General features: G+C 42.8%; 4 protein-coding genes across 5 annotated transcripts; 3 read left to right on the top strand and 1 right to left on the bottom strand.

The window, feature by feature from the left end:
* Nucleotides 1–15,852: 15,852 nt before the first annotated feature.
* foxq2 (forkhead box Q2) lies at nucleotides 15,853–17,442 on the bottom strand. Its single transcript, XM_061077501.1, has 2 exons — nucleotides 16,945–17,442; nucleotides 15,853–16,227 (listed from the first exon to the last, which is right to left on the bottom strand). Exons 1-2 carry the CDS (start codon nucleotides 17,440–17,442, stop codon nucleotides 15,853–15,855), a joined length of 873 nt encoding a protein of 290 aa, XP_060933484.1.
* Nucleotides 17,443–21,571: 4,129 nt separating this feature from the next.
* pias4a (protein inhibitor of activated STAT, 4a) lies at nucleotides 21,572–33,102 on the top strand. The gene is made up of 11 exons (XM_061077640.1): nucleotides 21,572–21,599; nucleotides 23,114–23,495; nucleotides 23,613–23,697; nucleotides 23,809–23,850; nucleotides 24,015–24,105; nucleotides 25,064–25,192; nucleotides 27,887–27,992; nucleotides 28,169–28,242; nucleotides 28,360–28,520; nucleotides 29,493–29,650; nucleotides 29,817–33,102. The coding sequence occupies exons 1-11, from the start codon at nucleotides 21,573–21,575 to the stop codon at nucleotides 30,089–30,091; spliced, it is 1,530 nt and encodes a 509-aa protein (XP_060933623.1). The 5' UTR covers nucleotide 21,572; the 3' UTR covers nucleotides 30,092–33,102.
* A 3,711-nt stretch (nucleotides 33,103–36,813) lies between these two features.
* map2k2a (mitogen-activated protein kinase kinase 2a) lies at nucleotides 36,814–47,025 on the top strand. Of its 2 annotated transcripts, none has more exons than XM_061077925.1 (12): nucleotides 36,814–37,094; nucleotides 37,448–37,628; nucleotides 37,832–38,042; nucleotides 39,175–39,321; nucleotides 39,437–39,514; nucleotides 39,978–40,029; nucleotides 42,734–42,858; nucleotides 43,485–43,698; nucleotides 43,821–43,885; nucleotides 43,998–44,059; nucleotides 44,463–44,508; nucleotides 45,254–47,025. In XM_061077925.1, the coding sequence occupies exons 2-12, from the start codon at nucleotides 37,540–37,542 to the stop codon at nucleotides 45,362–45,364; spliced, it is 1,200 nt and encodes a 399-aa protein (XP_060933908.1). In that variant the 5' UTR covers nucleotides 36,814–37,094; nucleotides 37,448–37,539; the 3' UTR covers nucleotides 45,365–47,025. The 2 variants fall into 2 exon arrangements, with proteins under 2 accessions (XP_060933908.1, XP_060933906.1); XM_061077923.1 differs by having other exon boundaries at nucleotides 36,814–37,331.
* Nucleotides 47,026–57,253: 10,228 nt separating this feature from the next.
* On the top strand, nucleotides 57,254–66,704 carry zbtb7a (zinc finger and BTB domain containing 7a). Its single transcript, XM_061078903.1, has 4 exons — nucleotides 57,254–57,391; nucleotides 60,402–60,965; nucleotides 61,825–62,711; nucleotides 65,110–66,704. The coding sequence occupies exons 1-4, from the start codon at nucleotides 57,254–57,256 to the stop codon at nucleotides 65,543–65,545; spliced, it is 2,025 nt and encodes a 674-aa protein (XP_060934886.1). The 3' UTR covers nucleotides 65,546–66,704.
* The last annotated feature ends 4,864 nt before the right edge of the window (nucleotides 66,705–71,568 follow it).

Genomic DNA, 71,568 nt, shown 5'->3' with positions numbered 1-71,568 from the left:
TACAACTGGATTTTGCTTCACCACCACCAACCACCCATACATGCCCGCCCCCCCCAACACTACCCCTCTCATACCCCCCTCCCCGAGTGCAACTCCCACCCTCCACACCCGATAGAGCACCCGTTGCTAGGCGACAGAGGGAGAGATGGATTGAGGAGACATAGTCGATCAATTCTACAGAGAGAGAGGGGGGGGGGGGGAGGAAGGGAGGCAGGGAGGAGGGAGGGAGAGGAAGGAGGGAGGGAGAAGGTTAAAGAAAGAGGGAGAGAAGAAGAGAGAGAGGAGAGGAAGGGAGGACAGAATGCAGAGTGATTGCGGTCGTATTCAGGCTCCAGTTGGGGCTGGAGACGCTCCTTTGAAACATCTATCTTTGTTAACTGTATCGTGGCTCCGAAAATAAATCCATCTGCGCAGCTGTCCACCCTTCCATCTCTGTCCAAGTGCTCTGCTTTAATACTTTTATCACTACAAATTACAGTCCGCACAAGCAGCCTGTGTTTAATATTCCCTCACTCAAAAGAGAGTTAATTGTATATTGCAAGCACTCTTTCTCTCCGTCTCTCTGCCGCTCTCCATTTGTCACTGCTGCACACACACACAAACATGCAGATGCCTGGCAATACTGCATGCCCCTCTCTCTCTCACTCACTCTCTCTCTCTCTCTCACTCTCTGTGTGTGTGTAAGTGTGTGTGTGTGTGTGCAGAGCTGGGTGTTGAGCGTATCGACTGAGTATCGATCCCACCACTCACCTCCCTGCAGTCAGCTCTTGTCCTACATAGCATGCCCTGTCTGATTTCTCCCTTAATGGCTTTTATCCAGCTCCAATCTTTATTTAAACTGAAAAGTAGGAATTAGCATCCACTTCTATCCTGGTCTCTCTTACCTTTTCTTTTCACTGTCATCTTGGAACGAGTGCATCGGCAAGTATCGGTCCATTGACCCCTCTCACTTCCTCCCCTGGCTATGATTGCTTTCCCACTCAGAATTGTGCACTACAGTGTGTCACTTGTGTTCCTCCTTGTTCCTTACAGTTTGCTTTTTTTTTAATATGCAGCATATACATATAAGATGCTGCACGTTGGGCTGCAACTCATAATTATCACCATTACTAAGTAATCTGATGAATATTTTGGTCAATAATTGATTAAGAGTTTTAAATGTCAGGAAATAGTGGCCATTGTTAGCTCAAGGTGACGTCTTCAAATGTCAAAATCCCAAATAATATTCAATATATACAACCATACAAGGAAAAGGAAAGCTTGAGGTCTTCATTTCTGAGAGGCTGGGAGCCGCCATCTTTGGTTATTTATATCTCTTATTGATGAAAGGATAGGTTAGCCTTATTTCAAATGTTAAAACAATAGCTACATGCCCACATGACTGTTGTTATTACTCGAAAGATCCCTCCTACATAAACTGGATGTGATGAAATCCCTGCCTTGATATATTTCAGTGGAAGCAATGACATACAAAATGTACAGTCGTCTTTGGAAAAAATGGGATGGATGGGTGGGTGGGTGGATAAATGGATGGAGGATAGATGGATGGATGGATGGATGATGGATGGATGGATGGATGGATGGATGGATGGATGGATGGAGGATGGATGGATGGATGGATGGATGGATGGATGGATGGATGGATGGATGGATGGGTGGATGGTTGGATGGGTGGATGGTAGATGGGTGGATGGATGGAGGGAGGTTGGGATGGATGGAGGTTGGGATGGATGGAGGGATGGAGGGAGGGAGGGAGGGAGGAAGGGAGGGATGGATGGATGTACTTTATTGACCTCAAACTGGGAAATTCCTTTGATAAAGCGGCAGGCACATAATACACTAGATAATATACAAAACTAAAGATAAACAAAATATAATAATACAATATAATAGAAACATAGAAGCTCTACATAATATATATTTTGAGTGCACTGTACATAGTAAATATATATATATATATTTATATATAGAGAGAGTAAAACTTGATACACTTGTGAATCTACTCTCTTATTGACTTATAGCTTCAGCTCTAACTGTGTCTCCACTGTATTTGATTTAAAAGTCATTAACAATCATAAACGGGACCAGGAGACAACTCCAGTTATTTGGGATGTTTGTATCCCCCCACCTTGCATCGTCATGGCAACAGCCCTCAAATGAGCACAATTCATTCTGCACATACTCTTCATATCGATGGTCTTTTCCTTATTGTGATCAGCCAGCCGCAGCCCGGGGAGGAACCCTCCGCATGCCGTCATCCCTTTCGATTCGATTTGATTTGTTTCTCATAGAGCGAAGTGAGGGGAGAGACTCTTATCTTGGCCGAGCAGAAACAAGCCGTACCAAATAAGACACATCAGACTATCTGTGCTGGCACACACAATGGGGATTAATTGATCCTCTAATACCACAGATAAATCAATTCCTTCCTCCCCCCCCCCCCCCTCCCCTGAGCTCTCTGGCCAATTGGACGGCCCCATCATTTGATCAACAGAGCATCTCCAGCCAATAGGAGGAGCGCTGGAGGTTGACTGACAGTGGCACAGAGGTGAGCTCCAAAAGAGGTTAGAGAAAGGGAGTCCATCAGAAAGCCATTGGTAGCAGGAGGGGAAGTGAGGGCTGTGGTGTAGTGTGCATCAATCCTCAGAGAGCGCAAACACACACAGAGGAGAGCTGCATGAGGAGATATTAATAACATCACTGGTGCTGCACAATAAGAAGGAGTCAGGGTTTACCTCTGCAGACTGATAGCGGAGGTGTTACTTTTCAGATGTGACTCGTAACTGCAAAATTAAATGTTAGACATTGCGATTAAAAGAGGGAGATTTCACATCATATCAATGTATTCTGGGGTTTACAGATGAAACACCCTCAATGTTTACAGCCCCTTCTCCTGCCCGCCCGCGCCGAGCATCATCCCCCCCGGCCAAGACATCAGCCATTTTCTCACAGTTACCCCCATCTTATCTCCACCTTCGTTTGATCCATCTCCATTAGACGCTCTCTTTGCACGGCCCGGCATCATTCTCACTCCTTCACTTATTCTGCGTGTCCCACCCAATCACTCTGTTATCAGCACCTCTGCATTTCTGTCTTTCCCACAAACGCTGTTTTCCTCATGCAGCTCATATAATAACAGGCTAAAAATATGCCTTCTTTTTTTTTTCTCTTTCCAGTATTGATTTTGCCTGTAGCATTGTCTATGTGGAGAGAGAGAGAGAGAGAGAGAGAGAGAGAGAGAGAGAGAGAGAGAGAGAGAGAGAGAGAGAGAGAGAGAGAGAGAGAGAGAAAGACGAAGGGTGGGGGAGAGAAGTAGAAGTAGAAACAACTGGAAAACAAATTACTTTCTACATATGTGGTAATGCTATCACCTTTCCTATATTGCTTAAGCGGAGAGCCAATGCTTTACCTCTGTGCAATACCTTTCAATTAAATACGTAACTGCATTTGTTGAGGTTCTTTCTCAGCCACTCCACATCACACAGCGCTTAAATCACTCACACACACTGTACACGCATCTAATAAGAACCCGCTGAAATTAGAGAAACCTTACCATTGCAAATATGCTCCAGATCAGCTTTTCAGGGAAAATGGTTGGCTCTTTTTGGCACTAGTGTGTAATGGGAATGGAGAGAGTTGATCAATAGGCTATCGATCGCAGCTGGCCAGAGTCTGGGGAATTGAGAGTGAGAATAGAGGGGGAGTTAGGGTGGGGGTTGGCTCCAGGTTGAATTTTTAAAATGCTCTCTTTCAGAGATGACAAATAGTCTATTTGAAAAGAGGGAAACAAAGACAGAGAGAAGGAGCGTCATAAAGAGAGTCTCTGCTTCTTGTGTTTCTCTGAGCAGAGAGCTGAGACCTCCCTGTTTCCCACAAGTTACAGTATTTTGGACAGGAGCTGCTCAACTACAAAGACAAAGCGAGCAGGGACTTCTCAGTCTACAGTAGATTGTGTGCGTGTGTGTGTGTGTGTGTGTGTGTATGTGTGTGTGGTGTGTGTATTCTGGCTGCAAGGGGGGAGGGGTGTAGTTATTACACAAAAAAAATCCTTCAGATTCAAAAAAGAGTGCTGTAAAGGCAGCAGACGACTGAATAACCTGCCCCAGAACCATACTGTACATCTGGCATTATATCTAACTTTACAAAATCTAAGCTCGAGCTCCATCTATACAGATCTTATATCCTGAATGTTCTGAGTGGTTGCCAATCTGCTTGTAATAGAAATTATAAATTCTAATCGTTCTGTAATATATTTATTTCTTACTCCTGCTTAGACCAGCGTTGGCTTTTCATAACACAGAAATGAGCATCACATCTTTTTAAAGAAAACCTTGTGCAGTCCCAGAGTTAACATTCAGAGTCACTCACATACACCTCACGTGCAAAACTATAATCTGCAACTGAAATAGGATTTAACGCCCCTGCTGTAGGGTAACAACAGGACACTATGAGGGCAGTTATCCTGTTTGAAGGCAGAGGAAGGGAGTAAAAAGCATTTGTACACTACGTAAATATTGAACCTGTCCTACAAAATGTGTTTGTGCATTTAGATTGATTGTGCAATGGTGGGAACCTGCATCACCTCAGAGTTTCTCCAATATTAAACCTCTATGTACTTTTTCTGTCCAATACGTCCGTTTATGGATAAAACATCAGAATTAGATAACTTTTTATAGTAGTGTAAACACAGTGTGTCTACACATGCATTCCCATTTAGAATTTTGAATCCACATGTTATAAGCAAGAGCTTGGGATGTGCACAGGGAAGTTTACTTTTGTTGTGATGGTTGGATCCTCAGTGGACAAAGTTTAAATTATTTGAAAGCACAAATTCGAGCGGCTTTATTTGCATATATCACTGTGATGACAGTTGCTATCTTATATCACAAGTGCAATCTCAATAGCAGTGAAAAAAATGTTTTAATAGTATTAACCATTCTTCTGTCTCTTCAAGACTGTTTTACAGTCACTTGTGCCGTCTTTACCACCGTCAAAACAGGAACAAGATTATATCTGGTGTCTTCTTTCGGCTTTTTGTACGTTTGTTAAAGGGTTATGTTGCAAACAAACATATAAGTCCACATAATATCTTCCAAATATTCTCCACACACAAGAACAGCGCTGTTTCATCGCTACGCATCGAGGCCTGTAAACACGGGAAAACAAGCTGGAATCATTACCTCTGAAGGCTTCCCAACTCAACTGCAGGCAATGGAAAGCTGTTAGAGCACTAGTCTGTAAACACCCTTGAGAGGAACCTATACCTCAGTAAAAATTCATCTGTAAATAATGTATCGAATGCAAAGTTAAGGTCCACAGGGAGATATAGATAGACTCATTACTCTTTTAGTTTGCCGGTCTTTTTACGTAGTCCACACAGCTCTCAAAAAATCGACTCCAGATGCTCCCTCTCTCTGTTTTGATTTAAAGATGCTTTTACCTGCGGATATTGTTATGGATATAGGCATTGTTTTTTTTTATTTTCTGCACATCGCCTTGAGGTTTGGAGGCTGTTAACTCATGCACCCACCCACATGCTCTGTGCCCTACTAAGGTTGGGATGTGTATGTGTGCATGTGTTAGTGTGTTATCTGTGCTGGTAGTTGAGGTGAGTGTGCAGCCTGTGAGTGTGTGTGTGTGTGTCTGTCCGGGATGCATTGATCTCGACGCAGGATGTCAAACATTTTAACGCCGATTTCGTCCTTGTTATTGCCTCGAACAGCCGGTCTGTTAATGCATTAAAAATCGTTTGTCCCTATCTTTTCCAAACTTATCTCGCCCTACTGCCCCGAGCAACACAAGAATACCCCTCCGCAGTAACATACAAACCACTCGCGCCCCTCCTCCCTCCATTCCTCTGTTTTTAACCACGTCCTTCCATCCTCCGTCTCAATCAATCTTTACGACACCCGGTTGCATCTCTCTAATGTTTCCGGACTTGACCGTATCCCCGTTCAAAAATTCTTAATTAAGCCTGTTCTGTATGTTTACCGTTGGGCAAATTACAATCTGACAGGGCTAATAAAACAACACTGGCGACGGAGAAGGCCGAGAGGAGCAAGTGCTATGACCCTTACCTCTTTCGCCTGTCTCTATCTCCACCTCAGCTTATCTACCTCCATCCCCACCTCTTCATATCTCCCTATTTTCTACTTCACAGGTTTTGAGGAGGAGAGGGAGGGGACGAGGGAGAAGCGGCGGTCTGGCGCCAGTTGGTCGGGGTCTCATATCCATCGCCGTCGACGTGACTATTTGTTTTAAATACTCACATGTCATTACGCTGACATATCTTGGTATCACCACTCAACCTACTTGCTTCTCATCTCTGATTATTAAGATTCATGGACCTGCCTGCCTGCATGTCAACTCGTACAGATATGAGTCATATATCTAAGTTCACATCAGCATTTTTCTTCATTTAGGTATTGACTCATGCAGCGTTTTCACATTCTGCAATCCATATCCCTGCACAGTGTGCGCATTATATCTCTATTTCTGAGCAGTTTTGTCTGGTCACTTGAGAAGTGCTATTTGCTTGATGCTAAAGCATGATGGAGAGGGAGGCGCTGCATGTCATCAGAATCTCTTCAGCTGACGGGCTTAATGTTCAACACTAAGTAGCACAAAAGAGAAGGTCTGATCCCTGCAGTGCCAAATGAAATGACCTTTGTAAAACACACATGTGCAGTGTGAAGTGTCATATGAGGGTTAGATGGATATTGGTTTCATAAAGTTTTTACATGATCTTCGAGGTGAGGATTCTTGGTGCCCACCCAGGCTGCACATGGGTTTAATGTTATGGGAAGTATTGGTTTTTAAATTGTGATTAATGATGTCCATCCTTCCATCTGTCCAGTATCTGTACCGCTTATCCTTTGAGGTTCAACCCCACCTGGGCTGAGATGTGGTACAACCGCCTATCACAGGGCGACCATTGACACACACATTCACATCTACGGTCAATTTAGAGTCTCCAATGAACCTAGCCCTAGTCTGCGTGTTTTTGGAATGTGAGAGGAAACCGTAGAAAACAGACGTTGTCTACATTTAGTTGCTTTCTTTGTCTTTAAACCATGTCGAGTGTCTTTAAGCATTGCTAAAAGCTTTACATATATATGTAATGCCGTATTATTTTATTAATTATTAAGGTTGCGTTTGAATGAACCTTTCAGCCAATAATTATAGATTTAAACCCCAGCTTTCTCTTATCGACATAGCAAAGTGTTGACCAAAGTACTGTGCCCAGGATTCCTCCACAAAATGAATCGACACACATACTGTTATGAGGTGCAGGCTGTTAAGACGTACACCACCATGATGGAGGATGTGGGTGTGGAGCGGCCGGGCAGGCGTGCCATGCAACAGTTTGTAGAATCTGTCATTTTGTAAAATCTGTTCGCAAAAAAAGAAATACAAACAAATATTCTTTAAAGATTAATACTGCAAGCAACATAAATGAAAATCCACTTACCTCCATTATATCAGAGTGACAGCAGTTTAGTATAAAAGAACCATGAGCATCGAAACACAATCTCACATGGCTAGAAAAGGGATAAAAGAAAATATATGTTTTTGAATTCCGGTGAGCAAACATAATCCTCTCCTAGATCAATCAGACTGTCAACAATAGTCTTTACTGAATCAAAATCAGACCTAATTAAAGAAAATAAAGTGTTGCACGTCCAGACAGAAGTGTGCACCTATAAAATCTGTCCGATAAGAAAATACTCAATCTTGCAGTTGTGCAGTTTGTAGGAGGTTAATATGTTTTTACAGGACATTAACTATGAGGGTGTGAAATGAAAAGAATTACTGTGGAGCACGCCTTTGATAAAATTATTATATAGTGTGTGACTTATTGTGACTCCGGACTTTATAAGACTGTAACTGTCTCATAAAGCAGCAATCCGACAAATGAGTGCAGCTATATGAACGTGTTGAAGCTAATGGTCCCATAGACGCAAAGCCTGACTGAAGCAGTGTTTAAGTGCATGTGAGTGACAATGTACTGTATGTTAGTGTGTGTTCCGCCTTCTGTATGTTGCGCTGCACCACCTGACAGGTGCAAAGCCCTGTGGGATGGCTGCGCTGCATCTTACACTTGGTTGAACGTATACAACAGATCAGAGGTGTAACAAATCCATTCCTGACTGCCTGAACCTCTCAGAGAGTTTCTGTGGCTGTGAACAACACGTCTTCAGGTTTCCACACCTCACAGCTGATGTGTCTGGCGCACAGTGTACGCGTGGATGAAATGTAGCTGCGCGCAGACGTGTGTGTGACTTGAGGGAAAGGAGTCGTAGAGAGTGCAGTGGATCGGCGTGCGCGTGTCTGCAGGTGCACGTGTGTTTCGGTGTGTCTCAATGGCGTCTTTAGAGTGGTTAATCAGAGGAGAGGTTGAGGAGAGTGTCAGAGTGTCAGGCCGGCGCCAGTGAAGAGTCCTCGAGTCCTCTCTCTTTCTGTGTTGACACCTCTTAACCTCAGTCTATCATCTCTCACACTCACACACTCCACTTCTATTGACACTCGCTACCCTGCAGCTCTCCAAAGACCTGAGGAGAATCCACTACAGTGATTGTCCGTGTGAGGGGAGCCTGCGGAGAAGAAAGGATTATATAATGCGTCGACGCACACGACAAGAGGCGATCAGATTTACTGGATTGTCTGGTTTCTTTTCATGACATTCCTGTGTGGATAAGGGAGAAGAAAATACAGTGGCAATGACAGATCATCAAACCAAATCCGTCTGTCAGGCCTTTGAAGGAACATCCTCACATGCATCAATTTGTAAATTAATCTCTTTGTCTCCTCACACCAGGAAGTGTGCTGGATCTGTGTCCGCCGCTGTCACTGGCTAGTGTAAGTGGGGTCAGGAGCCTAGGGTCAACGAAGAAGAGGTCAGAGGTCATAGAGCAGTGGGTCTTGTTAAAATGCCTTTTAGCCTCCTTCAGGGATATTATGTAATGGCTCTGGGAATAGGTTAGGTTCCATGTTGACTGTTTTGTGCTGGAGACCTGGTGATATATGTGTTCTGCTTTATCTCGGATGTATATTCATTACCCTTTTTTAAAAATCAGGATGCAAAGGAAGTGCTGGGAGGTCAAGAGGGGTCACATGTAAGAGGTCACATTTATGTGTTTTTCTCTGATGTATCTTTACTTTGGAGGAAGCATCCTCCAGGAAACGATCCTCTTAAATAACACCTCTGAGGGTTCTCAGGTTGTGAACAAACATGAAAGTGATTTTTTTTTTTATGTTACAAATTCAAATCTTCAAAAGCTGTTCTAGAAAAACATATTTTTCCCTCTCCACTGCACAGGCTCACCTGCATGCAGAGGTTAGGGGGAAAACTGGGTTGTGTTGATCAATATATCGGAGACATTTGAATATCAATACAACGAGCGCCCTGTCTTCAATCTTAATTTTTAATATGGTGATAATAAGTATATTAATTTTCATAAGTTTCATTCAATAACCTTGGAATATGAGCGATGGTGGCCCATTTTTACACGGCGAATATGCATCTCTCTCCTCTGTGCCGCCATTGATCACTCTTGTGCTGTTTCGCTCCCGCTCGCTTTGTCCTCCAGCCTCTCTCCCTGTTTCCTTCCTCTCACACCATTGTACTGTAAAATTCATCCTTATTCCCCGCTTCAGCAATCTAACTGTGCGTACTACCTTTTATCAGTCCGAACTGTTAAATTAATAAATTGATATTGACGAGCTATCAGCCGGGGGGATAAATTATTTGGGAGCAGAAGGCTCGGGTCACATGACTTTTAGTGCCCACAATTCTGTAATTATTCCCCACGAGAAGAACCGTGGTGCGGTGCAGAGCCCTCCCCCCATCCAAATGAACAAACACACACACATATGCACACACACACATACATGCATGCATACATACATACATACATACATACATACATACATACATACATACATACATACATACATACATACATACATACATACATACATACATACATACATACATACATACATACATACATACATACATACATACATACATACATACATACATACATACATACATACATACATACATACATACATACATACATACATACATACATACATACATACATACATACATACATACATACATACATACATACATACATACATACATACATACATACATACATACATACATACATACATACATACATACATACATACATACATACATACATACATACATACATACATACATACATACATACATACATACATACATACATACATACATACATACATACATACATACATACATACATACATACATACATACATACATACATACATACATACATACATACATACATACATACATACATACATACATACATACATACATACATACATACATACATACATACATACATACATACATACATACATACATACATACATACATACATACATACATACATACATACATACATACATACATACATACATACATACATACATACATACATACATACATACATACATACATACATACATACATACATACATACATACATACATACATACATACATACATACATACATACATACATACATACATACATACATACATACATACATACATACATACATACATACATACATACATACATACATACATACATACATACATACATACATACATACACACACACACATACACACATAATCACATGAAGAACTATAAATATCCTCCCATACAGTGGATTGCAGGGGCCGTGGGAATACTAATGATCATTACTGCAATCATAACCATCATGATACATCTTACATTTTTAACATCACAATTTACACAAATCGTGATGTGTAGAGACATAGCAAGTGTAACAACAGCGAATGCAAATGACACATTACACAATGTTGGAGACTTGCATTGCCGTAAGCGCAGAATGGGCGAAACCTGCAAACAGTGCGATGCAGTGCGGTGGGACCACCCTTCGGCTGCTGGTGGTCTCCACTCTGTAACGAATGCAAAATGTGAGGTGCAAACTGGACAGTGAGGTGAGCGCTGCAGATGCAAGTAGGCAACGAGCATGTGCCAATCATGGAAGTGCTCTTGTTGCCCTCCAGCCATCACTGACCTTTTGACCCTGGCCATGGCCTAAATGTCAGAGGTCACCATTCAGGGTCAGTGGGGATCACTGCAAGACCCTGGCTGCATCACCATGGCAACTATCCGCTCGCTGTATAGGAGGTGAGATGGAGATGGGGAGTGTTTTGCATTCTATATGCTGAATTCATGCATTTACAAACACACACACACACACACACACACACACACACACACACACACACCTACATACACATCGTTGTACTTCTATCTTAGTGAGGACACTCATTTGTTTAATGCATTCCCTCGTTCCTTACCCATCACCACTAACTGCCAGTCCTTCACCTTAACTTAATCTTAAAACCACATATTTAAGCTCAATCAGCCCATTGATAGTCTGTCAAAAGTGAGGACGGGCTAAAATGTCCTCACTTTCGCAAAATGCCCTCACTGCATAAGGTCAAGGGTCAAATACGTCCTCACAAAGATATCTCTACATGTGCACACAGATAGCAGAGATGGAGATGCGGGTGTTTTGCAATTCAAAATTATGAAATCACATGCACACACACTCAACTTTGTACCATTATCTTAGTGAGCACACTCATTGGCATAATGCATTCCCTTACCCCCAAAGCTAACCCTATCTCTAACCTATTTCTAACCCTAAAGCCAAGTCTAAAGCCTCAAACAGCCCTTTGAAAAGGGTCAGAAAATGAAGAACGGCCAGAATATCCTAATTTTCCCTAAATGTTCTCACGCCGTAAGGTCTGGGCTCAAAGTGGTCCTCTCAAACTATCTGTATACACTCATGCATACTGGGTTGTGAATCTGTGTGTTTTTTTCACTGGGAGTCAAGCTGCCCCCACTTGGTTTCCATGAAGCACACAGCTGGGCAACAACCAGAGGCCTCCTGGCACGAGCACCGAGCAAACACACCGCTTGGCCAGCATCCACATTAATTCTACGTCCTGCTAGAGGTTGTATTTTATCACCTCAGATGATGATACAGCCATTATTCTCTATAGCAGGGGTCAAAATGTCATAAAGACAAGGAAGTGTAGTGAGGAGGATTGTCCTCAAGGATTTTTCTTTTAATGCTCATGAATAACAGCAATGGGGAAAAATAAAAACTGCATTGAAAAAGTTACAACATATAATACTAAATTGATCACAGCACTGAGGACCATGGGTTGATAAAATATGAATCATGATTAAAAACATCATCCACTTACATTGGGTGCATCCTCACGGAGCTGGAGACATTCGCTTGCACCTTGCGACATCTAGTGGCCGGATCGGGTGCTTCGTCCCCGGCGCTGCAGCCCTGGCTCCTCGGCTCCTCGGCTCCTCGGCGCGGTGAGAGAGGGGGCAAAAAACCCCACTAGTCTGCTTTTGTCTCCGGGGAGCTGCGGTCGATGCCTCGTCCGACCATATGTCTGATCGCAGCTGCCAATCAACAGGTCAACGCGACCCTGGGGAGGCAGACACTGGTGGGGAGAGATCAAACACTGGACCTCGGGGATGACAGATGCAGATGAAAAAAAAAAAAGAGAGGCAATAAAACATTGCTTCAAAGATGGCAACGGTGCACTGGGAGGCAAATTATTGTTAACAGTAATCTGCAGAATAGCACCTCGCATTCTGATCGATTGACTATTATGGGGCCTTTGAAGCCGAGGTAACGCCAGACTATTGTTCGTGGTGGGACACAACCAGAAAATAGCAGCTGGTTTTGGTCCAGCTAGCGCTTCCTAAGCCTCAAATACTACTTACTTGTGTGCAATCATGCTTTCTAATAGTCTGGCAATTTGGACTCCTCCAGGCTTTGGGCCTATTAGGAGTCATTCGTATACAGCTGCAGCCGTTCCACCACCAAACCTCAGAGAAAGAAGCAAATAATTAACAGCGACGTGTCAAATAAATAGCATTACTTTAGAGCTTCCACTTCAAATATGATTATTTTCACGAGTTATCAAGTTTTTTTGCAAGATGTACATGGGCAATTCCAAACTGTAGATTTCCCTTTTTCACCCTCAGGGTCTATGAGATTATTTAAATTAAATGTTGTGTGTCTTACTCTTTGTGCAACTTATTAATTCAAAGATCTCACTGAATTAAAATGACATATGACAGCGAAATTAATTAGGAGAAGCTTGACTTCAAACCACAATTTAAAACCAGGATTTGTGTGGAACATTTGAAATAGTTATATCACTATTTATGAGTTAGAAGAGAAAACGTTGAAAAGTAGCAACTATGCCCCTAAAAACAGTGATAGACAACAATAATTTATTATGAAAACATATTTAAAGTTGTGTTTTTGTTTAAAGTTATCTTGGGATCGGCCCAAAACCTCTATGATGTGGTTTGTATTAGTTTTGTTTGAAGACTTACAAGGAAATATATATATAATCAGACTACAAAAAGAAATTCTAATTTCTTTGTCTGTCTTTTTTATTCATAATTCAAAAGTATTTTAAACTATGAAGTCAGTGTAGTAAGTTGCACGCATTTAAGGGAAATTAGGACATATGTATTCTAGAGTTACATTTTAAATTTATAGTCAATAACCAAGACCTTTATTTTAAGTCATAACTATAATTTAGGTGTAACTGTGGCTGTAGCCAGCACCATAAGTGAAATAATTCAATATAATGATTGTATCCTAATACGTTATTCAGTTAATTTGAATCAAATCATTTGTCTGGTTAAATAATTTCTAATGCTGTTATTATAGAATATTGCACCCAATAGAAGCTTCAAGCCGAAAACCAACATAACCAGAATTGAATATCTCTCGTATGTAGTTTCATGTTTATGTTCGAGCTTCACTCTACGCTGTGTGAACGGTTGGATGTCGAGCCTACAGTCAAATCAATGAGATACATGTAAGGCTGAAGGGAATCAGCTTTGGAATGCTGCTGTAAATGTGTTGTATTAAAACACGGCCATAATGTTTCATCGCCGTCTCAGGGCTGATCTTCTTACCACACTCTCTGCTAATCACCAACAAATCTGTGTTCCTTAATCTACGGCCCCCCCCCTGCATCCCCTCCACCCATCTCATTAGATTAACAAAATGACATGCACATACAGTATGAACACACACACACACACACACACCCTGATTGAGCGCATGACCTCAATCTCATTGACTTAGAAAGGTAGTTAATTACAATTTTGTGCGATTTTGTTGAACATGTTATTTGCAGTATTTTTTGCATGTGCCTTACATTATCAAAAATCCTTAATTAGTTGTACACACAAGCGCACACACACACACACACACAAGTCTGGAAGATTGTTAGGAGTTGTATGTGTGTGTAAACTAATGTAAATGTGCGCGTGTTATCCGGTGTGTGTGTGTGTGTGTGTGTGTGTGGCAGCACGTGTGCATGTGTGTACAGCAAACATATGCAACCAAATTAAAGCCTTAAAGCTGGTGAATAAAAGAGGATTTAATGCGGCGAACAATTCATGGGAATTAAGCAAATTAGGCCTCCAATTAGCTGCCGACATCGAATAGGAAGATTTGGTGAACAAAAATTAATTAGATGGATTTGTCATTGTTCTAATGAACATCACCAGAAAATAACTGTTGTGAATAACCCTCTCTTGAAGCTTTATCCCTCTGACATATTGTTTGTCCGATCCGAATCTAATTTCATGTCAACTACGGCTTTAATCAAATATTCAATCATTTGCAAATAAGAAGCCCACATGAGCCGAGACAAACAAACTTCAGAAAAGTCAATGTATGACCTAATCCTCTTTGGCTGGAGCACTGGGAATGTAAATGCCAACCTTTGCAAGTCTGAAAGGAATTTCACTATTGATGTGAGACAGGTAAGAAATTGACTTGATTCTTTTTATGGAATTATTTTGAGGTCATCCTTGTAACTGAAGTGCTCCTGCTTTGGAGACGCTTCACAAAATATGTGTAACTTTATCCATGTATAAAATGTATGTTCAGCATAAATCTAATGATATCTTCCCTTCCATTAGCTGCACATTTCTGCCCTGACTGCTTTACATATACAGATGGGACTCAGCCCCTAAAAAAGCCCACCCACCTCTCTCCAATAAATCAGCCTCCCCTCCCCTCTCTCAATCTCTCTGCCTCCTTTCCTTTCCTCTGCCTCCTTCATCCCCGACCTCCCGCATGGTCTGCGGCGGCGGCTCCAGATTACACTGTGTGATAAGCCTCCTATTTCTTGAAACTATTTGGGATTGCTGAGATTATCTGGCCTCATATCCTCGGGAGTCGGCTTTGGGAATCCCGATTTTAGTCTAATAAGGCAGAAGATTTCGCAGCCCGACAGCTTTGACTAATTAGCGTCTAATGGTGGGTGGGTGTCTAAGCGTTTGGGCTCACTTTTAGTGCTATCTGCTCGCACAGACAAGCACGCACACACACACACACACACGCATTCATGCACACATGCACACAAACTCAGATGACAAAAAAGGTCACTTAATTTCATTAAGATTTAATGAGATTATAGCAAAACTTCATATACATTCGGGAATACAAAGGAAACAGATGCAATGGTTTTAAAAGATTAATACATTTTATTTAATCATTGAATGACCTCACATACAAAGCTAAATATAATGTAATAATATACAATTTCATATCAATGTTGACGTCACCTAATGACATAGTAATTTGCAGAAAAAGTCTCTAAAATATCTCTTACATTTTGGTGATTCAAGTCCAAACTGTAAATACAGAATTACTGACAGATATAAAGTGTTTACTCTCAGGGCAGAGAGGCATGCAGGCCCGGGTGGAGCCCCAGTTGTGGCTGCATACGGGACCAGGGCCAGTAGAATCTGGGCGCTGAGCAAGTCAGAGGGAATGCTGATGCCTGGGGACAGCACCAACAGGTCGTTCTGTGGGGGCGAGCCAGGGCGGGGTGGTAGGGGGAGCTCAGGGAGGGCAAGGGCAGCTGTCCCGCCACCCTGCGCACCCTCCGCCGTGCCCTCCGGCAGTGATAGTCCCCGTTGGAGAAGTCCTCATAGTTTGACGGGTGAATTGCCCAGAAGTGGCCTTTACCGTTGTCACTGCGGCCAGCTTTGATGAAGCAGTCGTTCAGGGAGAGGTTGTGTCTCACACTGTTCCTCCAGTTTTTATCCTGTTGGGGAGCAAAGAACATGAAGGCTGTTAGGCCCAAAAGCAAAACCTGAAGGTAAGTAAGCGTTAAACGGTGGGTGACCCCACCTGACAATTAACATAGGTGGCTGGTTAAGTATGGCTGATCCTCTTCAGGATGTCACCTTGTCCTGTTGTTGGCAGGATGTGTGATAGCGTGTCAACACTGTATATGATCCCAGCAAGACACGACACCTTGAGTTACCTTTTTAGCACGTCAAACCAATGACTGAATGTAATCCACTAGGCTACGTCCAATCTGTTGTCGCACCTGGTAACGGCAGAGGCGGTTTGCAACCTAGCTACAGGATTACTTTATCTGTGAATTCGCCAACAAGAAGATCATCTAGTGTCCCTGCGAGCACCTAATTGCCCAACCACTCAGACAGATTACCTGTGCCAACTGGGTCGCTCCACTTGAAAATGGCTGCCACGTTATTTTCTGTAACTAAGATGAACACGATGACGGGTTAAGACGCTTTTTAGTATCTGGGGCACGTTAACAAAAGCAATACAGCGTTGCGTTATTTCAAAACACTCCCCCAGACAGCGATTGCATGTTTCGTGGAGCTTACTTTACGTTATCGCCCAATCTGACTTTCTAAATCCCTCTGTTACGACAACAGCTACTTTCTGTCGATATAGGATGATCTTCGGCTGCCGTGCTAATACAAAGATGCAAAAATAAACCTGAACATACCTTACTCTTGAAGTAAGGGTAGTGGTCCATGATCCACTGGTAGATGTCACACAGCAGCAGCTTCTTCTGCTCGGACGCCAGGATCGCCTTAGAGATGAGAGAGATGTACGACTGGTTGGGTTTGTCCGCAGACTTCTCTCGACCGCTGCTGACAGACGTGGCGGTGGTGGTGGTCACTTCCTCCTCCCCCTCCTCTTGTTGCTCTTCTTCCTCCTCCTCTTCTTTGACTTTCCTTAACTCAGGGTCTACCTCTGACCTCTTCGGCTGTTTCTCAGAGCGAATCCCCACCTCTTCGGGTTTAGGATTCTGATGATCTAGCATGTTGCTCGCTGTCTGCTCTGCCGCACGACTTCCTGTCGCTTCTTCTTTGGAACCTTTGACTCCTTTATTGAACAGAAGGTAGTCAATAGTGAAGCTCAGTCCCAGCCTCTCTCTGCCGATGGTGCGGCTGCTTCTGTCCTCCATTGTCCTTTCTGAATCGAGATATCTCACACTCATTTAAGAGGTTTAATTACTTCCAACTGACTGACTGTTGAATAATTATCAACTGATGGGTAGAAAGCGTTTCTCCCAAAAAGTCTTCTCAGAATTGTTTGTCTGAGTTCCGCAGCATTTTCTTTCAAAATAAACCCCCCCTTATGGACTGAACGTCTCAATGCGCCTCGCTTCTTCAGCCGAAGTCTTACTGTTGACACGATCACAGACAAAGATGAGCCTCTCAACTGTTGTTAACCCTGATGCGCTCATGAGCCACACAATCTTAACCTGTGGAAATGACGTCAGTCACGAAGACTAAATGCGGCCACTTTGTTTGCCAACAAAGTTTAATTAAACGCTTTTGCCTCTAAGTTAAAAGGAACCCGACCGAAACCCCCTCCTCTAAATCCTGCAGCCTTTTTGCTCGTGAATGGAAGAGCTGTGCTTCCACAGTTGTGAAGGTGACTCTATTTATATGACTGTGAATTTATCCCTCACAGAAAGGGGCAAAGGAGACACAGGGGAGGTCCAGGTAGGGGGTCTAAATTCAGGCGGATTAATTTTATTAACCTAAGCAAATCTTTGTAATTACGGGAGATTAAACACTCAAGATTTAGTGAGACATGGTGTGCAGAGGATGGATGCTGTAGAATCAAAGGCCTTTTAGATGCCAGTGTTATCCTGTTAAAGTTGTTTTGTCAGTGGGGATGCTGTCCAAAGAATTACTTGAGTTACTACAGAGCAGTAATTAATGCCTCTAGTTCAATGTTTTAGAGAGAGAAAAAAAACACAAATCCACATTTTGTGGAGTCAAACAGTAAAATGTATGGAGAAAAAATCAAATGACTTCCCTGCTTTTGATATAAACCGTTTTCTAGTGCCCGACCACCAACGGTGCGAAGGTCCTATTGCTTTTCATTTGATTATTTAGGCAAATGAATTGCAATTTTGACGGCTCGATCATACTCCATACTCACCAAACTACGCAGGTGCGTTAGTCCTGATGAAAATTTTAGTATTCTGATGTAAATCGAAATGTAAATCGGAAAAAATGGCTCAACAGCGCCCCCTAACATGTAAAAATAACGGCTGGTTTAACGGATCTTCACGAAATTTGCTACACACGTGTATCATGACCGGACGGGAAAAAACTCCCTTGGTCCTTTGCTAAAGGAGACAAAGTTGTCATAACTCCACTGTGCATTGTCAAATCAGAACCTAAATGTTGTCACATGATCTGCATATAATATGAGTTCAGCAGGTTTTTATAAAGTGAGTGATTAGAAAACATCATAGGAGCAGAGTCACTCGTTGACTTGAGTAATAATGCGCCTCAGTGCTGTGGCACTGCTAAGGGGGGGGGCCAGGTGAGGCCACCTTTATACAGTAAAGGCTATAATATATAATCAGAGTTTGTCCTGTTAAGCAGCACATAATTCTAAACTGAATGAATGTCAAATCAGTGTGGAGAGCACTGACCACTGTCATTGAGTTACTGTTGTAGTCTGATTTTTTAATTGAAAACATTTTAAAGTAATTTATGGGACAATTGTAATGTCTGACTGATTTTATTAATTGCTGAAAAAGCAGCCATGTTCAGTAATACAGAAAAATGTGGATGTGATACATTGAAATGCATCGAGATGCATAGTATATTTATTTCCTGGTTTATTTCATGCATCGCTGGGTGTTTCTTTGCTATATCCTTTTATAGCTTATTCTTCCTGCGTCATTTTAGGAAATGATATCGAAGATCAGTATTCCATGTCATCAAAGAACCCCTTACTGATTGAAATAAATCATTCTTCTTCATGTTATTATACACATATCAAAATCAGACACTCAATTACACTGTCAAATGTTGAAATAAAATGTGGATTGTATCTGTATATTTATTTGATATGACTGACATTTGTTGAATTTTGTATTGTTAACTGTCTTTTCACAATTAAAAGCCAAGCCTTCTTTGGTCTATTTGATTAATTCTGAGGCGTCCTAAAGCACCTAATCCATTTTAAAATGTTGTGTTATTTAACCACAGTAACTATTAATCTTTCCAGAAATAAGATATAAGTAAGATCAAAATCATGGCAAAACATCATATACAATATTTCAACATTTCATCGCTCACATAATCTGTATTTGCATCCTCTTGTGATTAATTGGAGCGGTATCACAAACTATATTGTATTGTAATATATGCAAATGTAACATTTTTCTTAACTGTAATTTGTTGTAACTTGTGAATTGTAACACATTTGTAAACTATTTTTGTTACTTTCTTTAAAGTTGACTCAGCTGTAAGACTAAGAATTTCATTGCTGGTGATGATTTCAGTTTCTCTTACTTTCATGTTTTATATTCTTAAAGTCTCTGGGATCCTAAACAAACAGATGTCTGATTTAAAAGTGTCTTCGGCACATATTCATATTGGTGAACCCATGAGCTTTGAGGTTATATAGAATCAGAATAATCTGTGCAATAGATATAGTGTATTTCCATCATGGACATCCTCTGTTTGACCTGCTGCCCCCTGAAGGTCAATAAAAACACAGACAAACAGCGGAAAAAAACAGCTTTTACCCCACAGCCATCAGAGAACTGAACTCTGCTTTTTTACATAGATTATATTGCACTACACGTACAAATACAGATGTATCTGCTAAAATTATCTGCTGCACTGTTTTTTATATTTAAAATTAAAAAATATATTGCACCTTTTTTACCTGTTTATGCTGTTTCCTCATGTTGTTGTTTTTTCTTTTTTTTTTCTATTTATACTATGCACGTTAAGGACTGCTGCTTAATTCGTTTTACACTGTGCAATAACAATAACATGATTATATGCTATTTACTGACTTAAACGATCTCTATAGCACACATCACATTAGTCTAGATCACAGTAACAGTAGGCTACAGTAACTTGTTTGATCTGCTTTGTTCCGTCAGGTTTACACTGGGCATGGATTACATGACAGTCAGGTCAAATCATGGACCATGTTGCCCTCTTCTGTTTAAATAATGCAACATGAAATATAGGCCTTTGTGCAACGTAAAGCACTATGATGCCTCTACATGAGCAAGCTCATGTATTGTAATCAGCTTCATAATTTACCTTTATATGCATAGTCTTTGTTGATAAAAAAATATACCAAAAATTTTAATGAAAGTATTGTAAAAAATAAAATAGTAGCCTGTATTGTGGAGAACAAACATTATTGAGATACATTTACACAGCTATATCAAAATAAATAAATCCTTTATTTTGTACATCTCCTATATTGCTCATACCTTATATACTTTTATTCACAAATAAACAACTTATAAATGTAGATAACCTATTCCATCAACCAGATTGGTGGAAAGCCAGGTGTCTGTAGCCTCATGCATTGTTCTATTGATGTTTCACAACCAGAGTAAAGCCAAAGAAAACACACCGTGTTATTACATGATACTGCAATTCCTTCAATTGATTTTTGTTTCCATGAGGTTATTCTCTGCCACACATGAGGAGCTTGATAAAACCTGGGTTGGATCACCGGAGGGACTGTAAGTGTGCTCCTTATATACTTAATTACATTATATTAAAAGCATGACATAACATTGTACTTGTGTGTAAAACACGGTGTGGTTTGTTTATACTTATAAAATAATGTATATTTCGTTGATAACTATTTTTAATTCAGTAGTGAACATACCTTAGACAAAGCATTAACTCCATAACTGACTCACAACCCGAAATGGATTATTTAGCTCGGAGTGGACTTGTGGGGACCATGCGACCGGTTCCACTTGACACCTCATGCTTTAAATACTCAGTGAATAATAACAGTTTCTAACACTCGTGTTCAGGATATCTCAACACTATTAAACCGGAACACCACGGATATCACAAAACGGTCACACAATTTGTCACTAACACACACTGAGGCCTAATTCTGACACCAAACCCGACTCTTAGTGTTTGAAAAAAAAGTTGTACTGTCACTTTAAAAAACCGCGAGCCCGCCCATTGCGTATGCAGCGCAAAGGAGTCTTGTCAGGGGCGCGCTGTGATTGGTTGAAGACACCTGTCCGTCAAAGCAGGCTCTGCGTCTCATTGGTGAAAGACTAGCCGTCGTCCCTGACTCTCGCGGTACTGCTGCTCGAAGATGGCGGCCGAACTGGTGGAAGCGATGGTGAGTAGAGCTCGGATAGGTTTGGTTTGAGGGGAGACGGCTGCGGGTTCGCGGGCTGGAGTCCGGTCCCGTCGAGGGGGACACCTGGGGCTTTGCGTGAACCTGGTTGAGAGTTTATATTCTGTCAAATGGGGCCCATTTCGTTCACAACGAAACGAACTAGCCTGCGCCGCTAACGTGGCTAGCCCGCTAGGTAGCGATAACCAGGCAAATGCGTTGGCTCGGCTAGCATCACGCTGCCGCTAAAGGAAGACATCGAAATGAATGATGGGTCCATCCAGACAACCGGGGGGCTGCTGCCAGCGTCCCCTCGGCCCTGTCAACACCTTACGGTAGTTATCTGACGGAAGCGTGTCTCTGTATTTCAGTTTACGGAACTGAGCACCTGTCAAATTGTTCCGTTGCTATGATTGAATGCCGACAGCCCGGTCCTGAAAGCAGCTAGCCAGGCGATAGCTGCGGCGACCCTGCTGTTGTTCGAGTGAGGCTGAAGAAAGTCAAATCTTTATTATTTTACGACATCAATCTCCAGCGCAGCTCGTCCATCAGAAGCCCAGCGTCCAGCCACGTTGTGGTGATAATGTATTTGTAGACGCATCTGCCAGTGAAAGCGTGTCACACTGCAGCCGCTTCCTCCATCAACAACACGACGTTTGTTGTCAAGTTCCTTCACTCTACGTAGCGGCTGCTTTTAAATATACACCATCATGCGTAGGCTTTGTCCGGAGGTAACCGATTGCTCTCTTTGGGTCAATACTGTTCAAGTATAGTGTGGCGTATCGAGGTCTGGACGCATTTTGGCCTCAGTGACATTACACTTTGTATATTTATAATTTTAGTAAACGGGCATCATCAGCCCGTTATTGTCATTCTTCCATTTGAAAGTTTGGCTGGGATTGACCCACGAGGGTCCAAGCCATCAATGTAAATGGATTTTTAACAGGATGCTTGGTTTGATTGATTACCGGTGAGCCCACTAGTAATGGGACATGCTCACATTACATGTGTGTTGCTGAGTTGTGCACTGACACAAGTGCACTGAGAGAGTTCACACCTCCACAAACAGTCCCCTTTGAAACACGTTTGATTTCACTTAATCCAGATTGCTATTTGGATCTCCAGCAAGTTGCACTCGACATATCATTCCCCTAAACATGCTTGATTTTTTCCTATCAATTTCACCTGCCTACTAAAAGACAGATGAAAACATATCCTCCTTGGCGTATGGTAAACAAAGGTCGAAACTACAGTTTTTATGATGTATTAATTTGTGAGCGCACATTGTTGTTTACCTTTTTGAACATTTCGTTTTAAATGTCTTTTCTTCCCAGGCATGAGCTGTCGCTTTGCTTTTTTTGTCCGTGCTTTTCTTCTGATTACAAGTCTGTGCCTTACATGATGTTGAAGGAATATAGCGTGACTGTAATACAGTCAAATGCATACATGTCATATCTGTACTGCCATATGAGAGTCAGGGTTCTAAAAATTGTAAAATGGTTTATTCCTCCCTGTAGAACATGGTGAAAAGTTTCCGGGTGTCAGACCTGCAGACACTGCTGGCCTCGATGGGTCGCAGCAAAAGCGGTCTGAAGCAGGACCTGGTGGGGCGCGCACTGCGGCTGGTGCAGACCGAGTACAGCCCAGAGCTTCTGAAGAACGTCAGGCAGCTCTACGAGTCGCGCTTCCCCAAATCCTCTGGTTGGCTTGCTGCACGGCGTCCGGAGGGCGTCCCGGTTGCCTACTCGTCCCTCAGCTCATCCCCCACTGCCACCTCTCAGGGCGCAGACTACCTCAACGGCATTTCCAAACCAACTCCGACACCTGCAGCAGAGGTCAAGCTAGTGCCACTACCCTTTTACCAAACCTTGGAGACACTGTTGCCACCAACAGAGCTAAGTAAGTATAGGCAATTAGATTTTCTTTTGTTCTTGTAATATAATAACTGATTTGAGAGAAATATTATATCCCCTACTGGGTTATTCAACTATGCACTGTGTTAATTCAATTTTACAGTTGCCCAGAACAATGAGAAACTGCAGGACAGTCAATGCATATTTGAGTTAACACCAACCCAAGCTGATCAGATCAGAAATGCAAGGTAAGGGAGTTCAGCATTTCTTCTCAGATTTTGCTTTGCCCAGTTATTAGCATCTTAATTTAAGATTATGTAACTCATGCGCATTTTAATTAAGTTCCTTTACTTTCTTAGTGAGCTTCGTCCAGGAATCAGATCAATCCAAGTGGTTCTTAGGTAAGTTTTCAGCAATTCCCATTGAAACTTAATATTTAACACAATCCTATTGTCTGGACTGTGCTCGATTTGCCAGTGTTATTCAGAATGTTTCTGAGGGATAAGGAAATATAGTTTTACCATGTTTAGTAATGTTTTCTCTCTGTTGTCATTCTCTGTTGCAGAATCTGTTACACAGACTCCATTGGTGTCCAGGAGGACCAGTATCCCCCCAATATTGCTGTCAAAGTAAACCAGTCCTACTGTCATGTGCCAGTGAGTGAATTATCTTATTTGACTTAAGCCACAACTTAAGGACATAAATACGACTAAAGCAGAACTGATCCTTTGCTCTTGTCAGTCCTCAGTCTCTGTATGGATAACACACTGTAGTGTTTTGTGTAATGGGCTGATGGGAAAGATGCATGTTTACTACATTGTTGTTTTCGAGCTGTGTTGTCGACACAAAATGGAATTTTGCGTCTTTGATGACAGCCCAACTCAAGTCTTGGCCAAAAATCACTGTCATTATGCAGTGACTGTGTAGTGATAATGAAGAAAAAAAACTTGAGTGTTAAAATATTGATGTTGATACATTTAGCTTTGATGTCATAGATTACAGCGACTTATCATGGCTGCCCTGTCTTTTAAAATCAAATATAGCAGTAATGGACAAGGAAGTTGCTAAAGATTGTGCATGTAATATTCAGAGCAAACCTAAAGCCATTAATACATTATTAAAATATTACTTGTAGCCGTCAAGAAAGCTACGAGTAGAAGTAGGATGGTTTTCTCTCGGGAAAACAGTTCCTCTACCTGAACATTCTGTTGGAGGAGAATGGGAATAATTGTTACTTTGTGTTTTTGCTGTCATCTTTCCTCGTCTGTCTTTCAGGAGCTTTTTTAGTTTTATGTTCAAATGTATTTATGTTCCCCGTGTTTAAATGGACTTGTCGGTGTGTTGAGATTGGGTATGTCTGTTATTTGAATTGAAAACTAAAAAGAATGGAAAGCATTGGCCAAAACTCAGTTATTTATGTGACCTCTTTATAAAAGTGAAGACTAGAATCTATGTTTGACTTTTGTGTCTCTTTGATAAAATAGTGACTGCAACCAACACAATAAGAACCGGACTACTTCCCAATTGTATTGAAGCCCTTTAGACGGAATTCTGATGCCTATGTATACAAATTATTGAAAAACTGATATCATTTGTGTGTCTGTGTATTTACAGGGCTATTACCCTTCTAATAAGCCTGGGGTTGAACCTCGTCGCCCTTGTCGACCTGTTAACATCACTCCCTGGTTGCATCTCTCCAGTGTCACCAACAGAGTCACCATCACCTGGGGAAACTTTGGCAAGGTAAGAGTCTGATGCTGATTCTCATCATTACACTCAGCTCAGGGTCATGATGGAAACAGTAGAAGTTGAGAAACAGTGTTTCATGAGTTCTGCTCAGCCTTGCGTGGTGTAACTCCTAAAGAAGGCTTTCAGAAGCCAAGGGCTGAATTACTTCAGTGACCCTCTTAACTGTTGCTCCCCCAATCCTTATCCTGTTAAGCAGCTGGAAGACCAACAAATACACTCTCACCTCTGTTCACACCCTCTTTTTAGAGCTCTTGTAAACCAATTAGGGATAAGAACTGTGAAAGTTGTACCTAAACACAATTAACAGTAACAAAACAATGCAGTTTTAAACTAACAAGAGAACTTCACCTAAGTGTGGTGCTCCTGAATTTTTTTTAGAGGCAAACTAGGGTTGGTTGTTGAGGGAGGGTGAAGTTGGTGCGTAAGAAGAGCGTGGGGGAATATTTCTCGGTTTTATTAAACATTTGGAGAAGTAAAGCGAAGAAGGCAAAATAACATGTTGGATTTGATTTAACATGTGTCTCGCACAGTTTTAACACCCAGAGTTCAATCTGTATATTTACCAAGACCAATTCAGTCTCCCACACAAGAACAACACAGGTCAATCCAACCCCGAGATGAGAAGCAAGATGCCTCACACGTTGTATACAAAAGTATTTACTGAGAAAATTGATGATTCACCCATCTCAATTCCTTCTCATCTCTCTTGAGAGTTGCACTTCATGAGTACCAGCTGTTTGTTTTGCCTCATCTTGTAGAGATTGCCAATCAAACTAGTGGCAATTTCGTCCAATACAGAGTGATTAAAACGTGATTTGTCTTGCCAAAGAAGATCACTTAGAATTTTACAACATAAATTGATAAAATTGCCGTCAATCTTAACTTGACTATCCAAAATTACAATGTGGTTTATTTTAGCATATTTATTTGGTGGTCAGAATTTAGGCAAAGGATGAATGGTGTCAAACACAGACCAAGAGGTCATAAGACAAGGGGGGGGGGGGGGGGATTCCCATCAGGACCATTTACATTTCGTTTTCTTACTGAACATCTTTCACGGACAAAAAATTAAATGTGAGAATATATATATACAGGATTCTTCCTAATGTGATGGCTGTTTTAGATGTCTGACGTCAGATGGTAATGATGATGATACTTGCGGCTGATTTCCAAATTTTAGTCAGTCTTGAGCAGTACTGAGTTATTGCCAGAGTGAGAATTGAAAAACCTGCTCACAGCATTGTGTTGTCTCAAACAAAGACATGCACTTCAGTGGGAACAAGTCTATCATTAACTCTCCCTCTGAAAGAGGATTCAGCTTCTTCTGTACTAGCTTGCTCACCACAAAACTTGCCTACATACCACTTCTGGACTTGTTGGGTACACAAGCTCTGCCAAGACCGTCAACGTTATCCAACAGCATTTATCCATTCAACTCATCCAGTTTAGCTCCATGTTTCAGTTTTCTTTGTGCTTGTTGATTCACTAGCATTTATGAAGCACGTATTTAAACACGTGAACACTATGCAGAAGAAGTGATGCCCCGTTTACCCACAAACGTAAGTATGAATTGAGCTGTTTTTATAAAGATCAGCTCTAAGTGATAGATTAGAAAATATCAGAGGAGCAGAAACTCTTGTTGATCAGCCTTAATGCTGCCAAGAAGGGGTCAGGCAGGGCCACTGTGATACAGTAAAGGCTAAAGATGAAGCACACAGGTCTAACCTGAAAGAATGTCAAATCAATGTGGAGAGCACTGACCGCTGCTATAGCCTTATACTGTAGACAGTTAGAGTCTGATTTTTGAATTGATATTATTTTTTAATAGTAACAGACTAATATGCTTTTTAAAAGCACAAATCATGAGGCTAGTGAAGATGCACACCTTTAGTCGAACAGTGATTATAAAAAACGAAATCATGTATAGAAATAAAAATTCTTTGATTAACTGATAATTGTTTTATTGTCTAATCGTAGCCCTCTGCATTGGAATGGAATCTTGGGTTACCTAGAGATTTCCATCCCTAGAGATGACGCATATCGGTGTGTTGCGTTCAAGTTTGCCCTAAACCAGAAGGGACCACTCAAGGACATCAAACAATTTTTTTCTTGTTTTCATTTTATCCCAGAAAAACCTTATTCCTCTTTTTTATTCCTCAGTTTTTTATATATATATTTTAACTCACTCACACCCTGCTATTACCGGGTTGCACCCCCTTTTGCCTTCAGAACTTTCTTAATTCTTCGTAGCAGTAGATTCAACAAGGTGTTTGAAACATTCCTTAGAGATTTTGGTCCGTGACATGATAGCATCTCGAGTTGCTGCAGATTTGTCGGCTGCTAATCAATGATGGGAATCTCCACATCCCAAAGTTCCACCACATCCCAAAGGTGCTCTATGGGATTGACAGTGAACTCATTGTCATGTTCAAAATATCTTCTATTGTCCAATTTTGGTGAGCCTGTGCGAATTGTAGCCTCAGTTTCCTGTTCTTAACTGACAGTAGTGGCACCTGGTGTGGTCTTCAGCTGCTGTAAACCCTAGCGATACACATATTTGATATTTGCCATTTTTACAACCTAAAACAATATTGAAGGGGGCAGAGTACTTGGAAGCGGCTCTATATGGTCTTATTTTTTGTCTTTTTAAAGTCTGTGCTGACAACCTCTGAATTGGTGTGTTTCCAGCGGTACTCGGTGGCTGTGTATTTAGTGAGGGTCTTCACTGCAACAGACCTCTTCAGCCAACTCAAACTCTGCTCTGTGGAGAGTGCAGATCGCTGTCGTGAACGCAGTAAGTTTTACTTGTATGACCTCCTAAATTGTGCCAGTTTCTATTACGCTTTAATATTAAACTGATTTGAATTATATTTCTAAAAGTTATTGACTCAAAGTTAGTTTATTCCGTTTTGGTGGGACTGGGTTGTGAAAAAAGTGGTGTCCTAAATGTTGATCAACTATTATCTACAGTCCAAGACAAACTTCGCTTTGACCCAGAAAGTGAAATTGCGACCACAGGCCTTCGAGTTTCTCTCATCTGTCCAGTGAGTATATCTACATGAGACCACTTGACATTATCAGCTGTGGTAAAGTTTCCTTAATATTTGTGCTGCTACTCTGCTGGATGTCTTTAACACGCTTTGTCTTCTCCCATTTCCCAGTTGGTGAAGATGCGGCTCGGGGTACCGTGTCGAGTTTTAACTTGTGCCCATCTCCAGTGTTTCGATGCAGTCTTCTTCCTGCAGATGAACGAGAAGAAGCCCACGTGGACTTGCCCTGTCTGTGACAAGCCCGCTCCCTTTGAGCTGCTCACAATTGATGGGTAAGGAGACAGAAACATGCTCTGACTGGTTCCACCCACACAGCATCATATTTTCAATAAATTCTGAAATTTCAGCCATGTGTAGTTTGGACGACCCTGTGCTCCGAAGCCAGTCTGGAGAAAACATATAAAGCTGCACAGGTGTCGGGGGGCCTTTTATAGAACTTTTGATACAAGTTGGATCTTGCTCTAGCCTTCTGTGTATTCATTAAAAAACTCTTTGGCGGTTTTGCAAGTCATGAGAGGGTCATTATCCATTTTGTTCTGCATTTGTAAACCTGTTATCCAGTTATCGCTCAAAACCTTTGATCAGCTAAACTGGCTTGTTTATTGACTCTGATCGACTTACAATTAAGAGAACCATGCCACATAGCTGTGATTAAGTCGTTTTTGTATTTTACATGGATAAGTTCATTGACACATCTAAAGGTCCCAAATGTTTCTAGTACATTGTGTCTTAGCTTTTCTGCATTTTCGTTATGAAGAGAATTGTTAGTTCTTTGGAAAAACCCAGAGGAGCCTGCAGTCCATTTGTCAACAACATTTGGGCGTGTCATTTCTTGAAAATTCTAAACACCTCTGACAGACACAATCTTACTTTGACAAAGACTGGAAGCATTGTGTTCCCGTTTGGCTTCAAGGTTTATTTACATTCCTTAAATAAAGCTTGTGTGAAAGACTTGTCTGTAACTGATCGCTAGGTCTAGTTTCAAATGGCCTAATTACATATTGTCAGGTTTATTAAGTGATTACTCATGGCTCTGAAATATACAGATGAAATACAATTTTCATCCAAATATTTTAGCAGAAGTTGATTATTTTCTTTTTGAAATGTAATTTGAATAATATCAATCTATATAACGAAAATGATCAACATTTTATCTGGAATTTCTCCTGCTGTTGAGTATTCTGTGGTTTTCTGGTGTGTGAGATCTTTTGCAAAGCAACTCTAACCTGCCGTGTGTTTTTCAGGCTGCTATCTGAGATCCTGAAACAGACAAGTGAAGACATTGAGGAGATTGAGTACCTAACCGACGGCTCCTGGCAACCCATCAGAGATGAGAAGGAGAGGGACAGGGACAGGGATAGAGAAAGCAGCAACACGCCAGACTACCCTGATGTTGATATATGTGAGTGTCAAACCCGGAGACATTTTTACTGCTTTCAGACAGTGGAAATGCTGAACACCAGATACTCTCCTAAAATTATGCAAATGTCAGACACTGCAGACATTCGGAAAAATCTTTGTCATCTTGTAACACACATATTTTTTTTGAATGGCATCTCTGTCTTTAGGCATTCCTGAGGCAAACGGTCATTCACCAGCCCACAGCAGCACCAGCCTGACGGGCAAATCTGGCAGCAGTTCCGTGGGGGGGGCAGGAGGCACGGGGGGACCTGCCGCGGCGCCGGGCGGAGGTGCGGTGGTAGATCTAACTCTTGACTCGTCCTCTGAAGAGGAAGGCGGCGGGGCAGGAGGAGACAGCGAGGACACAGAGGACAGCGCCGACAGTCCTGCCCCGAAGAGGGGCCGATATAACTACGACAAGGACCTGGTCACTGCCTACTGACCCGCAGCTCTGTCCCCGCACAGACTGACACACACACAGAGACAAAGGCAGGGGGCTCAAAAGAAGCTTGAGGACAGGAACAGTAATCCACTAGATGCAACGACCCTCCCTTACGCCCAACATTAGAGCCTTTTAGCAGCTCTGGTTTCTACCCATTCAAAACAAACACACTCAAACATGCACTGTTAATGAATCCTGAATCTAGAGCGATTAGGATTCCTCTTTGTACTGTACACCACTGGAAGCGACTCTAACTCTTTTTGGTCAACTGTCACCTCACAGTGAATATCTGTACCGTCCTGCCTCTACTAAAGAAACTGAATGGATCGCGCACCCCCGACACCACCACCACCCCCTTTCCTCCTCTCCTCCTCTCTCCAGACTATTTCCTCTCTTCCACTCCATCACTCTTTGTAATTGACTTGGAATTACTGGCTCTTTTAGCCGTGGGCGTTCAATGTTTGCGTTTCAGATTGTCACATTTGTGATGAACAGGCAGGTTGAAAAGCGGAGGCACCTCAGTAGTTTTTGGTGAAGGATCAAAAACGACCATGGAAAAGAGGCACGAGTAACTTTGGGGAAGGACACATGGCAGAGGTATGTGGAGTGTGATGCAAATCGAAACCTCTTCTGTCGGGTTATAGTTTCTTCGTTCAGAGAATGAGTTCAAAGCTTGAAAGGGTTTTTTCAGGAATTTATCCTTTTAATTATGAAATGGCAGAACACAATACTGGCCTCTGGTGTGTGATGCTTTCCATTTTTATTTTGTCCTTTTAGATAAGAGAACCTACCTCAGTCATAAAAAAAAAAAAAAAACTTAGCAGACTGACCAGAGAGTAGCTGAGAAAGAAGCAGAGGACAGAAGAATTGATGAGTCTTTCTGAAGCCAATTTTACACTGGAGATTATTTTTTTTTCTTCATTGTTTTTGTTTTTTCAAAGTCCATTGTTACATGCCGCTCCAGCAACAACATCTTTGTTGAAGGACTAGGTAGCTTGTGGTTAACCACCAGGCTAACTGTTGGTGTCAGTCATGGGTGGAGCGGTCCCACTAAATAACACATTGCTGTAGTTGTTTTTGCTGTAATAGGATTAATTATGGTTGGTGTATCAACAGTGCAAATGGGCATAAGACATCAAAACTACTGTTCGACTGCTGCGCCAAAGCAGATGCATTTAAAGATTTCACTGACAGGTAGTCATGAGAATTTGGTGCCTTTTTTATTTTCTTTTTTTTTTTTTTACACTAGCTGAGCTGGCCAATCAGATGAGATCCCCCAGTCTGAGAGCCGTTTTATTTTGTTTGTTTCAATTGCAGTACGAGCAACTCAGAATAAAGAATCTGAGGTAAAGGACAGTCATGGAACAGGTTTCAGAAGTGCTGTCTTTCTTTTTTTCTTCCCATATTTTGATGTCTTTCTCTACAAGCATTATATTTATTTTATTGCTTCATGTTCTCTTAACAGTTGTGTGTAATAAATCATCATAGTATTTGGCTGTATCTCTGTACAGTCAGGAGCTTGTACTCGCAGAAAGCAGGATACTTCAGCTGCTGTGGTTTTGGGTGTGGAGAGGCTCATGGCAGGGCTGTTGATGAACAGTCCTATTTCTTTTCCTGTGAATGAATCCAACCGGGGTCAAAGAAGCATTCGGAGCATTTCCTGTGCCGTGGGGGTTGAGCATGTCTAACACGACAAATCTGAATGAGTTGAAAATAAGTGCAACCCCTGCCAAGCTTAAAGTCATTCATCGAATTACAAATTGTCCCGTCTGGAACAAGTGGAGCAGCTTCAACCAACAATCCCCCTTCGGCCTCCGCTCAATGTAGATTAGGTCATGTGTGTTTGCTGGAGTAGAATTGGACTTGCGTTGCCACACACTAGGCTCAGACTAATGCTCTTCTACACCCGCTCTAGTGTTGTCGGTTTGCGATAGCTGCTCCTCAGATGAGGAAACATGGGCTGCACGTGTTTGCATTAGGTTTGTCTGCAGGACGGTCAGAAGATATTGCTGTGTTGATAGAGCTGTTTGCACTTTCATTGGACATAGAGTTTATGGCTTATTTATTTTTACGCCATCCTGTAGTGAGTATTAATCAAAGATAAATTACCTTTGGGACCAGATATCCTCTAACATCTCATGCATGGGAATCTGAAAATGTGAAACTAAAAAAAGGGCGCAGTCATACTCGGGCAGGCAAAAAGCGGGACGTCTTCCATTTCTTTCCTCTTTGACACGTTGAAGTAGATTTCAAAGAGAACATACTGGTGAAAATATTTGGTCATCACACAAAATTGATCGATGACCTCTACTCCACCTGAGTCTGTCCCTGCGAGGATATTCTTTATACAGCGCTTTGAAGCAAAAATTTATTGTGAAGAACTCTAATACCTGTTTTTTACTAGGCAATTTGAGTAACTGCTATACATTTAAAATGACACTGTTCATTTGTCGCTAGGTATTGAAGGTTATTATTTGAATGGATCTCCTAAACTTGTCTTTGCCTTCATGGTTAAAGGTGAGAGGCGGTGCAGGTTGCTTCTGTGGATCTGAGCCAGATGTGTTTGTGCAGGTTGTTTAGGGAGCAGGAGAGCAGAGAGCTGAGGGTCTGGTCTTTTTGCAGTGGCATCGCTTCATCTTACAATTATTGCATAAGGTAGCATGGGCAGAGGCTTACAATCCCTGATGTAAATGTTTCGTTGTGTTTTTTTTATATGTTCATATTAAAAGACAATAAAATTAAATAATATTTTATTAAGCCTTGAATCGCCTCCAGTTGTTCCTACGGGTGGACAGACGAGGAGCTGTTGAAGGGCAGCAGCAGCTGGAGCTGATGCCACTGAGGACTGGGAGAACTGGTTCTGAGGTGTGGATTGTTTATGTCCTGTACCAAATGCTCAGATCTGGGATTACGTTTGATGCCTGTTGAGGATAAAACTGTAAAATTTCAAATGATCGTATTCTAACAGCTGTTATTGACGTGTGGAATTAATTAAAATCAGTTCTTAAAAATATTTGTGCCATCGTTTTTATTTTAAACTGTTTTGATCTTTGGCAAAAGGTCGCTATTCTTCAGCAGAAGAGCAAGGCAGGTGTCATTCCTCTCCGACACATCAGAAATCTGAGGCTGCAGTAAACACAGGTAACAGGTGATGACGGAAAAATATAGCCTGGTCTGACTAACCGGAATTTCTGCTGAGGCTGCAGACGGTAGAATCAGAACACCAGGTACTGTACTACTCATCACCTACAGCTAATAGAAACCCTCCAGGGAAGCGTAATGGAACATAATGGTGCATCTCTGCAGAGGAGACAGAGTGACTGGTCACACGTGCAGGAAGAAAGAATCCAGTCGAATACAGAAAGTCCAAAAATAAAGAAATCCTGATCCGGAGTGCATGTGTCCTGAGACTGAAGCCACAGATCAATTATGACCACACAGCCAATACATCACTGGAGTCTCACTGTCCTCAATTGGAAGAGACTAACGCAGACTTAAACTGTAAAATTCAGCTTTAATTTTTTGCACAAAAAAAAGTTGATCTGAAGTCTCATACTTTCCTTTTGAGGTTAACTTAAAGGTTCAGCGATTTCAAAAAGACTTTGAAAAGTCTATTTAAAGCACTCACTGAAGATTTGCTCTTAAAAAAAGAGTGTAAAACTTTGCATGCGACAGTAATCTGTAGTGTGTAATGTGCTGTTACTGTCCTGTTGTGACCTTTCAAGGCTCTAACAGTTTGAATGATCTCGAAGCCATAATCTGGTATGGTGCATAAAATGTTGACAGTTATGTTTGAACTGTAAAAGTCCCCTTTAAATCAAATAAATAGAAAATGAATGAAGTGGCACTTTTATCCATTTACAGTTTAGAATAAAACCTAATCAAACTTCCCTTTTTTTTTTTAAAGCAGCGCTCGCTCTGCGGAGTGTTTCAAACCAGTTGCATCAACCCCTGAAGCAGCAAGACGAAACCGAGTTGTATCAGACAGTGTGAAGTGTTTATCTGAGAGTGGAGCACACAAGTAAAATCAGATTAGATGCTGCAAATTACAGATGTGATAGAACATGTTGGTTTAGTTACACATGCAGTCTGAAGCCACTGCTAGATCGTTCAAGGTCATTTGAATTAGACCTGGTAGTAATCAGAACATGATTGTGAGTAAAAGGAGGACATTTGCATTGTGGGAAAAATCCTGACAACGTTTTGTCACCAAGGTAACACATGGTACTGATTTGAATAAAGTAAACATCTTGCATTTATCACATCGGTTATGGGAGAATGAAAGTTAAATCTAAAGTTGTAATGGATATATATGATGACACGTTCCTGTAATATATGCCACCATATAGTGATAGTATAGGTTTACAGACAATAGAAACTATAGGGACTGTCTGTTACCTGTGAAGAGAAAAACACCTTTAAAAAGCATCTGAAAACTAATATATTTAACTCAGCTTCTGTTGATGCTCCACTGTCTGTTAACAAATGGGTGCTCATGTTTTGTATGGTTGTTTTATTTTTTATCTTTAACTTCACTTAATATTTTGTGATGCACTTTCTGACTAAATAAAATGTATTCACACATTTCCCCTTAACATTGTGCACTACATAAATCCATTTGACTTAAAGATAGTATGATTTTAGTTAGTTTTTAAGCTTCAAATTACTGAATATTTTACTTTTTTAATATAATTTGTTATTTAAAGCAACACTATGAAACTTTTACAGAGCAACAGCGCTCTCTATAGCAACAAGTGATTATTCATTCTGTTGGGCTTTGTGTCTGAGTGCCCAGAAAGGGGACGGCAATGGAGTACTCGAAGTTAGAGGAAGAACACATGTGGGCCTACGTCCGGTTTTCAGAATAAACTGTTGACATGGAGCTTATACAAAATGCATAATTGAAAAATAATTTCATGGATTAAATTCACAAGAAGTAAATATTGTCTTACCTGTGTAATTTTTATGAATAGTATTTTGACAGTATAAATTATGAGATTTTACAAAATAAAAATCACACATTTTTAGCTTCAAGCAGTGTAAAAACTGTAAAAACACTTTGCTCAATAAGTTCAGAGAGAGAATGATATGCCTGTGTTCAGGACCTCTCTGACTACCTACATACAGAATATCATTTACATATTTACTGTATAGATTTGGAGATTTTTCAAATTAAAGTCCAACATGTGTACAATCAAATAATTTCATTTCTTGATACTTCAAAATACTGTAAAAACACTTTGCTCAATAAGTCCAGAGTGAGACTGATATGCTTCTGTAACAAATACTTCAAACTCTGTTTCGAACTCTTGATATTTTAAAAGTTTCCTAACTGAATATTTTAAATTAATTAATCATATTGCGATCATTATTGATATTTTTTTTAATTTCCCGGGGCTATTTGTACCGGCTCACCAAAGTCACATGGTATAAAAACAATCTTTTAAGAATGAGGAGTGGGAATGGAAGCTGCACCACTCTCCCCATTCAAAGGCAGAGAAACCATCAAACTGGTTTTGAAGTAAAAAAGTTGCATAGTGGTGCTTTAAAGAGATAGTTCACCCCAAAATGTAAATTCACTTATTATCTACTCACCACTATTCTGATGGAGGGGTGAGTGAAGTGTTTCAGTGAACAAAACACTTTTGGAGTTTCAGGGGTAATGTAAAAACAAACAACCAACACAAATACAACATTGAATGCCTCCATACTGCTCCTGTGGTGTCTTCCAAGTGTCCGTAAGCCCGACATTCAAACTTGATATGAAACAAGGTCATATATGTGTCTAAATGTCCACTGTGATCAACGTGCAAAAGGATCACCGAGGACTTAAAGACTAAAAACATGTTGTAAACGACCTGTTTCTACTAGAATTTGAAAGGTGGCACTAACGGACACTTGTTGGGTGAACTTTCCCTTCAATAATGACATGAATACAATAGAGCAGAGGTCTTCAACAGGGGGTCCGCGCAGGTACTGCAGGGGGGTCGCAAAATCTTTGGTTGATAAGACAATTTTTTAAATTTTTAATAATTTTTTTTTTTTCACGAATTTAAATGTCTTTCAATACACATTTACATACATCCAACATATTGTGAGGCTGATTTGACCCTCTGCCTGACAACCTCCATCCATCCAAGATTAGATAAGTTGTGTGCTACCCATCAGGGTCCGACATATCACTAATGTGGGAGTATGTGTGCCATCCACAGATAGCTTGAGGATTCACTAAAAACATGAATCTGTGAATTACTTTAATAACTCAGTGTTGTATGCATGTTGGATGTACAGTGGGTACAGAAAGTATTCAGACCCCTTTAAATATTTCACTCTTTGTTTCATTGCAGCAATTTGCAAAAATCAAAAAAGTTCAAAAGTTCTCATTAATGTACACTCAGCACCCCATCTTGACAGAAAAAAACAGAAATGTAGAAATTTTTGCAAATTTATTAAAAAAAAAAAACTGATTAAAAAAGCTGTTTAATATAAAACACAATTTTATACAATATATATATATATGGGGGTCCTTGGCCTGAAAAACGTTGAAGACCCCTGCAATAGAGTGTGGTTTTGTGACGCGTCTGTTCCCTCTTTTCGCCACTGGATGGCAGTAATGTGCCTCACAGCTTGTTAGCGGGCTGCCATTAGACACATAAGAAGCAGCAGAGTCTGGAGCAGATGTGGTCAAACGGGACTTTGTGCCTCAGGTGAAGCAGCGACCCCCGGGTGTGACCCCACCGTGCACGTGTCCTGTGCCTCCCACCAGAGACGCCCCCCCCCTCGCATCCGCCTGTCAGACAGCCTCAGTCTCGCGCTATTTATGCAGGGCTCTCCCTGTGGGTGTCACAGGTCTGATGCTGCAGCTGCTGCTTCCTGTACCGAAGCACCACCACCAGCCACCATCCACGGCCGAAGCCCTCCTCGCCTGAGATCCCCCACACCCTGAGCCGGAGAACGGAGGAACCTGTCGCCGTCCTGCGGAGGGAAGCGAGCCGGTGTCCCGGTGTGTGCCCCGCTAGAAGCCCCTTCGGCGGCCTCGTTGTCTGGGAAGAAGCTTACGAGACGCAGGGCACGGTTTTTTTCCTGGAGCTGGTGCTAGCTTGTAGCGGCTAGGTGGCTAATGGCTAGTAGCAGCAGGTAGATAAAGCAGGAGAAGCGATTTTAAAACAGAAATGAGCCCTCTTCAAATGCTATAAACCCACCGACAGACCACCGGACGTGTACCCCCCAATCCCCCTCGGTATGACAGGTTTCAGCACCGTCTCTCACATGCTACCGAGAGTGCAGTAATTCTTGCTAACGCTAGCTAGCTAACTGACTAGCCACCCAGAGCTGACCCTGTTGCTTTTATTTCAGACTGAGTTCCCAACCAGGAGAAGAGTTCCTCCGCTGCGGCTCGGCTCCTCCAGTGCTTCGTTCGTGAAAAGTCGTGTGTGGAAGTTTTCGTAATGGGTCCTAAAAGAAGACCCCAGCCCCTGAACATTACGCCCATCGGGGAGGGACAGGCCACCTCCAACACCATCGATGCTGCATCGGAGTGAGTAACACCACAGTGGGTCGAGAGGAAGTGGGGCTGTTAGAGAGAGGATGTGTGTGTTACTGAGCTGTGGTAGAAGTTCTCACTGTTTATTAGTATTTTGCCTGTAATCCTGTGCATCATCACTTTTATGCAGATGATAGATCTCCCTGCATCATCATCTGTCTGTGTGTGTGTGTGTGTGTTCCCTGTCTCCTCCTCAGAGCAAACCTCGAGGCCTTACAGAAGAAGCTGGGTGAGCTGGACCTGGACGAGCAGCAGAGGAAACGGCTGGAGGCCTTCCTCACCCAGAAGGCTCAGGTCGGGGAGCTGAAGGATGAGGACTTTGACCCCATCTGCGAGTTGGGGGCCGGAAACGGAGGGGTGGTCAACAAGGTCCGCCACAAACCCTCTGGTCTGGTCATGGCCCGGAAGGTGAACATGAGCATTTTGTTTTTGAACGTTTTTCTAAAGGAGGAGTGTGTCGGGTGGAGGGAGCCGGATGTAAACCCTCTCCAGATGTGTTCCCACTCTCTGAGTCCAGTTTAGATTTAGGTCGTGGTGCTGTAGCTGATGGCTTGGTTTGCTGCACACACGTCAACATGAGGCCGAACTCACTTACACACGTGCAATAACTAGAATCTTAAGATTTTTTCTGACCTAAACCACATCCTTCCACCAAGGTCTGTCGCAATCTGTCAAGTAGCTTTTGTGTAACCCTGCTAAAAAATACAACAAAATGCAAATGAAAACATATAAAACACATCAGTATCCCCCTGAAGTACTCGTCAGAAAATATACAAGGAAAATGGTTCCTAACATAAAAGAAGAACTTTCTACAAAGAGATGTCTCTGCTGTTAAGCCCACCCTCAAAATAATTGGGACATGAATCAATACGTGTCATAATGCAGTTCAACAGCACCACAAATCTCAACCTCCGGGATGTTAGTACATGCTTATAAACCATTTAACATCTGAAGATGTCAACCTTCATGAGGAGAGGATTTATTGCAGGGCTGTTCTATTAGACTGTATTAGTTTGAGATTTCATTCCTGATTAACCGACAACTGTCCATATCCACCAGTATGTAAATGTTGGCCCACAAGTAACAAGAGATAGTGATGCTGCAAATGTATATGAGCAGACTTATAAGCACACCCCCATCGTGTAGTTGGTTCCATCTTTATTAGAAAGCACATGTTACCCTGTCAAATGTCGTCCTCCCTACACTGACCATATCAGGGTTTACAGTCTAAGAGGTAGTTAGTTATTAGGACCCCATGCAGACTCTTGTGCAGCAACAAGCTCAAGCCTGTGGACCACCAGCTGTGTTCTGACATGTCTTGAATTGGTATTTTTACATTGTGGTTGTCACTATTTTGAATATATGAATGTAACTCCAGTGTGTGTTTAGATTGCTGACACAGTAATGTGTTAGTGATGCCAGCCTCCACCTCTTTGTGTTACTTTGGGATATGAGACGATCGTACAGTGATGTTTCTGCATCCAGTGCAGTAGTCTTTGTCAAAACAGTCATTCATGTTTTCATATTTACCCTCCTCCAGTTGATTCACCTGGAAATCAAACCTGCCATCAGGAACCAGATCATCCGAGAGCTGCAGGTGCTGCATGAATGCAACTCCCCCTACATTGTGGGCTTCTATGGGGCCTTTTACAGCGATGGAGAGATCAGCATCTGTATGGAGCACATGGTGAGAGACAAGGACTGAATTGGAGTTCTTATATTAAAACATTAGATTTTTTTAACAATATATTTATTCCCAAAGAGACAATGTGATATTTTATTGGTGCAACTTGTCTCTACAGGATGGTGGATCCCTAGACCAGGTCCAGAAGGAAGCCAGAAAAATCCCAGAGGAAATCCTGGGAAAAGTCAGCATAGCTGTATGTATCAAACAAATACTGATTACTGTTTTAAAGCCTAATATGAAGTATAACTGACTCTTCTCCTTGTTTTTAAAAAGATCTGACATCTTTGTAAAAGTAAGAATAGTTTATGTTTGTATTTGGCAGTGGCAGAAAGATTTGTATCTTGTAACTGTACATGTTTTTGACTATGCCTTTGTGGGTGTGTGTCTCTTGTGTTGCCTAACCAGCTGTGAGTTTCCAGTCATGCATGAGTCACAAACAAAAAGGCTGACTCTTTAAATTGACTTTAAATTCAAAATAACCAAGTGTAAAAATAAATTGCAAAATGAATGGCATTTGGCAAGAGAGTAATGGCATTTTAAAGTAACATCCACTCAACTGAAAGTGTATATTTATAAATGTGTAGATATTTTATCGTCTGATATTTTGCTCTCTGTATTTTTGTGTGTCATGTTGAATGTTTTTTTCTTGTTTACAGGTTTTGAGAGGATTAGCTTATCTGCGAGAGAAGCATCAAATCATGCACAGAGGTGAGGATTTTGCCTTGTTGCAATAAATTATACTACTCTTAAAGTCGATTGTGCCCCATTTTGAACACTGCAGTACCAGAAATGCTAAGTAAGCTAGTTCTCAATGTAAAATGATATTATGACACTAAAGGTGGTGCTGAAATCATTCATATTGCTGGAGAGGCTTTGCCTTCAGATAGCCAGTGATAACTTAAAACAACTAAAAGGTTTAATGTTATTGCTCCGAATTTTATTTTCTGACATAGAGAATTGTGTTTTTAAATAGTGTCATGATTTTTCATAACAACACAACAACGTTCTGTAATGCACAAAAGATATTGGAGGACAAATTCAACAAAATATGACTCAGTTTTCCTAATACAGCATATTGATTTGAATACAACCCTGCTGCAACAGCTAACCAGACCTATGCAGTATTTAACTTAATCACATTATCATATTTACTGTGGCTAATTCTTTAATGTTTTTTTATCACCCAGTTTGGCAACGGAAGAAAGGACCAGAACAGAAATCTGTTCAAATGGTTTTCTGTCTGGAAATTGCCACAAAATCTCTGGATGTTAGTCTCTAGTAACTTTAAAGGGCAACATGGCCAGATTACATTAAAGTCCTCCTCATTTAGCAATAACAGAATGTAGATGTTGTTTCAAGGATACTTGAGAGTAATATGACTCCCACCCCTTCAGTGTTGGTGGTGGCTGAAATGTGCTGATGCTGGTGACGTAACCAGCAGCAATTCAAACATGCATGTTGCAGTCTTAACATCAGATTAATTAAAGCAGGATAAAATCCTCCCTCTTATAATCTTACCTACTCTGAAACAAATACATGAACAAAACCATATATATGTACGACTGCTATTTACAAATGTTACTAAACTTCTTTAAATGTAAGTGAACCCGCTTCAGATGCAGCACATTAATGACACTAGGTCCCTGCACTTTTCCATTCCATATTTTATTAAGTCGTCATACCCCCCCTCCCCCCACATACACTGCATTGACATCTTAAGATACTTAATACGCTCACCACAAGGTAAGCTATTATTTGGAAATAATGATTTGCATTCTAGCAAAATTCAAAGTCAGGCCAAAGCAAAGTTTTAAGAAGACAAGTTTCCCACAGAGCACCAGCGAGAAACAGTGTGTTGTTATGAAAAAGACTGGCTAAGGCAGACAGTCAGTCCATAGCAGTGCTACAGGGTCGGTGGTACGACAGGACAGAGTTGTCTGTGAGCTCGGGCGGTAATTACAGCCTCTCGGATGTGATTATACAGCAGCCGCGCCCTGTGGACCCCTCCCTCCGCGTCTCCCTCCATCGTTCTCCCCGCTCTTTCACGCCACCTCCTTCTCAGTCACTCCTCAAACGTCCTTGGTCAGTGAGAGGGTCCGTCACCGCAGAGGACAGATTGTAGGGCTCAGTCATACCCCGTTATTTCGCAGGATGTTTGTGTAAGTGCTGAGCGGGAACTGTGGAGGAGAGCCTTGTTTTATAACAGATGTTAGTTCATTTCCCCTTCGCTCGATAAACACGGCACCACAGATAAATCTGGGGGATGCTGAGCGTGAAACCCACGTTCGCTCACGGTACACTAAAGTTCTGGTCAAGATATTCATCTCTGCATAACTGTGACTCTTGAAAGATTTTATATACAATCGACAATGGCACTAAGTTGAGTATACCACCGCAAGGCACGCACTCAGAACTATCCGTCCCCTAAACATGTCTGATTATTCTGCTGAAAAATGCTTCATCTCAAAATGTTAAAGAAAATGAAACAAAATAATCTTGGATCATCTTCCTGTTCTGGAAACTGCTCCAAAATAGGATTGGTTCTTCCCTGACCCATACTGCGTCTTTCCACCAAGTTTCAAGGAAATATGTCCAGGAGTTGGTGCGTAATCTTACTATATAACAGACCAACAAACACTGATGAAAACAAACCTCCTTGGCGTTGGAAAGATCAGAAAGTCCCTAATATTATTGTTTACTGTTTAAAATTTGAAGTATACATTTATTTTCAAAGCCTGCACATTAGTATCTCCACTGAAAATCATATCAAAAGTTAATTTAACACAAGTAAATCAGCAGAAGAAGACCTTGTTTTTTTTTATTTATTAAGTTGTGTTGCTTTTCATGTTCTCTCGCTTGTGTTGGACACTAAGAATCCAATTGCCACCGCACATTGTTCATATATCACCTTTGAAAAAAAAACCTTCTGCACTTATATATGCATGAAGCACTGTGCTGGAAAATGGGTGGAACTAAGTCTTTTCCACGTGGGTGTCATGTTTCCATCACTGCCTATCAGAGCTGGAGCTGATAAATAGCCGTTACCACTGCAGAGTCACTAAACCTGGGATTGAATGCAGTCTTCACACAAAAGACTAAAGACAGATGTTGTTGGGTTTTGTGTCCAGTGTGAAAGGGGGTTTAGATGCATGTCACACTGTACATATGGCACACATATGTGAATCCATTCATGCCCAGCTTTATATTATATTCCCAAAACAAAAATATGAAAGCACCAGTGTTGCCATTGGCTATTTGTGTAATCATGAATTGTTATTATGAGCAGTTTCTTCTCTTCCGGGTGAGTTCATACTGAGGTGTTAAGTACAGATGAGAGTTGAGACGCAGCAAGATGAAGAATCTCACTAAACCCGCCATACGTTTGTTTGTCCACATCCCCTCTGCCACATAGATGTCAAGCCCTCCAACATTCTGGTCAACTCTCGCGGGGAGATCAAGCTGTGCGACTTTGGTGTGAGCGGCCAGCTCATAGATTCCATGGCCAACTCCTTTGTTGGAACGCGCTCCTACATGTCGGTGAGTCAGCTCTGCACGCCTGCGCCCCCACCCCCCTTTTTCTTCTCTGGCCCTATCCCCACTTTCCTTCTCCTCCTTTTTTTTTTTTTTTTCTTTCTCACATTGCTCCTGCTAACTCTGGCCCCGCCCACTACCCTCCTTTCCTCTGGCCCTCCCTCACTTCCCTGCCAAGAACCTGAGGGCCGTGCCCAGGAAAAGGGCTCTTTGGCAAAGAGCGACGCAACTGTGTTCGCTCTTTCTTGTCCTCCTTCCCCCTCAGTCTTAGACACCTGGTGGGTGCTAGGAGCTGCTTGTATGATACCCATCCCCAAACCCGCACGAGACACACTTGCCCCTTTCATCATAATTCCCAACACGCACATCTGCCCTTGCTCACTCGTCTAACAAAAACAGTCCAAAGCTGCTCTTCACTTCCTGCCAAGCCCTCCCATCCTCTGTCCTCTTGCCCGAACCGCACCCCACCTCTTCTTGCCATAACACCCCCCTCCTCCCTCTACCCTTCCATTATCCTCCTCCCCTCCAGTCTCTGCTCTCTCCCCACCCAGCCTCTCTGTCCAAACCTCTCTCCTGCCTGGCATCTTGGCTCTACCTGCTCCCTCTGACGTAGATTGTGTGTTTCTCAACAGCCGGAGAGACTGCAGGGCACTCACTACTCCGTTCAGTCTGACGTGTGGAGCATGGGTCTGTCCCTGGTGGAGCTGGCAATCGGCCGCTACCCCATCCCTCCTCCGGACACCAAAGAACTGGAGTCTGTCTTTGGACGGGCTGTTCTAGACGGGGCCGTTGTAGAGCCTCACACCAACATGCAGAGGCCCAGACCACCAGGCAGGCCTGTGAGCGGTATGAGACACAAATACACCCATGAATACACAGATGGTTATATAAGACAATTTGCAGTATAAGAAATTGTACGGTTATGAACTTTAGTTTTTCTTTATTCATGGTATGTGACTTGTTCACAGGACATGGAATGGACAGCCGACCTGCCATGGCCATCTTTGAACTTTTGGACTACATTGTAAACGAGGTGTGAGAAATCCCCTATTGCACAATATATTCTGTTAAACACACACACACACACGTTACTGTACTTTCTTTTAACTGCTCTGTTTGTTCTATGCGTTGTGTTTCTTCCTCAGCCGCCTCCCAAACTGCCACTTGGCGTCTTTACCATTGACTTCCAGGACTTTGTGACAAAATGGTGAGTTCATACATGTTTGACTGAACTGTGTTTACATTGTTCTCATCTGATCTTCCACATGAAAAACAGGCACCAACAGCTTTCTACACTTATTTATTTGTATAAATGTTGTGCTTTAACTTTAAAATGTTTAAAAGTTTAACTACTCAAATTTCACTGAAAGGTTGTGGTTTCAGGTTTCCAATAAACCACAGCATGTAAACTAGTTGTGATGTTAGAAATTTTTCCCCCTTCAGCAAATTAACAGTTTTCTCGTGTCAAACTCTTCGAACAAATTTTACACAGTAAGGTTCAAATGAAACAAGTAAAACCCATCGTTGAGGACCTAAATGCCAGAGGCAGTAATGTTTCTTTTAAAGTTTCCTCATCACTGTAACTGTCTTAATGTTGTTTGTGTGTGCAGTTTGATCAAGAACCCAGCAGAGAGAGCCGACCTGAAGATGCTGATGGTGCGTTCCTGAGCCTCATTTTCATTTATCTGATACTTTGATAACCAGGTTGTTTGATATCTATTCTAACTAGTGCAGTACTTGTAAAGCTGCAGTGTGACCTTTGAGGATGTCATCAGTGACGTCATTAAACGGTTGCGTCTCAATTCAAAATATAGTTACCATGGGAACAGTACAGCACACAATTTAGAATGAATGGAGGAAGCGTTTACCGACTGAAGAGTTTCTGGAGTTCGCCTTTTTCATATGAAGTGCATGTCTGACCTAGACACAGGCAATGTCTAGGTCAGACGTGTTCACAACAAGAGAAACATTTCTGGAACTTTAGGGGAGGGATGGCGTCTGGATAGAGCTTTTTTTTTGTGTCAATCACATGTGACATGTCAACAACGCACCCATTTGTGCGCTGTGATATTTTTTTAGTCTTTTTCTTTCTTTATTCTCACAAGGACTCACTTAGCTCTTTTCCGGACACTTTACTAGGGCTTTTGCATGTTAAGTTCAGGAAAATAACTTTTATAACATCATAACAAAGAGCCCCTCCAAACAATTTCAGAAAATTGTAGTTCAGTGCAGATTATCTCATCAAACACCTTCTCAATATTGCTCTTACACCTTCAAAGTTTGAATTTGATCACAGTAGTGGTTGTCGAAATCTTCCAGTAAGAAACAGACAGAGATACTTCCATATTTATTTTGATTCTTGCAGCACAATCATTGTTTTTTCTCCTTGTTTGTCTTTCAGAGTCACACATTCATCAAACGCTCAGAGGTGGAGGAAGTGGACTTTGCCGGTTGGTTGTGCAAAACCATGGAGCTCAACCAGCCCAGCACTCCCACCCGCAGCACTGAGTGAACAGGCCCCAGGCTCCTCCCCACTGCTCTGACACACCTCTGGGTCTTGCTTGCATACACATACATATACTAAACATACACATACACAAGCACTTATTTTTTTTTTATCTTGCTCTTGGGTAAAATGGTTTTGGCTCCCCCCCTCATTTATTTCCTCACAAGCAGCAGGGCCCATTGAGTCATTGTACTTTAACACCACAGCTTCACTATGCCAGTGTCAAAAGTAGCCCCAGCTCACTTCTCCACACAGCTAGGGGAGGACATAAAGCACTAAACGGCTGCCAGTGTGTCAGCTGAATTTGCATTGATTGACGAAAATTATTTTGTATTTTTGAATATTCTGTATTAATCTTTTCTATGGCAACGGTCGATGGCTGGTGGGATTTTAATGAATTACCTGCTGTAGAGTTTAGGGCTGAAAATGACCAGGGAGAAATCTGAACATCAATCACATTACTTGCAAATTACAAATTCGTTTTATTGAAGGTGAATGTTGTTGTTTTGATTTAAAATCCCTTTGTCAAACTTGCTCATCTTAAAAAAATTGGGACTTTGCAATTACCTCCAATAAATTTAATTTGTGAGCAGGAGAAATGGGCCTATCAGGAGTCATTTGCACTTTTTGGTAAATGAGCGATCAATCTAAAAATCACATTGTGAACAGTGTCACAAACCAAAGAGGGTACTCATGACTACTAATGCCTGATCTGTGTTTTTTTTTGTATGCACATTCATGAACAGTATATCAGTGTACTTTGATTGTTTCTTTTTCTTTCTCCAATTGGTAACCTACACTCCGATTGTGTTGACATTGTTCGTGCTGCATACATCCCACACAGTGTGTGTCGTGTTTGGAGGCGTCTGCTGTGGAGGCCTGATACACGCCAGGATGTCATTTTTGACACTGAGAAAACAATGATCAAACCGTATCCAAGGGATGATATAGCATGGTTTATTATCTTTCTAATACTGTATGTGTATCTTATTTCCCAACATCATGGTGGGGAGGATTAGCTGGTGGTTTTTATCAAAAGCCTGAATCTCTGCAATGTCAATATGAAATCCCAAATCACATTGACTAATTTAAGTTTTCTTAGTTGTTGGTCTGTACTTTCCCCCCTGAGGTGTATTTGGTTATGTTTTCACTGTACTGCTAATGTGTGACGCTCCAAGCTTTCTCTTGGGACCCAAACAGAAGAGGTGTGCAATCGGAAAAGACTTGGGTTTGCACACGCTTGAAAAAACCTTTTCCTTGTGCTTTAACCCTATTGTTTGTCCGACTGCAAGTGGAACTTAAGTCATAAGTAATACAAAGGGTTTGACTGCTAAATTTGGACCCAGTTCAGTGTTGGTCACATGGTGGTGGTATTACACTTGCTAGCCTGCTGTCTTGCTAGAGCTCTTGTATTCTCTCTGTTATGGCTGCCCTTATTCCCCCTGAAACATGCATTCGTTCAGAGCTAAATTGATGCATCGTCACTCGTATGTGTACAAAGCTATATACAAAAATTACAGGAGTACTATTTTGCAGTCTTAATATACACATTTTTGATTTATGTAAATGACAAGGGAGAAGAGTCATTTTATTATAATATAAAAAAGGTGTTGGATTATGGTTATAATGTATAAAAAGATGAAAATAAAACTTATTTGTGAATGTAATGTTTGAGGCTCATTTTTCTTTAGCAATCCACTGTAGCTTCCCTGTGTATAATGGTGCATATTTCACAGGAACTACTGCACTGGTGCGCATCAGGTCCTGGCATCACCAAACAAACATGAGCTGACTGGTCTTGTTGAAGTATTTTCTAGCATTGACAACTGTCATTTGTTTTTCAGGGGAATTTGGGTGTTTTCAGGGGGGTTAACTATGTACCACGGTATTTAGCAAGATTAGTTCAGAACTTAAATGTTGAAGTTTCACTACTTCTGAGTAATTTTTGTTTTAATCTGTTTTATCCCACCAAAACGTATTTCTTGAGATCGTTAACAGGGGAAATCAAATTCTGAGAAAATATATTGTATATGAAATGTATATAAAATATGTTGTATTTGTGCTTTTGGCCATACATACACACCAGTGACCCTTATCGACTTAAAAAAGTGAAAATATTCAAAGATATCTAGTTGAATGATTTTGATAAATCAAATGTGATAAGTTGCAACTTTTTAGGGAATTTTTTTTGTCCTTTTAGTTATTTTCTTTCACTTGAGTCAGTTAAAATAATTACTGTTAATGGTGTCAATGGTAATAATATCAATATTTTCAAACATGGCCAGCTGAAGGACTGAAGCCTCGTATGTGGAGTGATACTGGGTTCTGATTGGCTAATAGGGGTCCGCTAAAAAGTGCAGGTAACCATAGCAACAACATCTGGGCTTGACTGGCTCATCGTCGGTAAACGGACTGCGCCCCGGTGTGAGAGCTGGAGCCCGGGTTGGAGTTTTGATGAAGTTATGGAGGGTAAGTGAACTTTTCATCACAAACACATCTTCTTTAAACGTTACGCTAATTAACGTCACCGGTGCGTGGAACCTGGTTTCCGTGTCCGGTGTGTGTTGTTTCCTGCTCCGCATCTCAACAGGTAAACACACTCACACCTGCAGAGGATAAACGAGTCTTAAAGTGACAAACTCAGTGTGGTGGTGTCACGGTTTGTTTCTTACTAATGAAACAGGTAGAGTAATAGTCAGCTCAGAATAATGATGGAGCTCAAACTCAAGGTTCTCACAGAAGCAGATGTGAGCTAACATGCTAACCCCTGACCCTCATTAAGTGTCCGTCAGGCCCACAGCCTGAAACCTACACGTATGGCTACTAGCTAGCATGTAGCCATTGCTAGTTGCTAAAGCCCATTTATTCAGAGTGTCATGACAAACACAGGTCTGATGAGGGCTGTCTGGACTCTGTTATATTGGACTGAAGGGCGACACGGCTCTACAAATGTCTGACATCCCCTCAGACTGCCATGGGGTCACAACAGCTCCTTTTCACTGTGGGTCATTAAAGCAAAACTAAGTAGTAGGCAACTTGTGTAAATATTATGTCTTTTTGGGGAAGTGCATATCCTGCTGTATACATTTCACTTAGGCTACAACTTATCCACCTGCATCCTCTTCACTTAGCATCGCAGATTATAGCAAGAGATGGCAACAAATGTCCATATGCTGCAATTTACATGTACTTTTAGTCATTTTGAAGCTTTAAACCCTATGTGCATATAGAGACAGAGCTGAACAGTGCCCTCTACACAGAGGTGGTGCCACTGCCTCTTCCTTACTCCATGATTCCCCCTGCAAGGTTATCAGAGCAGAGTCAGGCCAGTGTCAAGCCCCCGGCTGCACCGTGGGACACACACCTCTGAGACTGGCAACTGTTTACAGGTAGAGACACTGTGTAAAGTCATTGTTTCTTGTGTGTGCATTAAGGTGCATTCAGAGGCGCGTGGAGATGGTAAACGGAGCAACAGAATCATCGATTGCATCTTCTGCTCCATCCCACTCCGTGCCACAATAGCTGGCTTGCACTCCCTGTGGGGGCGGGCAGTGGGAGGCTGGAAGTGGCGCAACATGAAGCGCACGAGCTGTAAATTGACACATGGGAACTTGCCATCCTCCACCAGGAGACACTTTTCAGCTTAGTAGCGTCTTCTTTGATGCCTCACCTGTTGGAGCTTGGCAGCCGTATGTACAGAGACTGGGTTGAGCCATAGTGAGTATCAAGGGGGTTGCTGGCAGCCCCTACTGTTTGTGCTGGAATGTGCCATGGCTTGCTTTTGGGATGGGACACCATGACCTCAGGCAATGGGATGGATGGGTGCGACTCAATTCGCACAGACAAGGAGAGCAGTACTGGGAGATGTGGCGTGTGAGAAAGGGCACGAGTTACAACTCAGCTTAACCTGAAAACATGCTTTTGAACGTCCACAGAGGGAGACACAGGACGACCTCCTCGGTGAACCCACACCGCGGACAGGTAGGGGTTAATGATCTGTGTTATCTCTGATTGAGCTCACGACTTTAATCACTGTCCACTTTTGAGCGCAAACATATTTCTCGTTAACTTTTGCCTCACAGGGGGGAGGGAGGGAGGGGAGGCGTAGGACGAATGCTGTTTCTTTAAGAGAGAGGGAGGGAGAGTTAGGGAGAGAGAGAGAGAGAGAGAAAGGGAGGGACCTCTTTGCCCTCCAGAAACCAGGAAGGGAATTGAGTTGATCTGCTGCTGCTTGGTTAGCGCATACGGGGCTTTAAGCTGCACAACAGTGAGAGGGAGAGAGAGAGAGAGCTCCGGAGAGGAGGAGAGGAGAGGGCTGAGCTAACCCACAATAAGCAGCACCACGGCCATCGCAGGTGAGCTAAAGGCACCCTGCCACCCCCCCCCCCCCCCCCGCTGTCTGCCCTGGGCCTGTCGACCAGAGGGGAGCAGGGCAGAGGAGGAGAGGAGAGAGGGAGGAATGAGGGAGGGGGACAGAAGGGAGAGCAGGGTGGAGGGGTTGGCCGATGAGGAGAGGTGGGTCGCAGCAGTAGTCCCCAGTCAAGGTTCCTCTTTTTCTTTTTTTTTTTAAAAATCCTTCTAAAGTACTTCCTCTGCACTGCTCTTTACCTCTCAGGGATCTGGAGGTAAAGTTTATAGGATGTGTTCAAGGCATTAACTTTTCAGGCAGGTGGAAGCACTTAGAGGAGGAGGAGGAGTAGGAGGGGGATGGGGGGCTCTGAATGAGGAGCAGGGGAAACCAAAAATAATTCTTCTGGACATGGCACAAGACATGGCAGAAAAGTTTTTCGGGACAGCAGCAGTGTGAATGCTCAGTGCCGGGGGGGCGAGCTGAGAGGTGTGTGTAGGTCCTGGTGGCGTCAGTCTGTGTGGAGGAGCACTAACTCATAATTTAGGTCAGGAGTTGTAAGTGTGGTGAAATGTCACTCTGTCATGAGCTTGTGAATGAAATCCCCGGTGATGTTTGGTTACTGCTGGGACAGTCGAGGTTGGAGTGTTTTGTTTTTTTCCCTCATACGAAGCTTGGCCCAGTTTGATGGCTGCTCTGTACTTTAATACCTGGCAGCCTGCTAGCAACATACACTAGTGTATAATTCAGCCCTGAGTGCTTACGTTAGAGCAGGCTTGGAGATAGTGGGGGTGGTGAGGGCACGGAGCACTGGGACTCGTAGTCCACAGCAGGGGCTGCAAAGCCAGTGGTATGGGGTTGTGGAACTCTACATCCCAGAGTGCCTTGCCCTTGGCCATCCAGGAAAGGGAACAGCCGCCAGCCTATCCTGACGAGGGGGTGTGGTGAATGAGCAGCAGTCCGGCCAATGAGAGAAGGGGATGCGGAGCAGAGTTGTGGGCTGAAAATAGAGGGGAGGGGGGTGTGGTGGTGAGGGGTGGGGAGGGTGGGGGGGTGGTGGTAAGTGTCTGTTTGTGTGGGATCAGGCAAGGGCTTGCCTGTATGACTAGGGCCACTCGCAAGTTTCCTGTCTGGTAGAGCTGCAGCCCTGCCCAGAGACGGAGGCAGCAGAGCTGGGCGACAGGCAGGGGAGTGAGATAGGGCCCGGGACACATTTTCTGCCTATTTGGTAAGCACACCAAAGACATCTACATACACACACACACTAACACTGTATCTTTAGACTGTGGCTGAGAGGACAAGGAAGGCAAGCAAGGGAAATAAAGACCATAACATGCTGTGTGTGAAAGCGAGTGTGAGAGAGATGGGTCTTGATAAAGTTCAGAGTTCTTGACCCACTTGCAGTCAAGGCAGTGAACACGGCAAATAGGTCAGTGCTGAGTGTAAGGTGCTGCACAGACCGCTCAGGAGAATAGCAGTTGTCTCTAAGTTTTTTATCAGGCTCACTTTTTCACTGTGAGCGTGCAAGCTCATGATGCATCAGTGTTGTTTCCATCCTATTAATTTAATTTTGTGGACTGAAAAGATGAAGACAGTTGCATGGCGTGCATCGGTACTTAGGGTGTTAAAGCCATTCCACAGAGACGACTGCATCAAAGTGTTTCCTACAGAGCGACCACGCTGTGGCTGACAGTACAGGAGCACAGGTGGGGCGTTGGGTTGATTTGAGAAGCCTCAGTGAGTGACATGTCTTCCTGCCGAAGGGGAGAATATGTGACACATCTTGTGACAACTATTTCCCGGGGAGGGTAAGCTGCCTCAGTTAAGTTCATGCAATATTGAAATATAACTTAAGCTCTGGTTACTTTGTGCACTTTACGCAGGAGAACATGTGTGTTTGTCGCTTGACAGCAGCTTTTCCTCAGCTACTCACACCACGGTCAATCTCATGACATCTTTTTCTCCCAGTCCACTACCCCCACCCCCCCTTTCCTCACCAGCATCTTGTTAAGAGCAGATTCTAATCTCGCCTGTCATGTCCTGCCTGCTTGTGGCTCGTGGTTTTAAAGACTTCACAGCAACCCCAGCTGCCTTGCTCGATAACTAGATGCCTCATTTTTAGCTTTGCATACTGGCTGAACCCGTTCTTTTAAATGTGTGGGCAAGGAGAGGGTACAAGAAGCGCAAAGAACACGAAGACGCCCAAGTGCTGGGAAAGTGTTAGGAATGCATCTCAGAAGGCAGCAGCAGACAACACTGATGACATTTTATTTATTTATTTATTTATTAAATGTCACAGAAAATATGTTAGTTGCAGTTAATGTTGTCCTGATGCAGCCCTCCATGCTATTGACTAGGTACCACTATGGGAGAACAGTATGATTGGTTCAAGTGAATTCCAGCAAGAGGTTAAACTAGGACGCCATATGTGTTTGTGGATGTGAGTGTGTGCTTGTGTGCGAGCAATGTGTGTGCATCTGTGTTACCAACAATAGACTCCAGGGGAATTGCAGGGGACTTCAGTGGCTGTGGGCAGGTCCAAGACACCACCCATCAATTTGGCGGTGAGGCTGAATACAGTTTGATATTCCTGTATGTTTGTGCCTGCACCACTATGGCCTGAAACTAGCAGGTTCAGACAGACTGTGAAGACAGGTTGCGTGATGTCGCCGTGGCAGTTTGAGGTTTTATTTTAGAGTGAAACGCTGGCTGCATACAATATACTACATGTAGCAGTCATTCGGTTTTTTCATAGTAGTTTTGATGTGGTGAAATGATGTATTGTTGGCCATATGGTAGGACACAGAGCTGAGTTTATCTGTACTTCACACCATCATCTCTCTACTGCCGTGTTTCTGTGCAAATGTGTTTGTCACATTTTATCCACAGTTTAAATACTTTGATCGGACTCTCCCTCAGTAAATGCAGCTTCACTTCCCTGTAATGTTTGGTTCCCCTGGTCAGCTGCTCAGTATACCACAGCTTCCAGCCTGACTAGACAGACAGACCCCTCTCTGTTGTTTTACTGTTGTTGTGCTGAAGTCTAGGGGGGAGTAAAGGGGCTTCTTCTGTTCTCTTCTGGGACATTTATTATGGAGAGGCCAACACAACCTGATCAAATTAGAGTGGGATAGTAAGAGGCTGGGATGTTTTTCAGGTTGGGGGTGAAACTAGACTTTTTCAGTTGGATGAAGTCTTTAGGGGAGGGTTTTTATATCTAAATATTCTGTGAAAACATCAATTAGTTGAAGGGGTGGGCTTTTGTCAACAGAATTATTATTAGATCGATAATAAGGGGGTGTATTACAAAAACCAGAAGCTTTGTCAATTTAGCAGAAAGGCTAACTGATCAGGAGGCAGATATGTGACCAACAAGACACTGTCTGCATGTTGATGTAGTGAATTGGTTCGGGATGAAACAGAAGAAAAGATGGGTGGGTTGCAATAATGGATGGCGAGACACAGCAGGGCGGGTGGGTCCGTGCTGCTTTGCCTCCTCAGCAGTGGAAAGGGGAAGTGGGTGGTGTGGTGTGGGGGGTTCTGTGCAGAGTCTGAGACAGAGATGGAGCAATGATGAGATGAGAGCGACAGATGAGAGAAAGAGAGGGAGAGAGAAAGAGAGGGTCAGACAGTAGGGACAGAGAGAGCGAGCAAGCAGAGAGCTGGTCATCTGATAACAGAGCGGGTTCTGTTACACGCTCGCCACAGACTCGCAGGAAGTCCTCCTTCCCTGCCGGGCCGCGCATGCACAGAGCGCCGCGGCCTGGGCACGTCGGGCCTGCGGACCGACCCACTGGCCAGCCGGGGTTCTGCTGGACACCACTGCACTGGGGTTGTAGCGCTGCCTCTGAAGCCATGTGATAGGTTTGGGTCCACTTCCTGGTTGGCAGCATGGCCGTGTCAGAGCAAGTCACAAGAGCTAAAAGTAACTCAGACGATGGATGTGGTTGTATTGCACTGGAACTACTGTACCAAAACATCTGTCAGAGTGAAACTCATGACTTGGAATTATCCACCGAAAGACAAAAGTATAGAGTGATATAAATTATATATGAGTTAACTGTTATAGGCTATACTTAAAATTATGAAGCTAATGAAGTAATTCACTTGATAATGTCCCTGCACTGTTGTGTCTCTGCATGCAGTGACCGCGAAAACAGAAACACCTGTACCATGCAAACCATGAGGTATTCTAGTCTATTTTTAAATTATCAGTTTTAGTTTTTTGTGTTTTTTGTTGCCTGCATGTTGTCTCAAACCCGGCTTCAAGTTTCTTTGCTGTATCTTTTTGTGACGTGAAATTAAACTCCTTCATATTGCTGTAACTGGAATTGAGCTCATAGAGTGTATACCTCCACCAACAGTCCGCTCAAACAACAAAGACAAAAACACAACTTCCTTGGTGGAGGTAATTGGGAGTTTGTTTTGGGTTCATTTTTTTTTTACAGAGAAACAAATAATCAAAACAAACTATAGATTTAAAAATGACCGTATAATTTAATTACTATCCTTCTGCTGTTGTACAATGTAAAAACCGCCCGATTTGCAATAGTAGTAATTGTCAGCTGTCATGTTGGATTGAATTACAATGTTGTTTCTTGTTTTTCTGTCCACTGTTTTTATCTACTATAGCCTGTGGGTATACAGTGTGTCTGACTGATACCAACAAGTAAAAACAAAAAAAACACAGGCACATGAAGAGTTGGGGAATAGAAATAGATACAGATTTCACTTTCCAGTTCCTTTGCTATCTGGCACCTTACACGTCAGACCTTTATAAGGACATCATAAAACCCCCTGCCACCTTCCTCACAATAAACTTTGCCCAACTAATGGGCGGTCCCCTCTCACTGAAGCAGGTTACACCAGGTAACTGAATGAGATCTCTTGAGTTTATCATTGACATCTGATCCGGATTCCTAGGCTACCATGCACTCAGGAGTTATGAGTGAGCTTGTGAGTTTAACGCCCTGCCTCGCCCACTACCTTTTCACTGGCTTTGTGTCTGTGCTTTGGCAGGACTTCCTGGTTAGTTTCTAGTGAAAAGCTGCCAGGCCTAGACCAGCCCTCCAAACTTCAGTTTTATCAGTCACGTGCCCTCTTCCTGCTTCACTCCCAATACGACCAATCAGGTTTCCTTTTCACAACTGGCAGCAGTGAGTCACTTGGCCATGGCACTTGTTCCAAATCCACTTTTCCAAGGAACTGCTACCCCCTCCCCATTTTTTTTTTATCTTGCAATATCCTCTTGGGTGCCACTTTGAATGTTCTTAAGTGATTTGCTTGTAGCAGGAATAAAGGTATGGACTGGCTTGTCGTCATAGAGGCCAGTTGAGATAGTCAGTAAAACAAGGCCATGATAGGAAAAAGAGAAATGATTAAAAAAAAGAGGCAGGGAAGTGCAGACAAGAGCAAAGAGCCAACCAAATCCTTCAACCTGCCGTCTCATATAAATACTTTACAGTTGTTTATAGTCCTGGCCTTACTTTAATAGTAACAGTTGTGGTTGAAATATATGAAGTAGTGTGTATAATTAGAAGTAACGTACAATAGAATTGAACTCTTGTAAAAGCAATAAGATAATAACCTGCTCTGTATTTCAGTGCTAAAAGGTGGCTCATCTGTGCTCTATTTACATTTATTGTTCAAGGGATCTGTTATTCTGTTGTGTGTGTTCTATTTCTCCTTTTAAAGTTGGATTACTCAGTAGCTTTGAATTGTATTTGAATTGCAGATTTTATGATTCAATGACTCTTTGCAAAAGACTAGTAACTGAAAGTTTGGAATAAAAAGGAGAACGAAGGGGATGATTTGTCTTCAAATTCAGTCGAGTTGAACCGAAAAGCACAGTGCAGTATCCACTGGAATTACTGATTTTAATAATTTCTCCATTTTCTGGACTTGATGCTTTCCTTGAGTTTTGTGAAACCTGAAATTGTTGCCACAGCTTTTAAAAAGTAAAAGTAAACATTCATTTTCTCATCTATCTAAGAAACATCTGAGGTTGCACAGGGTTAACAGTTTGTTCCTTTGTATTTAGGAATGACTGGTATGTGTCAGCCAAAGACAGCTACTTTGAGAGTGGAAATTCTGCAGGCTTTCCGTAGATGATACACATTGGGCAAAATAAAACTGCTTTTACTAGTTGCAACCACTGCCTGGTGTCAACGTGTTTGTCTGTGAATGACAGGCAAACTGGGTGTGACCAACTTGGCATAGATATTAAGAACACATGCACCACAGCACAGTCAACTGAAAAAACAGCGGAAAGGCAGACGGTCGTTGGTTGTTTCGTCCCTGAAACGTAATTTTGATATCTATCCTTGCTGATTGTCGATATAGTGGAAGCGCTAGAGGGACGTTACGGAAGATATGGAGGTGATCGGGGCGAGGATGGGATGGGTGGATCCTGCGTTAGAGCGGCTGTTTGACTTGCAAAGCAGGCGTGGGTGCTCCAGGACCGGTCATTGAGAGAAGGCCCTTCCCTGGAAGTGGAGCGCGTGCAGGGGAACAGACAGTTACTGCGCTGCCTTGTGCCGGGCTGCGGGCCTTGTCACCCATAGGCATGAATTAGTGATAAGGAATGTTTCAAGCCATGAGGAGGTGTCAGGATCAGGTTGGTGGCACTGTTTCCTCTTTCTTAGTGCTCTTTGTGGGTTATTTGGGGACAGGTGACTCCTGCATACAGAGCAGTCCCTCCATGCTTTGTTGGCACTGAATCAAGTGTGTGTGTGTGTGTGTGTGTGTGTGTGTGTGTGTGTGTGTGTGTGTGTGTGTGTGTGTGTGTGTGTGTGTGTGTGTGTGTGTGTGTGTGTGTGTGTGTGTGTGTGTGTGTGTGTGTGTGTGTGTGTGTGTGTGTGTGTGTGTGTGTTTTATCTCCTCTCTGCTCAGCGTCTTTACCTCACAAAGCCGTGACCCAGGGTCATCTGTGTATGTCCTAGGGATAACGCAATACACAAGCTTGCAACAATGCCCGGTCTGGTGCTGTGTGTGTGTGTGTGTGTGTGTGTGTGTGGAGAGGAGGTTGGCTCGGGTCTGGATGGGCTCAGAGATCTGTTTCCACCTGTGAAGGACGTGACCGACAGCCGTGCAGTTGCCCTTTCTCTCGCTCTTTCTGCCATCTCCAATGCACTCAGTTCTCTCCCCCCCCCTGTGTCGCACCTCTTTGTCTTTGCCCTCCCCTCTCTCAGCATATTCAGATGAGGAGCTGGATAATAAAATTAGCTCATGCCATGTCTGACTCTCCTTTTTCATCTGAGCTCTATGAAAGACATTGGGAGTGTTTGCAGTGACTTAGTGGTCAGCTTCCCATCGAAATAGAATTTAATTCAGGGAGATGTACAGTTAGAAGCAAGACTTTTTTTTTTTTTTTTTTACCCTTAGTCAAACAAAAAAGTAGTTTTTAGATATTACCTGCTTTATTTGAATGTTCAAACTTTTAGTTGAATGATCCTGTTGCCATTTTGAAGCTTTGCCTAAATTAAGAATAATTATGGATCCATTTAGGTGATCATGGGCTGCCTCTCAGAGGTCTTTACCCGTCACAAATGTTGCCAGATCTCAAGGTGTGGAGACTTATAGGCGTTGCTTTGAACAAGGGAGAACATAACATAACAGTGGAGAGAAAAGGAGAGGTGAACGCAGGTGAGCCGGTGTGGAAGAAGACAGGCAGCCAGGTTGAGCAGGTTAGATTGCCTGGTGTAGTGCACAAACATACCAGGAGGGCTGGTCTGAAGGAATGTCATTTGTATGACCCGCTCATGTAGGGCAGCAAACTGAACGCATCCTCAATCACCACCATGCCTAACTCCACCCTTAACCTCACCCCCCGCTGGGCATTCCTGGCAGATGGAGAAGGGGAGGGGAGGGGGGGGGGGATGGCCTATATGTGTTGAGTTTGCGTGTATGTGAACTTCGCGCATTCTTGATGTCTCTGTGATGCCACGGTATTTGCCTGTGTGTGAGTGTGTTAATAGAGAAATCGAGGATGGCCAAACTCCCCCCCGACTGCGCAGGCTTCAGTCGATGATTTTAATCTCCCCCCCACACGTGAGGCAGGGGACAGCCTTTCCTGAAACTTGGCACACAGTACAGGGTGGGGTAACCAGCTCAGACCGGATTGACAACCTCCCTTTTTAATACTGTTCCCTCGCAGCTTGTTGCGTGTCCTCTTCCTCCTCCCATGGAGTTTTTCCACAGGGTCTGCTCTGGCAGCCCCCCTCCCTCGCTCGCTCCCTCCCCCCTTTTCCTCCACCTCCCTCTCGTCCCTCCCTGCCTCTCCACTAACAGAGTGCACAAGCTGCACAGCCCAGCTCCCAGCATGCACTCTGATCCCCACTGCCCTCTGCCTATCTGTCCTCCACGACCTCTCACTTGCTTCCTTGCACGGGTGCATGCACACACACCTATAGAAGTAGGCATGTAAGGAAACATGCACCCAGCCACCTGCACATACACACATAAACATCACCATCTTCATTAAGTAATTCACACGCTCTACTGCAGCCGGTAGCAAGCCTGGCCATATTCCACACTTTCTTCCTTGCCATTAGAAACTAAATGATTGCACACTTTCGATGTTGTACAGCCTGTTTTGCCAGTAGATTTGCTTTAAATCAATTGTAAGCAGATTGATACTCACTCGGCTTTTGGGTCCAGCAAAAGGGAGTGAAATGTTTATATTGTCGGTTTGGGATGGTTTAATATTTTGGCTCGTTACGTGAGCTACTGCTTTCAAAACAGATTTATCCATCATTCAACATATGCGGTAAATGTCAAGCATTCATTGTGTTGACTTAATTATATATTTTTTGTGTGTATAAAAACACATCACAGTGAGTAATGTTGATATTGGTGGCATAGATATAAAAACACATTATCACAGAAGCTACGATATTGCTAAGATATTAATGTATAAAGTATCATCTCGGGTTTAATGCAGAGACTGTACAAGTCAGTGCAGTTTACTTTAGGACTTGTAAACACACAAATGTGAATTGTAATTGAATTGTGTCACCATTGTAAGCACATTAACGCTCTGTACGTAAATAGAACAGAACCCCCTTAATGTCATTAGGAACACCTGTGTTTACCTCCTATTTCCTGTCACAATGGCTGCTGTGTGAGAGGTCTATAGTGTTTATGTTAACGTATTCATGCCGTCTCCAGTGTGGTTGCAGACTGACAGATGTCACATAGTCTATAAACATGCTAATTGCCAAACCCGTGCTAATTGCTACATAACCTTATATGACCCAACTTTGTCGTAGAGTGTACTTATGTTTACATTGCAGACTCCCTGTATGCTGTGAACTGTGAGGAACTAAGCTCTTCTTATTCTTACATTTTTAATTTTCAAGAATTGGAGAAGATTTGTTTTCGTCTGATGACGTTGCCTTCAGGGGGAAACGGACAATATTTTGGGGCTTCTGTTGTGGACAGTGGATATCCGGGCCAAGACTCTGTCTTCTGTTTGCTGTACAATGTTTCCAGTCCAACAAGTCGAACATTTCTCCACACAAGACACAAACAGCCATACTTTTTCTCTGAGTTTGAGGTCCAGATGACATGTTGGCTAATCTTTTTTCACTCCTATCTGCAAATGAATGCATTTTGGTGTAGATTTGTCACTTTGGGGAATAAATGAATCAATGTTCCTCTGTCTCTCTGCTGCAGACATTTTGACATGTGACAGTTGGAAAAGCACTGGGGTAAATAATGACGTTAATAACTGTCACTTTTGAATAGAGCATTGTTAATGTCATCCTGAGCACCTGTCAAAATGTCTGCTTTGAAAAGACCCATATCCACTAGTGGTGGGGGAAAAAATCGATTCTGTTCAGTATCACGGTATTTTGCGCCCGCGATACTATCGATACTGTAGCACAAAGTATTGCAATTTTTTAATTTTTTTTTTACAATTATATATGTAACAGCCCCTGGCTGGCAAAGCATGACGAGGAGAGTTTGAGAGTTTAAAAGATACCTAGTGTGTATGCGGAAAGGATGTTCTCCACTGCGGGAGATATAGTAGCAGCCCAGAGGAGCACTTTAACATATGAGCATGTTGACCAACTCCTTTTTCTGAACAAAAATGCCAATATTCCCAAATGAATTTAACATTTTGTGTCATGACCTTGCAGCCAACTGGACTGGACTCTAGTAGTACACATTTGTTTATTTTTCTCAATTTGATTGAAGCTCTAGGTTACTCTTATTTATATGATTATTCTCAGGTTTATGTTACTCTATTATGTCTGCTTTATGTTACTGTATTGTATTTAAATAATTGTAAGTTATGTGCTGGAAGCTCAGCATTCATGTGAGAGGTCTCCTATTCAGAAAATAATTACAAAGGTCCTGTGTCCTGAAGGTTCAAGGACAAAGTTTTTGCACTACCCTTTCTTAGTTTTTGCACTTAAGTTAATGTGTAGAAGTAATGCCTTTGAATAATATGGGGGACATGAATCGCAATATATCGCAGAATCTAATCGCAATACTTGCAGTATCGCAATATATCGCAGAATCGCAATACAATTGAATCGTAGCCCAAATATTGCAATACTATTGAATCGTCACATTTTTGCCAATTCCCACCCATAGTATCCACATAATGTCATGATGTGATTCTAAAACAGTTTTCCTTTCTCTTTCTCTGGCATCCAATCCCTCTATCCAAACTCTTTCCCACCTCAGACAGGCAGACGCACAGACGGCAGGACGGATACACGGGTGGGGGCTGTGCTAGGCGGCTCGGCGGCAGGCTGGTGGAAGATGTCGTCAGGAGCTGGTGGGAGGGGCGGAAGGCAGCTCAGGGGGACAGCAAGCGCCGGGGGCGGAGGAGGGCGAGGAGGGCCGGGGGAGGCGGAGGAAGGCCCCGTGGGGATCCCTTTCCCCGAGCACAGCGCCGACATCCTGGGCAGCCTGAACAAGCAGCGGCTCACCGGCCTGCTGTGCGACGTGCTCCTGGTCACTCAGGATCAGGAGTTCCCTGCACACCGCTCCGTCCTGGCCTCCTGCAGCCCGTACTTCCACAAGCTCTTCACTTCAGGCGCCGCTGCCGACCAACAAAACATCTACAACATCGACTTTGTGCCAGCGGAGGCTCTGGGAGCGTTGCTGGACTTTGCCTACACAGCCACATTGACAGTCAGCCACAGCAGCGTGGCGGACATCCTTGCCGCTGCTCGCCTCCTGGAGATCTCACCTGTCCAGGACGTCTGCACTCACCTGCTGGACACCAAAGTGCTCTCCCCGCCGGTACAAGATCACTATTGAACTAGAAGTGACATGTGGTGAATTTGAAGTCAAATTTTGAAAGGACAGTTTAACTGCTCTGCCTTTTGTGGGTTGGTGACTCAAAAAGCAAGTGTTGAATATAAAAACACAGACCATATAGGAAACCAGCACAATTCATATATTGTAGACCTGTAATAATCTATTCAAAATTGTTTTCATGATTTAGCCACTTATAGAATGGGTTATCTGGTCATCAATAAATCCCCTCATTACTCATCATAGTCAGCGAAGTCAAACTTGCATCACAGCCTTTGTCAGTCTCCCTCACTATGCCAAACACACGCCCACAGACCTGTGGTTAGTACAACACTTACTCATTCTGAGCTAATAGTTTGTGTGGAAGGACAGCATGTGCTTTCACAGACTAGAGACACAGCATACAGCAGCTCCACTTGTACATGATCAAGTATAGCTGCGGTATGTTGTGTCTGAATACTTACTGCTTTACGTAATCCAAACTTGTAACATTGCAGTTTGTGGACACATATTTCCAATTTTCGAATGTAACATTTAGCACAAGTTTACTTTGATTAAAAAAGCCCAAAACACTTTGTAAAAGTTGTTAAATTGCTTAGCCAATTAGCTTTTATTTTCTGACTGCAAATGCATGTACCCACAAGCATACTTAGCCTGTGCATGTACATGCGATCTTTTCATGCTGACAGTCATTACATTTGTAAATATAGGTATTTCCTGTTTTGTGTTTTACTTTTTACTTGTGCTTTGCTATTGTACTTTTATCTCTTTTCCTTGCACACAATTATATGAACTTACATTTTTCTCTCGCTCACTTTCTTTGTTTCCCATCGTCTCTCACTAGGCGGGCAATGAGCAACGAGATGAGGATGAAAATAAGGAGGGAAAGGGCAGAGGGGGCAAGGAGCAGGGGAACCGGGTTCAGGCCCGGGAGTACCTGGAGTACTTCCAGAGAGGGGCGCACTGGAGCAGCAGCTGCAGCACGCCGGAGCTCAGGGACCTGCCTACACACCTGCACTTTAACCACGGCAATGGCCCTAGCAACGGGGCTCCTGGTGGCCCTGGTGAGTACTTCTCCCCCCTGGCACTCGCATTGGCCCAGGCCCCAACGCAGGAGCTAGAAGAAGAGGATGACGATGACGAGGAAGATGAGGACGGGGAGGCAGTGCAGGGGAATGGAGCGAGCCTGGGGTCGGCTTACTACCCACCATCCCAGAATGGGCACCTCTACCTCCCACCTGACTCGAGGCTGGGGCAGGAGACCGAAGTGGAGGACAGTGGTAGGGAGGAAATGGCGAGGGAGAGAGGTTCAGCCAGCGCCCTCCTGCAGCAGATGATGGACTCCATCGAGAGGCAAAAGGAGCGCGCAACAACTGGGGAGGACCTGGGAGATGGGGACGACCCAGACATGGAATTTTACTTGAATTATTTTAACAGCACACAGCATGAGGATCCATCTTCTGCTGCTGTGACACATGGTGTGCCGCCACCCTGGTTATCACGGGGCAGTACTGGCCAAGACAGAGGAGGAGGAGGAGAGAGGGTTGTTGGAGAGAGAGGCAGCGGGGGTGGAGGAGGTGGAGGAGAGAGGAAGATGCGCTCTAAGGCCTTCCAGAAGTGCCCCATATGCTCCAAGGTCATTCAAGGAGCAGGCAAGCTACCCCGCCATATCCGAACGCACACGGGAGAGAAACCCTATGAATGCGCCATCTGCAAAGTGCGCTTTACCAGGTAAGCCTAATTAAGGAAGTGACTTCCCGATGTCACATGTACTAATAGTCTTGGACTTGGCACCAGAGACAAACTGCCCAGCAGTGGGGAAACACCACAAAGCCAAGAGGAGGAGTATTAGCATTAACCAACTTAGCTTCGTATTAAGGAGGCAATGCAGTTTGTAAATCTAAATATTTACCATGACCGTGGACTGACATGAGTCCTACCCAGGTGTTATTACAATGTCACATTGTGGCTAAATGCTCATCCGAATGGCGAGCAGCATATCCCAGCTCTGAGAGGGGGGTCAGGTGGTTATAAAGGTCTGTTTTATGATGACAGCCTTCATAGCAAAGTCCTGGAATTTCAGCACAGGGGTCCTATAAAAGAAGGCTGTGCCATGGTAGTTATCTAGTGGATGGTTGCTATAAAGTGCCGTGCTCTGATACAGAGGGGGATCACAAGCCCTTAGTGGTGCTACGGTTATGTGCACCAATGCAGTAATTTGAACTTTTGATCTCTGGTTATGTTGATTATTGCCCATGGCAGAGTAGTTACACCACCCCCTCCTCTCTCTCTCTCTCTCTATCGCTCTCTCTCTCACTCTCTTTCACTCCTTTACCTCTCTAATGAAAGCTGCCATGTGCCGCTCAGATAAATGTGGCCAGTCTAAGGAACTGGACTTCCACTTGGTTTCCCCGTATTCAGTACACGTGTCTTTTCCTTGAAATCATTCTTGTAATGAAATAATCAGAAGACTCGTGTTGGAAATAAATGCAGTGGGCTAGTAATACCCAGAACCTCAGCTGGCATGACGGGTAGGGAAGACCAGTCTGAATTTGCCTTCAAGCTAAATTCGACCGGCAGTGGGAAGGGGGTATTGTAATCTTAATCCTGTTTGATCAGGGTTAAGAGTGTGCCTCGCATGGTAATAAATCACTCCTGTCCTTTAAATAATTCACCTCTGTCAGTGTGCCACTTTGTTCCAAGGCTCCAGCCTGTGTGTGTGTGTTTCTCTTCACCCATATACAAATTTCTTTGTTAATTTCTATATTTGGGACATGGTTTGTTTGGACCTTAAAGGGTGCAGTGGGTTTAGTTGTTTGCTTGCTTGTATGACAGCTAATCCAATTACATGGACAGTGTATTTGTGGGTCTTTGTATGTTCAAACGGAGTTGTTGTATCCACGCTTATTTATTTGGAAGCCCTCTGCCCTGGATGCAGAAGGGTTAGACAATTTAAGAGCTCGGGAGCTAGAGAGATAGTAAGGGCTAAAGGGGGGAGGGAGGGACAAGAGTCAGATAAAGACCAAGGCAGCCTGATAAAGTTTAGTGGACATTCTATCAGGGCAAAGTAAAAATTGTTTCAGGAAGTAATGAGATGACTGACGTTAGATTAAGAGCAGCCAAGTCATTGTTTGCTCTTTGTGGAATTGTTGTAGAACTCATACATTTTTAGAAGGTAATTATTTCATATCAGCAATTTGATTTGAGTGACACAAAATTCTTATTCAAAACTCAATGGCTTGTGGCAGTACAACTAAAAAGTTACTTCATTCAAGTGGCAGCAGGAAGCCTTTGGACCCCACTTTATATATTTCAGTGCTTTGTCAAGCTACGTTCAGCTGTAGAGGACAGTCAAGTGTTCATTGTCTATTATAGTTTCAAATCGTATCACTGTTGCAAAGTTGACGACTGCTGTCTACACTACTCACTGAAGCAGAGAAGTTTGGAAACATGGCTTGTGACCTTTTACTTTGAAATATCCAGGGAGCATTGTGGTAAATACATGCAAAAAACTGAGATGTTTGGAAATTACTTGCTATGCAAAGTATAAAACACTTACTGTCAGAAACAGTTCCAACTCATCGATAAAGGAAAAAAAACCTGCTTTTACTTTGCATTGTTGCTATTTCTTGTTTAATATTATTTCTTGTAACTAAGTAACAAACTGTAGAGTAGACAACCTGCTTCCTGGTATCACCAGCAACAATTGCTCAGTGTATGTGAATGGTCTGTTGGTATGGACAGAGATTATTTCTAATATGAAGCTAAACCGCTCATCAGGATGGAGACTTTCAAAAATATTTATATAATGTATTGGTCAGGCTTCCCCTTGCAGAAATCTATTGGATCACAAAAACCTATTAAGAAAATAAAACCACCCACAATATATTAAGATGACTGCAGGTACATGTAAGAATTAATAATCTATATTGAGTGATCTATATGTATTTTTTTAGGTGATATGACTTGAAGTCTGGTTAATTACTGACACTGAAATGAAAACTTGAAGCCAGCTTTGTGTTCTAAATGATTTTAATTTGTTGTGAGCCAATCCTCTAGTTTATTAAAAAGTTTAAAACTCTTGTGTTCTGATCCAGATTCTGATTTTGTTTATTTGTCTCCCTCTCAGGCAGGACAAGCTCAAGGTTCATATGAGGAAGCATACAGGAGAGAAGCCTTACCTGTGTACGCAATGTGGAGCCGCCTTTGCTCACAACTACGACCTGAAGAACCACATGCGTGTACACACAGGCCTGCGCCCCTATCAGTGCTCAAGCTGCTTTAAGACTTTTGTGCGCTCCGATCACCTGCACCGCCACCTCAAGAAGGACGGCTGCAACGGCATCCCCTCTCGTCGAGGTCGAAAGCCCCGGATGAGGGAGCCAGGGCACCTTGAGTCCCCGTTGGGTCTGCTGAGCCCCGGCTCCGACACAGGGCCTGCGCCTCGTACCATCAGGGGACGGCGGCGTTCAGAGGCAACCTCGGCGGCGGAGATGGAGGGGGTAGCTGGAGCTCATGCACACAGTCCTCAGCTGCAGGAGCTGGCTGGGGAGGCTGGGCCCTGAGACTGCAGGGGCATCAAGGACACTGCTGGATACCATAGTCACTCTGCACTGCCTGTGAGACAGGCCAGTGAACAGAGGAGAAAAAAGACGCAAAGACAGACTTAAAAAAAAACAATTTAACAACTAACTATTCCTCTATAAACCAAATCAGGGTGTCACAAAAATCTAATCTTTATATTTCTTTCTCCTTTTACTTTAGAAAAGAGTAGACTTGCAAGCACTTGAGTCCGTGTATCTGTTAAAGAGCAAAGAACGCTTCACATCATACACCCATGACGTCCACTTTCTGGGCCATTTCCTTCTTTATAATATAAGGGGTTTTATACATTGGCATATGGGCTTAGGCAAATGTATAATAGATACGAAGAAACTCTGAACAACTATGCAGTTGATTTAGATTTTTATTGGTTTTGTCCTCACAGCCTTCAAGCTCTAAGCAAGGTGTCTGTCAAGCACCTTCTGGCTGCTGTACGGGTGAAGCGAGGACAAATCCTCCCGGTGAAAACAACTCTTTTTCTATTCTTTTGCAGGTCTGAAATGTACAGTTACCATAGAAACAACATTGCCACAATATGGCATATGCAAGGAAAACTCACCACAGGTTTGATGCAACAGTTTTCTCTCTCTAAATGTTCCAGAAAGACTCAGACGAGGGTTTGATTGAAGTGTTACTTACTCTATAAAATGCATTTTAAGAATCTAAGGTTTGTCTTATTGAAAAACAAATTGACCTTGAGTCGAATCCATGTTAATGGGGACTCGTCAATTGCAGGACTAGGGAAAATGAGGGGTGGAGGGATTGTGTTTTAAAAGCACTACCATCGTCAATGTGTCTGTTGGCTTGACTACATGGCCTCTTGTTCCTCACAATTCTGCAATTTCAGCATTTCTGTTTTCCCTTTTTGATTTTGTCTTAATTTTTTTTTTGGTCGTTCCTTTTTGTTGACTGCTTCGGGTACTTGACACTTTATAATTGTATACATGTATATACAGCAGGTGGTAAATATGACATTGGTCCTTTCTTAATGCTGAGGTGTACTTACCAATCGGGTTTTTTTCCTCTTAGGCTTGATGTCATATTTCTCAAAGAGTGAAGCTTGCGGGTGAACGGAAAAAAAAACTGTATGAATGTTTGATGAAACAAAAAAAACATAAGTCACCCATTTGTCCTAATCACTTGACATGTATAGTTCCTGCCCAAAGGATGAGGAGGTCGATCGAATGAATGTGCTTAACTGCAGTTTTTCGGAATCTGTCCTTGTGTGACAAGGCGCGGGTAGCATTTAACCAACCGCAGGTTAAAAGAAATGGCAGGGAGCCCAAGTGAGAGAGTGACAAAGAATACAAAGAAGAAGAGATAGATGAGCACCTTTTTTTTCTATGTTTGCACAGCTTTACTAAAGATATCCAACCGAGCGAGCGAGAGAGAGAGGGGTATATTTAAAGGAAGTGGGCTGGTGTCGGGGAAGGAGCGAGAGCAGGTTTATGTATCATGCTTATTCCAATTCTTTTGCCCTAGGGACCACACAACCGTGAGGCAACCTGTATGATGAAGAGAGCAATAAATACCTGTCCAAGTTGGGAGGCCAAATAGGAGCGCAGCTGCAGCTGGTTGATGGGGGGAGGGGAACAAGGGAAGGGGAGGGGGATCTCACAATGTCTGTTGCATTCCAAAAAATAATCTCCCCCAGCTCAGCCACGTTTCCAGGCAGGAGGGGATCAAATCAGGCCTTTTCTCTCCCTCGCGCTCCCTCTGTAGTCCTCTAATGCCCCGAACCAGCCTGGAGGGGATATTATTATATTAGAGTCTGGTGTTGCTGTGGGTAGGACGCCTGGTACTGGCAGTTTAGTGTGCGAGTGTGTTTACATGTTCTGGTGTGTGTGTGCATGTGTGTGTGTGGCAGCCAGGGTCCCTCTGGCCACATCATCACTGTGTGAGTCAGCCACAGCCTGTTCAAACATGCACCCTGAGCTGCCAGCCCCAATGCACTTTCTCTGCCTCGCGCACACACACACACACACACACACACACACACACACACACACACACACACACACACACACACACACACACACACACACACACACACACACACACACACACACACACACACACACACACACACACACACACACACACACACACACACACACACACACACACACACACACACACACACACACACACTTGCTGAGTGCAGGTATCCTGTAGAGAAGGAGAAAACACCAGAGCCGACATATCAGTTCGATATTGTCAGTGACTCCCTACATCTGGATTTGTCCATTTGTAAATCTCTAGCTGTGTTTTCGTTCTCCAAACACAACATTATTTCCAAAGCCAGCACACTGAGCCTTTGAATATAGAGGAGATCACGCATGTGGGTTTGGAGCCTCCCCCTATAACTTAAATAGTCGTGCTGTAGTTTAACTACTAGTCCCCTTTTGCACCTTAATTGGAAAGAGGCAGGTCATGAATGCACTTTGTTCCTGAGGAGGGCACTTTTGTCAACAAAACGGGTACTTCAGAAACAAACCAGTTGCAAATGAGATATGTCCTTTCTTCTGCCCATGGGGTTGAAGTCAAGCTCCTTTGCTGGTTCTTTTCAGTTTTTGATGACAAGCTGCCAAGAAAATGAAAACAAAATTAAACCTTAATTATGCTAAATCAGATCTCAGAAAGAGAAGCCAGACCTGTTTCTGTAGCTACAAACATGTCGAGAGTTGTGACTTTACAAATGACTAAATTAATCCATGTGACTGATTGCACTTGAAGTTAGTTGTCAAAAAGAAATCTAGTGAGTGTTTTTTATGTCTTAATGTTAAGAAAGGGGGATGGAAGGATGAGGGAGAAGAAAAAGAAAGTGTACGCTGTGTGTGTGCGTGTGTGTCTGTGCGTGTGCGTGTGCACAAGCATGCAATGCTGGCTGGCAGGCTGGAGGGTCTCAGGACAAGCTTGGATAAACAAACTTTGTGTCTACCCCATCTGTTCACCAGCTCCTCTCATAACTACACATGTTCTCCGAGGAACCACAGTGATAATAGGTCCACGGTACCACACAAGCAAAAAAAAAAAACATATTGTAAAACAACTCATTGGTCAGTGTTGCTTGTTGACTTCACAGCTCCCTCGGTGCACATTTGCACAACTCTTCGTTTACTCGTGTTGGTCATTGTCAGAGGTTGGCGAGGTCTTCGCAGTTTGAGTTTCTATTTTTGCTTCTCTGTTATGACAAAGACAGGGTTTATTATTGCACAGTTTGGCTCCTACAGGCAGACCAATGCAACCTGGGTAAATCGACCTGCTTTGTGATCTTCATGTATAGTGGTACTCGCCATGCACTCCTTAAAACCATTTGATGTGGCAGATTTTTTTGTACCTGTTGAGACCTGTGAGCCATCTTAAACACATGTTCTGTTGGACCTTCATATTTGCCCCAAATGTCTTACGTTGTTTGTTGATTAACCAAAGCTTTTTGCCCTCGATCTTAGTCTCTACAGACTAGAAATATTGAAAGTATGTCTATAATTTATTCAGACTGGGCCTCCCCTGACTAAGCCACACACAGATGCCCTCTTCTTGGATGCATTTGCAGAAATGTGTGTGGAATCATGCAGACATTTACTTGAGTTCACTTTCCCTCGCTCTTTGTATGTGGACGATAGAATCAGAGGCTTAAGGATGTATAGTTTTTTTCTGTCTACACTTGTTTTTTTTCTTAAAGTAACGTGTTGTGCTACAGCAGTTTTTTTCTAACAATTTTACATGGCTGTGCATGTAACTGCGTAGGCGTATGTGTTTGAGTGTGTGAGTGTGTGTATGGGGGGTGGGAAGAGGTTTTTTGTTGCTGTGCCAGGAGGGTGGGGAAAATGGGTGCATGGGTGGGGTTATGGATATAAAGCCTGATAGCACTGGAAATGGTGCTTAAGCTGAGAGAGCAAAAGTTTGCACTAATGTTAAATGTCCTTGTCCTGCTTATGGGAGAAGGGCAGGAGACCTCAGAGAGGCCTGCGAGTTTCCATGAGCACAGAGCTGCGTGGTGAACTCACTCACTGGTCTCGTAAAAAAGTCCATCCAACCCCCTCCGTAGAAATAATCATGTACAGTATATTAAAGAAGTACACAGACGTCCAACAACTACAAATACCAAAGGAAAACATGGCTTGCATTCAAGTCATTGTACGTTTTAAAGCTACCAATCTAATGTTGGATTAAAAGAGTTTTATTGTTGAATCTGAAGTCTCCTGAAAAGAGATTCTGATGGAAACTAGAAATGGTGGGAAGACCGGAAATCATATTTGCTCTTTGTATTTAAATATATTCAAAAAAAACAAAACATTTAGGCACTTAAACAGTAGCAAAGCCTCTGGAAAACATTGAAAACCTTTGAGTTGCTCCTGATCTGATGGCTGAGATGTAGCGTGTGGCGAGATATTGATTCCAACTTGTTTTCAACTTAAGAGATGGGATTTTTGTTTGTTTTATGTTCAGTGAAATGATAAAATGATGATTACAACTATTGTTAAACACTGTTAATTTCATCATCACTAAAAACGGATGATTTCATTTTTTGAAAAGGTTGAATTGAAGTCTAATGTTCTCTAATTGAAGCAGACTGGGACTTTGTTGCCTTGCCTGAGCAGCACTAAGATTTTTTTTTGTTTTCCTTGTTTACCACACAGTGGTATTGTGCAGTGTGGGGCTGAGGCTCACTCCCACCAGGTGCCTTAACTGGGCAGGGGCCGATAAAACTCGCACCCTCTCCTTTTCTGTTCACCTTGATCTTTGTTTTCTGCCCCCACCTAAGACCAAAATTTAAAAATCTGATTGGATTGGTTCTGAAATTAATAATTTTGTTGTTTGAATTTGAATTTATTAATATCAAAGTGGTAGTCACTAGATCAGAGCTGCATCTCCATCAGTATCTGTGGCTCCAGAACTGGTGCGTCCCCAGCCTCAGCCCCAGACCAAGGTCACTGACACAGTCTCAGAGGTGATTTCAATTTGACCTTGATGTTTTTTTTTTCTTTGTTGCTATCAAAGACATTTGGTGGATCTATCTGAGAAGGCCATAAAACAAAGACGACCAACAATGATGTGATAACAATGATAACTGTAAATAACCAAGCTGAAGCTGGACAGGATGACTGTTGTTACAGCGATCTGCAATGACGGCAGAAGTGGGACTTGTTAGCTTTGCTTCGTCATTCTGCCGCAACACCTGATTTCTCTGTGTTTTCCGTGAGGCTCTCTGTGCACACCAAGCTGAGTGCAGCATATGCAGTACGGCCCCATGCGCAGCGTGGCTCTGGCACTTACACAGACAGCCCTGGGTCCTTCAGAGGCTGGCTGCTGTCTGTTGGCTGCTCTCAGCCAAGTGGGGAGAGTTTGCACTTGGAGTCTCTCTCAGTCTGGAGGGATTCGGAGGTTTAGCCGACAGGGAGGAGGAGGATTTAATACGGGTGGTAGGGGAAGGCTGGATGTTGTTTTCAGGGATGAGGTTAGAAAGCCCAGGTGATCGACTATTTATTGGTTCAGCGTTGCTCCTCTAAGCTGGTAGGAATTGCATGGCCACAGTGTGATGTGAATTGCAATAGGAGGTCACCACGTTGGAGAACTGCAACAAGGAGAATGTTGCTGATCTATTTTGTCTCTATGTAAGTTCTTCTCAGGTGGAAAATACACTGCTATGCATCGGTTTCCCTCTCCGTCTTTGCCTTTCTTCTTCATACCAATATTCAACATAATCCTTCCCAAAAAGGTTAACAGCGGAACACGTCCCTTATTGATAATCTATTCAATTTAAATATATATAAATATATATAGAGCCAGGGTTTGTTGGAGGGAAGGAAGCTGCTGGAGATTCAGTCTTAAAAGTCAGACGGTAAAAACAATTCTGAAAGGAGTTGGGTTTGGAAAAGCACAGACGCAGAGCGTTGTATGTTCTCTCACTTTCTTCTCCCATCGCTCTTCCTCTCTGTGGACTCGGGAGTCTCCATCTCTGCTGCCGACCGGCCTTCAATCA

This window comes from Limanda limanda, chromosome 9, assembly GCF_963576545.1.
Source record: "Limanda limanda chromosome 9, fLimLim1.1, whole genome shotgun sequence".
NCBI lineage: Eukaryota > Metazoa > Chordata > Actinopteri > Pleuronectiformes > Pleuronectidae > Limanda > Limanda limanda.
The sequence above is the reverse complement of the archived record's forward strand: the minus strand, read 5'-3'. Positions and strand labels throughout refer to the sequence as shown.

Excerpts from the sequence above, each read along its gene's own strand:
- foxq2 (XM_061077501.1), bottom strand. The coding sequence starts at position 17,442 with ATGAGTGTGAGATATCTCGATTCAGAAAGGACAATGGAGGACAGAAGC. Across the intron at positions 16,228-16,944 it reads ACCCTTACTTCAAGAGTAAG|GATAAAAACTGGAGGAACAG; the intron begins GTATGTTCAGGT and ends GCTCCCCAACAG.
- pias4a (XM_061077640.1), top strand. The coding sequence starts at position 21,573 with ATGGCGGCCGAACTGGTGGAAGCGATG. Across the intron at positions 25,193-27,886 it reads CCTGGGGAAACTTTGGCAAG|CGGTACTCGGTGGCTGTGTA; the intron begins GTAAGAGTCTGA and ends GTGTGTTTCCAG. Across the intron at positions 27,993-28,168 it reads AGATCGCTGTCGTGAACGCA|TCCAAGACAAACTTCGCTTT; the intron begins GTAAGTTTTACT and ends TATTATCTACAG.
- map2k2a (XM_061077925.1), top strand. The coding sequence starts at position 37,540 with ATGGGTCCTAAAAGAAGACCCCAGCCCCTGAACATTACGCCCATCGGG. Across the intron at positions 38,043-39,174 it reads GTCTGGTCATGGCCCGGAAG|TTGATTCACCTGGAAATCAA; the intron begins GTGAACATGAGC and ends ACCCTCCTCCAG. Across the intron at positions 39,322-39,436 it reads GCATCTGTATGGAGCACATG|GATGGTGGATCCCTAGACCA; the intron begins GTGAGAGACAAG and ends TTGTCTCTACAG.
- zbtb7a (XM_061078903.1), top strand. The coding sequence starts at position 57,254 with ATGTTGCCAGATCTCAAGGTGTGGAGACTTATAGGCGTTGCTTTGAAC. Across the intron at positions 57,392-60,401 it reads CAGGCAGCCAGGTTGAGCAG|ACAGGCAGACGCACAGACGG; the intron begins GTTAGATTGCCT and ends TTCCCACCTCAG. Across the intron at positions 62,712-65,109 it reads TGCAAAGTGCGCTTTACCAG|GCAGGACAAGCTCAAGGTTC; the intron begins GTAAGCCTAATT and ends TCTCCCTCTCAG.